Below are 72,089 nucleotides of genomic sequence, written 5' to 3' on the forward strand. Positions count from 1 at the left end.
GCAACCTCCTCTACGTAGGACGCACCATTCAATCTGCGCGTGAGAGGATGAATGAACATCGGTCGAATATTGTTAGGAAAATAACAACTCATAGCATATCCAGGCACTTTGCGATGTTTCATAAGGGAGATCCATTAGGCCTAACAGTTACATTGTTAGAAAATGACGTGAAATCCTATCAATCTCTATGTCGCAAGGAGATGTACTGGATCTTCCGCCTCAACACCCTAACACTGTTTGGTTTGATTGAATCACTTGAATACATAAATTACTAATTACCGGTCTCCTTACCTTTTAGTATTTTATAATATAATACAATATTTTTATTTCTATCTATTTTTTTTTATATATGGCCCTATATAGTTCTTAAGATTGTCTGATTATAGACTATATATTATTATTATTATTATTATTATTAATAATCCTTTATCCTACTGATCTTAAGTTGTATATTTTTTATTTTATTTCTATTTATTTTTCTATATGGCCCTATATAGTTTTCAAGATTGTTTGATTACAGACTATATATTATTATTATTATTATTATTATTATTAATTCTTTATACTACTATCTTAAGTCGTACATTTTTTATCCATTTCACATGTAGTCTTTTACAATACTCAGATAGATTTTCCATTCTCATTTTACTATCAATTTATTTATTATATATTTATTTATTAATTAATTATTTATTTTCTGAGTGACTATATGGCATCTACTATTCATATTAGACCAAATCCTATCCAACTTCTCATATTAAATTAAATCTTGTCTAAAAAAAAACATGTGGGTTCGATGCATTACAAACACAAATAGGAATATCACTTAGGGCTGTCCCAGATGTCCAGCGGTTGCGCTTTTGTTCAGCCGAGCGCATCTCCTATTAACACACTCCCACCGTTAATCATGTGAGTGAGTGCGCTCCAAGGTGGAACGCATTCACTTCCTTTACAATAGACAGACAATCTTATGTGAGGATGCGCTCCAGAGTGGAGCGCATTCAACTTCCGTTTATACATTCTCTGGCCGGCAGTCCAGGCTATACCCCAGAGAGGCGCACATTTACCGGAAGTAGATGGCGGTGCGTTCCACAGTGGAACGCATCGCGTACATCTATCATCCCCTAGCACTAGTTTTTTGTTATATATGCAGTAGGCAGTTATACTATAGTAGGAAGTTCAGCTATCTATATATATATGGGGCCCATATTGTATTTTGTATTGTATTATATATTATAGAAGTATAATGGACCAAATAAGTTTCACCCAAACCTGTCAAAACAGGAAGTAGGAGGGTCGCCAAGTTCCCCACATCCTCCCACTGGAAAACACGTGCAAACAAGGATACCAATAAATACCTTACAAAAATAGCACACAAAACAGACTCCAGACTGGTCTTAACATCCTTGTAAATACACACTCCTGAAGGTATAGATCTATTTTTCTACTTTACTTTTAAATGTTTACAAAAAGTTTTTTAGAAGTTTCTGTAAAGTACACATCAATATATAGATTGCTAATGGAGTGAATATTGCATGTTTTTTTTTTATTCTTATTTATATTTTATATATATTGTTCTATATTTAAACTTGTATTTAAATGGGTGTATATGTGTATGTATATGTATATTTATATATATATATATATATATATATATATATATACAGTGGGATGCGAAAGTTTGGGCAACCTTGTTAATCGTCATGATTTTCCTGTATAAATCGTTGGTTGTTACGATAAAAAATGTCAGTTAAATATATCATATAGGAGACACACACAGTGATATTTGAGAAGTGAAATGAAGTTTATTGGATTTACAGAAAGTCTGCTATAATTGTTTAAACAAAATTAGGCAGGTGCATAAATTTGGGCACTGTTGTCATTTTATTGATTCCAAAACCTTTAGAACTAATTATTGGAACTCAAATTGGCTTGGTAAGCTCAGTGACCCCTGACCTACACACACAGGTGAATCCAATTATGAGAAAGAGTATTTAAGGGGGTCAATTGTAAGTTTCCCTCCTCTTTTAATTTTCTCTGAAGAGTAGCAACATGGGGGTCTCAAAACAACTCTCAAATGACCTGAAGACAAAGATTGTTCACCATCATGGTTTAGGGGAAGGATACAGAAAGCTGTCTCAGAGATTTCAGCTGTCTGTTTCCACAGTTAGGAACATATTGAGGAAATGGAAGACCACAGGCTCAGTTCAAGTTAAGGCTCGAAGTGGCAGACCAAGAAAAATCTCGGATAGACAGAAGCGACGAATGGTGAGAACAGTCAGAGTCAACCCACAGACCAGCACCAAAGACCTACAACATCATCTTGCTGCAGATGGAGTCACTGTGCATCGTTCAACCATTCGGCGCACTTTACACAAGGAGATGCTGTATGCGAGAGTGATGCAGAGGAAGCCTTTTCTCCGCCCACAGCACAAAAAGTGCCGCTTGAGGTGGGCTAAAGCACATTTGGACAAGCCAGCTTCATTTTGGAATAAGGTGCTGTGGACTGATGAAACTAAAATTGAGTTATTTGGCCATAACAAGGGGCGTTATGCATGGAGGAAAAAGAACACAGCATTCCAAGAAAAACACCTGCTACCTACAGTAAAATATGGTGGTGGTTCCATCATGTTGTGGGGCTGTGTGGCCAGTGCAGGGACTGGGAATCTTGTCAAAGTTGAGGGACGCATGGATTCCACTCAGTATCAGTAGATTCTGGAGACCAATGTCCAGGAATCAGTGACAAAGCTGAAGCTGCGTCGGGGCTGGATCTTTCAACAAGACAACGACCCTAAACACTGCTCAAAATCCACTAAGGCATTTATGCAGAGGAACAAGTACAACGTTCTGGAATGGCCATCTCAGTCCCCAGACCTGAATATAATTGAAAATCTGTGGTGTGATTTAAAGAGAGCTGTCCATGCTCGGAAGCCATCAAACCTGAATGAACTAAAGATGTTTTGTAAAGAGGAATGGTCCAAAATACCTTCAACCAGAATCCAGACTCTCATTGGAACCTACAGGAAGCGTTTAGAGGCTGTAATTTCTGCAAAAGGAGGATCTACTAAATATTGATTTCATTTTTTTTTTGTGGTGCCCAAATTTATGCACCTGCCTAATTTTGTTTAAACAATTATACCACACTTTCTGTAAATCCAATAAACTTCATTTCACTTCTCAAATATCACTGTGTGTGTCTCCTATATGATATATTTAACTGACATTTTTAATCGTAACAACCAATGATTTATACAGGAAAATCATGACGATTAACAAGGTTGCCCAAACTTTCGCATCCCACTGTATATCCCACTAGTACTTTGTTATAATTATGTTCTATTGATCCTATGCGTGTACGTACTATTAGTAGGTTCTATATTGTACAGTCATGGCCAAAAGTTTTGAGAATGACACAAATATTAGTTTTCACAAAGTTTGCTGCTAAACTGCTTTTAGATCTTTGTTTCAGTTGTTTCTGTGATGTAGTGAAATTGTCATGCCCTGCTCAGACTATGTACGGAGGTCTGCCAGATTAGCAGCACGTGTCTAGTCATTTGTTTTGTTTTGGAGTCGTGCTAGATCCGCCTCCCTTCAGGTGCACTGGGTGGGGTCATTGGTTTAAATTACTCCCCTCCCAGTGTTCCGTGCGGGTTATAGCTTCTGTCAGGCTGTGGAAGCAAGGAGTGAAGGATTGGCTTTTCCTGCTCAGATAAGATAAGTTGGTTTCTGATTTCTTTGGTTTGCTGTCTAGGCTGTTTGAGTGTTGTCTGTCCCCTCCTGGTTCTGAGGGAGCAGGCTGCCCCTTTTCCCCTTTCACCATCTCAGGGATTCTAGGGTATTCTCAGTTTGGTACCTTTTCTGGGACTAGTTCCTCTGGGATGCCAGAGGAGGAGAGATTTTCTTCTGCCTTGTCTTCTATCTTGAGAAGGATCGAAGTGAATTTGGAGAAGATGGGTGATAGGTATAAGCGAATGGCTGACAAGAGACGTGTGACTGGTCCGGACCTGTGTGTCGGTGATCTGGTGTGGTTGTCCACTAAAAATATTAAACTGAGAGTGCCATCTTGGAAACTGGGTCTAAGGTTTATTGGTCCGTACAAAATATCTGCGGTGATCAATCCAGTAGCGTTTTGGCTGGATCTTCCGCAGACATGGAGGATCCATGATGTGTTCCACAGGTCTTTACTGAAAAAATATGTGAAACTTGTGGAACCATCGCCATTGCCCCCTCCTCCTGTTCTAGTCAATGGAAATTTAGAGTTCGAGATCTCCAGGGTTCTTGACTCTAGAGTTCTTCGGGGTTCCCTTCAGTACCTGGTACACTGGTGGAAATACGGCCCTGGGGAGAGGATGTGGGTTCCGGCGCTGGATGTCAGTGCCAGCCGACTGGTGAGGGCTTTTCACAGATCTCACACGGATAAGGTTGGTCCGGGGTGTCCGGAGGTCACCCGTAGAAGGGGGGGTACTGTCATGCCCTGCTCAGACTATGTACGGAGGTCTGCCAGATTAGCAGCACGTGTCTAGTCATTTGTTTTGTTTTGGAGTCGTGCTAGATCCGCCTCCCTTCAGGTGCACTGGGTGGGGTCGTTGGTTTAAATTACTCCCCTCCCAGTGTTCCGTGCGGGTTATAGCTTCTGTCAGGCTGTGGAAGCAAGGAGTGAAGGATTGGCTTTTTCTGCTCAAATAAGATAAGTTGGTTTCTGATTTCTTTGGTTTGCTGTCTAGGCTGTTTGAGTGTCGTCTGTCCCCTCCTGCTTCTGAGGAAGCAGGCTGCCCCATCTCAGGAATTCTAGGGTATTCTCAGCCCAGGCACAAGGACACATTATTCCCACCTTCAGGGTCTGAATGTGGGCAAAGCAGAATAGGGAGAGCTGTTAGGGATTTGCTAGGAGGTGACCTTATCCCCAGCTTCTCGGCTAGAAAACTTGTTTGTTTAGTTATCTGTGTATCTTATATCCTGTCCGCCGTGACAGAAATATAATTACACGCACTTCATACGTTTCAAAGGCTTTTATCGACAATTACATGACATTTATGCAAAGAGTCAGTATTTGCAGTGTTGGCCCTTCTTTTTCAGGACCTCTGCAATTCGACTAGGCATGCTCTCAATCAACTTCTGGGCTAATTCCTGACTGATAGCAACCCATTCTTTCATAATCACTTCTTGGAGTTTGTCAGAATTAGTGGGTTTTTGTTTGTCCACCCGCCTCTTGAGGATTGACCACGAGTTCTCAATGGGATTAAGATCTGGGGAGTTTCCAGGCCATGGACCCAAAATGTCAACGTTTTGGTCCCCGAGCCACTTAGTTATTACTTGTGCCTTATGGCACGGTGCTCCATCGTGCTGGAAAATGCATTGTTCTTCACAAAACTGTTGTTGGATTGTTGGAAGAAGTTGCTGTTGGAGGGTGTTTTGGTACCATTCTTTATTCATGGCTGTGTTTTTGGGCAAAATTGTGAGTGAGCCCACTCCCTTGCATGAGAAGCAACCCCACACATGAATAGTCTCAGGATGCTTTACTGTTGGCATGACACAGGACTGATGGTAGCGCTCACCTTTTCTTCTCCGGAGAAGCCTTTTTCCAGATGCCCCAAACAATCGGAAAGAGGCTTCATAGGAGAATATGACTTTGCCCCAGTGTCACTACCAGAGCTTGGAGGAGTTCTCACTGCTCTGTTTCTCCGCCCCTGGGATGAGGTCATTACTTTCTGTTTCCTTCCTCCCAGCTGTTCCTCCTATGTTTGATTTCTCTGCCTTTAAATCACCCCTCCTCCTTTGTAGAGTGTGGATTATATTTCTCATTTGAGTTGTAGCTCTTGCTTGAGTATCTTCACTTGTAAGCTATCATTTCACTGGACCTGTGTTCTGCTGCAGCAAGTACTCCGGATATTGCCACCTGTCTTTGGATCCGTCTTCTCTGCTGCTGCAGCTCCTTCAGCTAAGTGTGCAGACATTGTAGTGTATCTGTTTGTTTTCTGACCGGATCCAAGGCGACCACGGTTCCCTACATATACTGAGCACGGCACCGGTGGCCGTGCCCCTTCCACTATTGTAGGGGTTACAGTGGTCATCAGTCTTAGGTACGCGGGCATGGCTCGTTCCACCATTAGGATCCGGGTATGTGCTTAGCAGCATAGGGAGAGCTTTGAGGGTCTGACAGGGGTCACCCTTTATCCTCCCTAGTTTGGGTCCGGTCAGTGGCTCTATTTTCTGTGTATGCTCTAGTTGCTCACATACAGCCGTGACATTATAATCCACCAAAACCATCTTTTTTGACATGGATCCGCTTTCTGGCCTGGTTGACCGCATGCAGGGTTATTCTTTGGAGGTAGCGGATCTCCGTCAATCTATGACTCAGCTTCAAGCATTGGGCTCTGCTCCGGCCCATGGAGTCTGTTGCGAGCCAAAGGTCTCACTCCTGGAAACGTTCTCCGGGGGCAGTGAGAATTTTGTTCGCTTCAGAGAGGCATGCAAACTCCATTTTTGCTTGTGTCCCCTTTCCTCTGGTAATGAAGAGCAGAGGGTGAGGATTGCCATCTCCCTGCTCAGGGGTAATGCTCAGACTTGGGATTTTTCTCTGCCATAAGGGGATCCCTCCCTTCGATCCGTGGAAAGATTTTTTGTGGCCCTGGGGCAGATATATGATGACCTGGATCGTGTTGCCCTGGCCGAATCTAACTTACGTTTTTTATGCCAGAACAAACTGTCTGCGGAGCTTTATTGTTCTGAATTTCGGAGATGGGCAGCTGATTCAGGTTGGAATGATGCTGCACTCCGGAGTCAATTCTGTCATGGTCTCTCAGAGAGATTGAAAGATGTGTTTGCTTTCCATGAGAGACCTACGTCCTTAGAGTCTGCCATGTCATTGGCGGTACGCCTTGACAGGCATCTAAGAGAAAGAAATGAGACCTCTCTGTCCAGCCATTGTCAGTCTAGGGGCAGTGGTACGGACTCATTCAGTGTGCAAGGGCCTCGTCCTGTCTCGGTCCCCTCTGAGGAGGAGCCCATGCGGCTAGGTCGACTTGCCCCTGATAAAAGAGGATTTAGTCCTCAGAGTATGGTGTGTTTTTGTTGTGGGGGCATAGGTCATTTGGCAAATGTTTGTCCGTCTAGGAGATTCTTGAACTGTACTAAGAGCGATAATAAGAGAAAAACCTCAAAAGGTAGATCATCAAACTCTGCTTCATCTGCTACTTTGGGCAAAGTTGATGTAGGAATTTATGCTTTTCCTATGACCTGCAGTTCCCGTTTTCTCCTGTCTGCCAGGGTGGCGCTAGAGAGCAAAGTCATTTCTTGTGAGATTTTTGTCGATAGTGGAGCGGCCGTCAATCTTATTGACACTCAATTTGTAGCCTTGCATGGTTTTCAGGTTTGCACATTAGAAAAGGATATACCTGTTTTTTCTATTGACTCTGCTCCACTCTCACAGAGATCTCTGAAGGGCATTGTTCACAATATCCGGTTGGCTGTGGGTGACACTCATGTGGAGGATATATCTTGTTTTGTCCTTAACGGATTACCTTCTCCTCTAGTTTTGGGGTTACCCTGGCTCACTAGACATAACCCCACTTTTGATTGGCAAGGAAGGCAAATAAATGAGTGGAGTGACTTTTGTAGAGAGAATTGTCTCACAGCGACTTTTGCAGAGGTGTCTACTAAAACTGTGCCATCATTTCTCTCTGATTTCTCGGACGTCTTTTCCGAGAGCGGTGTTCAGGAGCTACCTCCTCACCGGGAGTTTGACTGTCCCATTAACCTCATTCCCGGCGCCAAGCTGCCAAAAGCACGCCTCTACAATCTCTCACAACCGGAAAGAATCGCAATGCGAACCTATATCTCCGAGAGTCTCGATAAGGGGCATATTCGTCCCTCAAAATCACCTGTTGCCGCTGTTTTTTTTTTTTTTGTTAAAAAGAAAGATGGCTCTCTGAGACCTTGCCTAGATTTTAGGGAGTTGAACCGTATCACGATTCGCGATCCCTATCCCCTTCCTCTGATCCCGGACCTCTTCAACCAAATTGTTGGGGCCAAGGTTTTTTCCAAATTGGATTTGAGAGGCGCGTACAACCTGGTCAGGGTCAGAGAGGGGGATGAATGGAAAACGGCCTTTAATACCCATAACGGGCATTTCGAGAATCTCGTTATGCCTTTCGGCCTGATGAATGCTCCGGCCGGCAGCATTTTGTTAATAGTATTTTCTACCATTTAATGGGGAAATTTGTATTGGTGTATCTTGATGATATTTTGATTTTTTCCCCTGATGTTCAGACCCATCAGGATCATCTTTTTCAGGTTCTGCAGATTCTGCGGGAAAATAAATTGTACGCCAAGCTGGAGAAATGTGTTTTTATGGTATCAGAGATTCAATTTCTGGGTTTTCTCCTCTCTGCTTCTGGTTTTCGCATGGATCCGGAGAAGGTCCATGCTGTACTTGAGTGGGAGCTTCCTGAGAATCAGAAGGCATTGATGCGCTTTCTGGGTTTTGCGAACTATTACAGAAAGTTCATTTTGAATTATTCCTCTGTTGTCAAACCCCTCACTGACATGACAAAAAAGGGGGCGGATTTTTCCTCTTGGTCGGAGGAGGCGCTTGCAGCTTTTTCTAAGATTAAAGAGAGTTTTGCGTCTGCTCCCGTCTTGGTGCATCCCGATGTTTCCTTACCTTTTATTGTTGAGGTGGATGCTTCCGAGGTGGGTGTGCGTGCGGTTTTGTCCCAGGGCCCTTCTCCTGCCAAATGGCGACCCTGTGCCTTTTTCTCTAAAAAAAACTCTCCCCGGCAGAGAAAAACTATGATGTGGGAGATAGGGAGTTGTTGGCCATCAAGTTGGCTTTCGAGGAATGGCGCTATTGGTTGGAGGGGGCCAGGCACCCTATCACCGTTTTTACCGATCATAAGAATCTGGCATACTTGGAGTCGGCCAGGTGTATGAATCCGAGACAGGCCAGATGGTCTCTGTTCTTCTCCAGATTCAATTTTGTGGTTACATTCCGCCCTGGGATCAAAAATGTGAAGGCTGATGCTCTCTCTCGCTGTTTTCCGGGAGGAGGAAACTCCGGTGACCCGGGTCCCATTTTGGCGGAGGGGGGTAGTTGTTTCTGCTCTATATTCTGATTTGGAGGCCGAGGTCCAGGCTGCCCAGACTGAGGCACCTGCCCGTTGTCCTTCTGGGAAGTTGTTTGTGCCTCCTGAGCTACGTCACAAACTCTTCAAGGAGCATCATGATACTGTTCTTGCTGGTCACCCCGGGAGTAGAGCCACGGTAGATCTCATTGCTCAGAGATTTTGGTGGCCGGCTCTTCGTAAGTCGGTGGAGGGTTTTGTGGCTGCTTGTGAGACGTGCGCTCGCGCTAAGGTCCCTCGTTCACGGCCTTCAGGTTCCCTTCTCCCGTTACCCATACCTTCCCGTCCTTGGACACACCTGTCCATGGACTTTATCACGGATCTTCCTCGTTCCTCAGGGAAGTCGGTGATCCTGGTGGTGGTGGACCGTTTTAGCAAGATGGCTCATTTCGTACCTTTCCCTGGTTTACCCAATGCTAAAACGTTGGCGCAAACTTTTGTCGACCATATTGTTAAATTGCATGGCATTCCCTCGGATATTGTTTCCGATAGAGGCACGCAGTTTGTGTCCAGATTCTGGAAGGCTTTCTGTTCTCGCCTGGGGGTTCGGCTGTCCTTCTCTTCTGCTTTTCACCCGCAGTCGAATGGTCAGACTGAGCGCCTCAATCAGAATCTTTGCGCTGTTTTGTGGCAGAGAACCAGGAGGATTGGTGTTCATTTCTCCCTCTTGCTGAGTTAGCTCTGAACAACCGTCGTCAGGAATCTTCTGATAAGTCACCATTCTTTGGTGCATATGGGTTCCATCCGCAGTTTGGGACATTCTCGGGAGGGGCTCCTTCTGGTTTACCTGAGGAGGAGAGATTTTCCTCGTCTTTGTCTACCATTTGGCAAAAGATTCAGAGTAATCTTAGAAAGATGAGTGAGAAGTATAAGCGTGTGGCTGATAAGAGACGTGTGCCTGGTCCAGACCTGAATGTGGGTGATCTGGTGTGGTTGTTTACAAGAAATATTAAACTGAAGGTTCCCTCCTGGAAATTGGGTCCCAAGTTTATTGGGCCTTATAAAATCTTGTCAGTCATCAATCCCGTTGCCTTCCGTCTTGATCTTCCATGGGTTTGGAAGATACATAATGTATTTCACAGATCTCTCTTAAAACCATATGTCCAGCCCACGGTACCCTCCTCTTTGCCTCCTCCTCCGATTTTGGTTGATGGCAATCTGGAGTTTGAGGTTTCCAGAATTGTGGACTCTCGCATTGTCCGCGGTTCTCTTCAGTACCTCGTTCATTGGAAGGGTTATGGTCCTGAGGAGAGGATGTGGGTTCCGGTGTCGGACTTTAAAGCCACTCGCCTCATCAGGGCATTTCATAGGGCTCATCCTGAGAAGGTGGGTCCTGGGTGTCCGGAGTGCACCTGTAGAGGGGGGGGGGGGTACTGTCACTACCAGAGCTTTGAGACGTTCTCACAGCTCTGTTTCTCCACCCTTGTGATGATGTCACTACCAGAGCTTGGAGGAGTTCTCACTGCTCTGTTTCTCCGCCCCTGGGATGAGGTCATTACTTTCTGTTTCCTTCCTCCCAGCTGTTCCTCCTATGTTTGATTTCTCTGCCTTTAAATCACCCCTCCTCCTTTGTAGAGTGTGGATTATATTTCTCATTTGAGTTGTAGCTCTTGCTTGAGTATCTTCACTTGTAAGCTATCATTTCACTGGACCTGTGTTCTGCTGCAGCAAGTACTCCGGATATTGCCACCTGTCTTTGGATCCGTCTTCTCTGCTGCTGCAGCACCTTCAGCTAAGTGTGCAGACATTGTAGTGTATCTGTTTGTTTTCTGACCGGATCCGAGGCGACCACGTTTCCCTCCATATACTGAGCAGGGCACCGGTGGCCGTGCCCCTTCCACTATTGTAGGGGTTACAGTGGTCATCAGTCTTATTTACGCGGGCATGGCTCGTTCCACCATTAGGATCCGCGTATGTGCTTAGCAGCATAGGGAGAGCTTTGAGGGTCTGACAGGGGTCACCCTTTATCCTCCCTAGTTTGGGTACGGTCAGTGGCTCTATTTTCTGTGTATGCTCTAGTTGCTCACATACAGCCGTGACACCCAGTCCTAAGCAGTCCATTCACCATACTTTCTGCAGAAGATCAATCTGTCCCTGATGGTTTTTTTGGAGAGAAGTGGCTTCTTTGTTGGTCTTCTTGACACCAGGCCATCTTCCAAAAGTCTTCGCCTCACTGTGCGTGCAGATGCGCTCACACCTGCCTGCTGCCATTCCTGAGCAAGCTCTGCACTGGTGGCACTCCGATCCCGCTGCTGAATCCTCTTTAGGAGACGATCCTGGCGCTTGCTGGACTTTCTTGGACGCCCTGAAGCCTTCTTAACAAGAATTGAACCTCTTTCCTTGAAGTACTTGATGATCCTATAAATTGCTGATTGAGGTGCAATCTTAGTAGCCACAATATCCTTTCCTGTGAAGCCATTTTTATGCAACGCAATGATTGCTGCACACGTTTCTTTGCAGGTCACCATGGTTAACAATAGAAGAACAATGATTTCAAGCATCACCCTCCTTTTAACATGTCAAGTCTGCCATTTTAACCCAATCAGCCTGACATAATGATCTCCAGGCTTGTGCTCGTCAACATTCTCCCTGAGTTAACAAGACGATTACTGAAATGATCTCAGCAGGTCCTTTAATGACAGCAATGAAATGCAGTGGAAAGTTTTTTTTGGGATTAAGTTAATTTTCATGGCAAAGAAGGACTATGCAATTCTTCTGATCACTCTTCATAACATTCTGGAGTATATGCAAATTGCTATTATAAAAACTTAAGCAGCAACTTCTCCAATTTTTTATATTTATGTAATTCTCAAAACTTTTGGCCACGACTGTACATGCAATTTTATTTTTTCTGTATCTAATCACATTAATGAAGGCCCCGGGGGGAATTATTCTTATTCATTTTCCCTATATTTTTATTTATATTTATATTTTTACTTTAATGTCCTTTTGTGTCATTTTGTTTTTTCTGTTACATGTTGTAATTGAGCTTCTTTTTTCTCCTGAAGAAGAGGGCTTCAGACCCTCGAAACGCTTTGAGCCACATATTATTATCAATAAAGCGATTGACCAGAAGCTACTTGGTGTAGGCTGCGTTCAGTCACTTAGATTTCTACATGCGATCCTGGCCTGGGGGGTTAAATAGTCCCAGGTGTCTTGAGTTTATCCTGGTGACTACCCCGCTGTGAAGTGAGTATATTTGATTTCATAATCTCCATTTCTAACACCTACCTTGGAGTATTTATGCACTAAGCTCTCATCTTTAAAAAAGACCTGGGTGAGGGCCATTAATACTTGAATATAATCTTCATCACGATTAGCGATTAAGGGATCTGGCGCCTATTACGTGTTTCTTTTTTCAACGGATGCAAAAAGATTTCTCCCCTTCTTTCCTCCCCCTTATTCCACCTTTCCCTGCACCGCCTCCTTTTGTCTTTCCAGTGGGCAAGGTTGATCTTTGACCCACTGAAACACTTGTGCTGCCTCTCCCTATCCATAGCTTTGGACGGGTATCATTCCATCACACTACTTAATTTTACCTCCACCCCTTGGCGCCTCTATAAGCCTCCGCTTTAGGTACTTTTTTCTTGTGACCTGGTCTGAATATTGGACCAGGAACTCCAAATTGTACCATAATCCTCTTTTTTTTGTATCTTTATATCTTGACACTAGTTGCAAGTTGTGGATAAACACAGGAAACTATACATGAAACGAGCTCGGGCTGCTGATAATCACTCTGGTATTTATGTAATTATTTATTTATTATTATGTGTAACACCCCAGAGTTGTGTTACGAAACTCGTTTACCCCGCTACAATCTGTCAAAAGCATTTACATTGTTATCTAATGTAATTTCACATAACATTCTCACAAATGTGCATTGAAAACCTTGTTAATTGTATGTTGCATGTTCACCAGCAGGTGGCAGCAATGTGTTAGCAAGGAGTTAAGTTTCAGTTTAGTGTTCCTAGGCTGGAATAGTACATTCTAGTTTAGCTCCCCCCTCTGTGAGCAGAAGTGGGCTGTGTCTACATCCTGCCTCATGGGAAGAGAAGGAAGTTAATTGAGTGTGCCAGACACCCCGGCTAGGGGAAGGCTGTGCGTGTAGGAGCTCCCAGATATAGGGATCCAAGCCAGGATCTTGTCTCGGCTGAGACATTGATCATCATCCCCAGCCTGAGCCTTGCAGCCTCAGCTGGAAGAAGCAAGCAGACAACTCCAGAACTCCAGGAAGAAGCATATCCTGTGAAGATAGCTGTGAGTAAAGTCCAGAGACCCCAGGAGAAGCCATATTCCTCCTCAGCTAGTCAGTCCCCAGACAGCAGAAGATAGACAGTGCAGAAGCCAAATTCCTGCCACAGTTTAGAGCAACAAGCAGACATCCTTTCCTGCAAAGCTCCAGGTACATGAGAGAGCAGAAGATAAATTCCTGCCAACCATTGTCAATACCTGCTGGGACCTAAGACTAAAGCTGTATCTTGCTTGGATGAAAGCTACAACCTGTAAAGACAAGTTTGGACTTTACCCAAGGTCTGGATCTCAATTTCTGCTGCGATTTCCTCTATTACTCCTACTAGCACCACACTAATTTTATTGCAAGTAAGCCAGGATCCAGGAGTCCAGCCGTACCCAGGTAGGAGACACCGTTTACACTATTACCACTACCATAAAGAGACATTACACCACTCTGGCATTTCTAACTTGGTACGTGAGTTACAACACCTTAAAGGGCCCTGTGTTAGTATCCTGCGCACGCTGCAAATGGCGTCACAAACAAACTATAGACTATTATAACCATATCATGACCCACTGCATAATTTGGCGTCCGTGTAACCGTACCACAGTCCTGCTCATTGCATATGTCTACCTACACTGCTATTTCTCTGTATTTTGCACGTTGCACTTTATATATTTATATGTATTTGGCTCAGTGTATTGTCCTATTGGTCTGAGGTCAGGATTGTTTCCCTTTATACCCGTGGGTATTTGTTACTTGACTTGGTCCCTGTTCCCTCTATAACCTATCTATTTATTACTTATTCTAGTATGTTATCAGGATTGTGGTTCTCAAAATATCCTGTGTGCTTTTTATCCGGTGCTGTATTGTATGTGTTTGTATTTTTATCTATTCTATTGTTGAAATAAAGTTATTCATTATTAGTTTTGCTATGCTTATTTCTTGGTGTTACTAGTTGCAAGTTGTGGAGAAACAGAATATATATATATATATATATATAGTGGGGTTTCGCTCTGGTAGACAGGATTAGCAAACGCAGTATAGAGGCAACCACAAGTTCTTTGGATCAAACAGTTCAGTGCTTTATTCACACTTTCGGCAAGGGACAAAACAAGCAGTCATAATCAAAACAAAAAGTCACCTTGCGGTGTTGGTGGTAATTCACATCATGTGGCAATGCTGCCTCAGAGTCCTTGCTGACATTACCAAGAACCGGATGTCCCTCCAAAATTGATGAAAAGACCAGAAGAAAACTGGTCTGGGAGGCTACCAAGAGGCCTACAGCAACATTAAAGGAGATGCAGAAATATCTGGCAAGTACTGACTGAGTGGTACATGTGACAACAATCTCCCGTTTTCTTCATATGTCTGGGCTATGGGGTAGAGTGGCAAGACAAAAGCCTTTTCTTACAAAGAAAAACATCCAAGCCAGGCTACATTTTGCGAAAAAAACACATCTGAAGTCTCCCAAAAGCATGTGGGAAAAGGTGCTATGGTCTGATGAAACCAAGGTTGAACTTTTTGGTCATAATTTCAAAAGATATGTTTGGCGCATTAACAACCCTGCACATCACCAAAAGAACACCATACCCCCAGTGAAGCATGGGGGTGGCAGGATCATGCTGTGGATCTGTTTTTCTTTAGCTGGAACTGGGGCCTTAGTTAAGCTAGAGGGAATTATGAACAGTTCCAAATACCAGTCAATTGTCACGGATGGTGTTGCAGAAAGCTGGAACTTATAAATAAACATCCGACTGGCTTGATCACAAACTAAGGAGCATATGGGTGAGCCCTATAAAACCCCTAGAGCTCTCCCTGACTGCTATGCCCATGCAAAGGTCTTTATGGTAGACGATTGCATGCCCACATATCTTATACTGTGTGACACCTGAAAACCCTATAATAGTGAGGGGACACGACCACCGGCTCCCTGCACTTAATACGGACGGAGTCAGGTTCACCTAGAATCAAGCCAGCAAAGAAACACAAATAAAGGAAAAGGACTTATCTGAGGAATCAGCAGAAGCAGCCTCCAGCAGAGAACAACTCATCCAAGAAGTATAAACCGCAAAGTGAGGCAGTATAGGAGGGAATATAAAGGGAGACAATTAGTGTAAATAGGTGACAGCTGGGAGAAGGAAAGGAGATGACAAAGTGAAACCAAAACAAAGAACCTCATGCAAGAGGTAGAGAAGAACGTCTAACAGACCTTCTCACAGAACTGGCGGTGACAGTACCCCTCGATCTACGGGTGCACTCCGGACACTCAGAGCCCACCTTCTCAGGATGAGACCTATGGAAAGCCCTGATGAGACAAGTGGCCTTAATGTCCGCCACTGGGACCCACATCCTCTCCTCAGGACCATAACCCTCCCAATGAACGAAGTACTGGAGAGAACCGTGGATAATGTGAGAATCCACAATCCTAGAGATCTGAAATTCAAGATTACCATCAACAACAATCGGAGGAGGAGGCAAAGAGGAGGGTACAGTGGGTTGGACATAAGGTTTTAATAGGGACCTGTGAAAAACATTATGGATCTTCCAAGTCTGAGGAAGATCAAGACGGAAGGCAACGGGATTGATGACGGACAACATCTTGTAAGGCCCAATAAACATAGGACCCAACTTCCAGGAGGGAACCTTCAGTTTGATATTCTTTGTAGACAACCACACCAGATCACCCACATTCAGGTCCGGACCAGGCACACGTCTCTTATCCGCCACACGCTTATATCTCTCACTCATCCTCTTCAGATTACCCTGAATATTTTGCCAAATAAATGACAAAGACGAGGAAAATCTCTCCTCATCAGGTAAACCAGAAGACCCCTCTCCAGAGAATGTCCCAAACTGCGGATGAAACCCATATTCACCAAAAAATGGTGACTTATCAGAGGACTCCTGGCGATGGTTATTTAAAGCAAACTCAGCAAGGGACAAAAAAAGAACACCAATCCTCCTGATTCTCCGCCACAAAACAGCGCAGATATGTCTCCATATTCTGATTGACGCGTTCGGTCTGACCATTCGACTGCAGGTGATAAGCAGAAGAGAACGACAACCGAACTCCTAAGCGAGAACAGAAGGCCTTCCAGAATCTGGAAACAAATTGAGTGCCCCTATCAGAAACGATGTCTGAAGGAATGCCATGCAATTTAACAATGTGATCAACAAACGCCTGCGCCAGGGTCTTGCAATTGGGTAACCCAGGAAATGGAATGAAATGCGCCATTTTGCTAAAACGGTCCACTACTACCAAAATCACAGTCTTCCCCGAGGAACGAGGCAGGTCCGTAATGAAGTCCATGGACAGATGCGTCCAAGGACGGGAAGAAATGGGTAACGGGAGGAGAGAACCCGATGGCCGTGAATGAGGGACCTTGGCACGAGCGTAGGTCTCGCACGCTGCCACAAAACCCTCAACCTCCCAGGGGGACAAAGATCAGGAGCCTCTGCCTGGGCTGCCTGAACCTCTGCCTCCAAATCAGGATAAAGATCAGAGACGACCACCCCTTCAGCCAAAATGGGACCCGGGTCTTCAAAGTCCCCCCCCCCCCCCAGGAAAACAACGTGACAGGGCATCCACCTTCACATTTTTAACCCCAGGGCGGAACGTAACAACAAAATTAAACCTAGAAAAGAACAAAGACAATCTGGCCTGTCTCGGGTTCAGACGCTTGGCCGATTCCAAGTAGGCCAGATTCTTATGGTCTGTAAACACGGTAATAGGGTTTCTGGCTCCTTCTAACCAATGGCACAATTCCTCAAAAGCTAATTTGATGGCCAACAACTCCCTATCTCCCACATCGTAATTTCTCTCTGCAGAGGAGAGTTTCCTTGAGAAAAAGGCACACGGTCGCCATTTGGCAGGAGAGGGACCCTGAGATAAGACCGCACCCACACCCACCTCAGAAGCGTCCACCTCAACAATAAACGGTAGAGAGACATCAGGTTGTACCAAAATGGGAGCGGAAGCAAAACTCTCTTTGATAGTAGAAAAGGCTTTAAAGGGCTTCTGTCACCCCCAAAACACATTTTTCATTTTTGGGCTTGTTAAAATCCTTATTGAACGACTATTCCCTATATAGGGCTCTTACCTTGGTCTTCGGCTTAGTTTCATTAAAAATCTATCTTTTAAAATATGCAAATGACTTCACTACCAGCAAGTAGGGCGTCTACTTGCTGGTAGCCGCCGCATCCTCCTTTTAAAAAGCCGCCGCCTCCTCCTGGCCCTGTCAGCATTTCAAATCCCGCGCCTGTCTTCAGTTGGCGCAGGCGCTCTGAGAGAAGGACGTTCACCTCCTCAGCACTCCCTCAGTGCGCCTGCGCCGATGACGTCACCGAAAGAGAGACGTCATCTGCGCAGGCGCACTGAGGGAGTGCTGAGGAGGCGAGCGTCCTTCTCTCAGAATCCAATTGAAAATTTATGGGGTGATCTGAAGAGGGCTATGCACAGGAGATGCCATTGCAATCTGACAGATTTGAAGTGTTTTTGCAAAGAAGAGTGGGCAAATCTTGCCAAGACAAAATGTGCCATGCTGATAGACTAATACCTAAACTGTGCTGTAATAAAATCTAAAGTATTAGTTTAAGGGTGTGCACACTTATGCAACCATATTATTTTATTTTTATATTTTTTCTTCCCTCTAACTAAAAGTAATCAGTTTGTTTTTCAATTGAGTTGTACAGTTTATAGGTCACATTAAAGGTGGAAAAAGTTCTGAAATGATTTATCTTTGTCTCATTTTTTTACATCACAGAAACCTGACATTGCGGTCTTTCTCAAGCATTGAGAAGGTTGAAACGTTGCACAGAGGGGAATAAAGGATCCACTTTTTTCTATTTACCTGGAGTGCTGCCTCATTCTTTGGATACTATACTCATCTATAGCCGTTTGAGCCTGCGGCTGGGAGGATTTGCACCCGTGGTCTCTGGACTTGTGCTGCTGTGACTTTTTTGGTTTTTATATATATATATATATATATATATACAGTACAGACCAAAAGTTTGGACACACCTTCTCGTTCAAAGAGTTTTCTTTATTTTCATGACTATGAAGGCATCAAAACTATGAATTAACACATGTGGAATTATATACATAACAAACAAGTGTGAAACAACTGAAAATATGTCATATTCTAGGTTTTTCAAAGTAGCCACGTTTTGCTTTGATTACTGCTTTGCACACTCTTGGCATTCTCTTGATGAGCTTCAAGAGGTAGTCCCCTGAAATGGTCTTCCAACAGTCTTGAAGGAGTTCCCAGAGATGCTTAGCACTTGTTGGCCCTTTTGCCTTCACTCTGCGGTCCAGATCACCCCAAACCATCTCGATTGGGTTCAGGTCCGGTGACTGTGGAGGCCAGGTCATCTGGCGCAGCACCCCATCACTCTCCTTCAGGGTCAAATAGCCCTTACTTTCAAAGTTTTCCCAATTTTTCGGCTGACTGACTGACCTTCATTTCTTAAAGTAATGATGGCCACTCGTTTTTCTTTACTTAGCTGCTTTTTTCTTGCCATAATACAAATTCTAACAATCTATTCAGTAGGACTATCAGCTGTGTATCCACCTGACTTCTCCTCAATGCAACTGATGGTCCCAACCCTATTTATAAGGCAAGAAATCCCATTTATTAAACCTGACAGTGCAAACCTGTGAATTGAAAACCATTTCAGGGGACTACCTCTTGAAGCTCATCAAGAGAATGCCAAGAGTGTGCAAAGCAGTAATCAAAGCAAAAGGTGGCTACTTTGAAGAACCTAGAATATGACATATTTTCAGTTGTTTCACACTTGTTTGTTATGTATATAATTCCACATGTGTTAATTCATAGTTTTAATGCCTTCAGTGTGAATCTACAATTTTCATAGTCATGAAAATAAAGAAAACTCTTTGAATGAGAAGGTGTGTCCAAACTTTTGGTCTGTACTATATATATATATATATATATATATATATATATATATATACACACTGCTCAAAAAAATTAAGGGAACACAAAAATAACACATCCTAGATCTGAGTTAATTAAATATTCTTCTGAAATACTTTGTTCTTTACATAATTGAATGTGCTAACAACAAAATCACACAAAAATAAAAAAATGGAAATCAAATTTTTCAACCCATGGAGGTCTGGATTTGGAGTCACACTCAAAATTAAAGTGGAAAAACACACTACAGGCTGATCCAACTTTGATGTAATGTCCTTAAAACAAGTCAAAATGAGGCTCAGTATTGTGTGTGGCCTCCATGTGCCTGTATGACCTCCCTACAATGCCTGTGCATACTCCTGATGAGGTGGCGGACGGTCTCCTGAGGGATCTCCTCCCAGACCTGGACTAAAGCATCTGCCAACTCCTGCACAGTCTGTGGTGCAACGTGACGTTGGTGGATAGAGCGAGACATAATGTCCCAGATGTGCTCAATTGGATTCAGGTCTGGGGAACGGGTGGGCCAGTCCATAGCATCAATGCCTTCGTCTTGCAGTAACTGCTGACACACTCCAGCCACATGAGGTCTAGCATTGTCTTGCATTAGGAGGAACCCAGGGCCAACCGCACCAGCATATGGTCTCACAAGGGGTCTGAGGATCTCATCTCGGTACCTAATGGCAGTCAGGCTACCTCTGGCGAGCCCATGGAGGGCTGTGCGGCCCTCCAAAGAAATGCCACCCCACACCATTACTGACCCAATGCCAAACCGGTCATGCTGGAGGATGTTGCAGGCAGCAGAACGTTCTCCACAGTGTCTCCAGACTCTGTCACGTCTGTCACATGTGCTCAGTGTGAACCTGCTTTCATCTGTGAAGAGCACAGGGCGCCAGTGGCGAATTTGCCAATCTTGGTGTTCTCTGGCAAATGCCAAACGTCCTGCACGGTGTTGGGCTGTAAGCACAACCCCCACCTGTGGACGTCGGGCCCTCATATCACCCTCATGGAGTCTGTTTCTGACCGTTTTTGAGCAGACACATGCACATTTGTGGCCTGCTGGAGGTCATTTTGCAGGGCTCTGGCAGTGCTCCTCCTGTTCCTCCTTGCACAAAGGCGGAGGTAGCGGTCCTGCTGCTGGGTTGTTGCCCTCCTACGGCCTCCTCCACGTCTCCTGATGTACTGGCCTGTCTCCTGGTAGCGCCTCCATGCTCTGGACACTACGCTGACAGACACAGCAAACCTTCTTGCCACAGCTCGCATTGATGTGCCATCCTGGATAAGCTGCACTACCTGAGCCTCTTGTGTGGGTTGAAGACTCCGTCTCATGCTACCACTAGAGTGAAAGCACTGCCAGCATTCAAAAGTGAATAAAACATCAGCCAGGAAGCATAGGAACTGAGAAGTGGTCTGTGGTCACCACCTGCAGAACCACTCCTTTATTGGGGGTGTCTTGCTAATTGCCTATAATTTCCACCTGTTGTCTATCCCATTTGCACAACAGCATGTGAAATTGATTGTCACTCAGTGTTGCTTCCTAAGTGGACAGTTTGATTTCACAGAAGTGTGATTGATTTAGAGTTACATTGTGTTGTTTAAGTGTTCCCTTAATTTTTTGAGCAGTGTATATATATATATATATATATATATATATATAAATATATATATATATATATATATATATAAATATTTATTTCTACTTCAAGAAGCTGCATCCCTGCTAAAAGTAATAGGGAGTTAAAAGGAACGTCTGATTAGAGGATCCTAATAAATAGCTAGACAGTAGTTAGTACAATCTTCTACTAGCCAATCCCTCTTTGCCAGCAGCCAAAGACATTCCATTCTGCACTACAGATTGATTTCTAAAGTGCAAAGGATCATTGAAGTGTATTCTTTTTCACTTCTTGAGAAGCAGAGACACATCTGCCATGAGGCAAGATAAACTGCTGCCAACCTGCCTCTGTGAGGGGTGTTAGTTTACTGTGTGCGCACAGGAGGTTATGGGTTCAGATCCTGCCATTCAGCCTCAAAGACTGCCCGCCAGTAGCCCAAAAGGCTACGAGACAGTAGAGCAGCTCAGGAGGTCATGATCATGTCAGGACGCAGGCGTTATCACTTTGTCTGAGACCCAGTGCAGTAGTTCCCAGTGATATTATTGCAACCACCTGTGCTGGTACATGGTTGAGGCCAGAAAAGGCCTTTTGCCTGCAGTGCAGATGGTGGTGGAGAACAGGAGTTAGGTGAGTACTTTTTATATTTTTTTTATATAGGGGCACTACAGGCTGGACCACTATTGGGGGTTGATGGCGTTACAGGCTGGATAACTACAGGAAGGGTGGCATTACAGGTTGGAACACTACAGGGGTGACATTACAGATTTAAGCACCACAACAAAGCACTATGGAGGGTGACATTACAGGCTTGAACATTACAGGGGTGTGGAATTACAGGTTTCAGAACTACACTGCTCAAAAAAATAAAGGGAACACTTAAACAACACAATGTAACTCCAAGTCAATCACACTTCTGTAAAATCAAACTGTCCACTTAGGAAGCAACACTGAGTGACAATCAATTTCACATGCTGTTGTGCAAATGGGATAGACAACAGGTGGAAATTATAGGCAATTAGCAAGACACCCCCAATAAAGGAGTGGTTCTGCAGGTGGTAACCACAGACCACTTCTCAGTTCCTATGCTTCCTGGCTGATGTTTTGGTCACTTTTGAATGCTGGCGGTGCTTTCACTCTAGTGGTAGCATGAGACGGAGTCTACAACCCACACAAGTGGCTCAGGTAGTGCAGCTTATCCAGGATGGCACATCAATGCGAGCTGTGGCAAGAAGGTTTGCTGTGTCTGTCAGCGTAGTGTCCAGAGCATGGAGGCGCTACCAGGAGACAGACCAGTACATCAGGAGACGTGTAGGAGGCCGTAGGAGGGCAACAACCCAGCAGCAGGACCACTACCTCCACCTCTGTGCAAGTAAGAACAGGAGGAGCACTGCCAGAGTCCTGCAAAATGACCTCCAGCAGGCCACAAATGTGCATGTGTCTGCTCAAATGGTCAGAAACAGACTCCATGAGGGTGATATGAGGGCCCGATGTCCACAGGTGGGGGTTGTGCTTACAGCCCAACACCGTGCAGGACGTTTGGCCTTTGCCAGAGAACACCAAGATTGGCAAATTCGCCACTGGCGCCCTGTGCTCTTCACAGATGAAAGCAGGTTCACACTGAGCACATGTGACAGATGTGAGTCTGGAGACACCGTGGAGAACGTTCTGCTGCCTGCAACATCCTCCAGCATGACCGGTTTGGCATTGGGTCAGTAATGGTGTGGGGTGGCATTTCTTTGCAGGGCCGCACAGCCCTCCATGTGCTCACCAGAGGTAGCCTGACTGCCATTAGGTACCGAGATGAGATCCTGAGACCCCTTGTGAGACCATATGCTGGTGCGGTTGGCCCTGGGTTCCCCCTAATGCAAGACAATGCTAGACCTCATGTGGCTGGAGTGTGTCAGCAGTTACTGCAAGATAAAGACATTGATGCTATGGACTGGCCCGCCCGTTCCCCAGACCTGAATCCAATTGAGCACATCTGGGACATCATGTCTCGCTCTATCCACCAACGTCACGTTGCACCACAGACTGTCCAGGAGTTGGCAGATGCTTTAGTCGAGGTCTGGGAGGAGATCCCTCAGGAGACCATCCGCCACCTCATCAGGAGCATGCACAGGCGTTGTAGGGAGGTCATACAGGCATGTGGAGGCCACACACACTACTGAGCCTCATTATGACTTGTTTTAAGGACATTACATCAAAGTTGGATCAGCCTGTAGTGTGTTTTTCCACTTTAATTTTGAGTGTGACTCCAAATCCAGACCTCCATGGGTTAAAAAATTTGATTTCCATTATTTTATTTTTGTGTGATTTTGTTGTCAGCACATTCAACTATGTAAAGAACAAAGTATTTCAGAAAAATATTTAATTAATTCAGATCTAGGATGTGTTATTTTTGTGTTCCCTTTATTTTTTTGAGCAGTGTATATTGGGGCAAAACGGAGGGGTGGCATTATAGGCTGGAGCACTACTGTGGGGAACATTACAGGCTGGAGCACTACAGGGTGAGGGGATATTTTGGGCCAGAGCACTACATACAAGAGGCATTATAATAAAAGGGGCACTATAGGATAGGTTAACTAGAGATTATAAATACAAGGGGTCCTACAAGGGGCTTTATAAATCATCCTTCTTTTCCTATGCCCTTTCTATTAAAATATAAATGTATTTATCCTATACAGTAAACACTGTAATGAAAAAGAAATCAAAATGGCCCATTCAACTTTTTTGTCGCTTCATCTCCACTCAAAAAAATGGAATAAAAAGTGATCAAAAAGTACAAATCACCCACAAACAATGAACCGCCACACAGCTCCAAAGACATAACTATAAAAAAAGTTATGGGGGTCAGAATATGACGATGCAAAGAAAAAACAAATTTTTTCCAAAGTTTTTTTGGAAACCGCAAAATGTCAGTTAACTGCATAGGGAACACAGTAAAACCAAAAAAAATTTTTCCAATTCCACCCCATTTGGATTTTTTTTTCCAGTGTCTTATATATGCAATAGTAAATGGTGCCATTAGAAACAACTTGTTCTTATGGATAGGGAAAATGGATCAGATATATAGATTTGAAGAGATTGTGGCCTGGGAGAGTCGTAGGATACATAATTTTAGATCTGGCTGGAAAGCATGGATCTCATATAGAAACAAGTGAATCCCTTTGTATGAGCACCTCTGACGTATGAAAATAAGAAAAATTACTATGTTTAGTGATCAATATGGCTCAAACGTCCTACCCTTCTAACTGGAATGTATATTTAGTACTTGTCAAGCTTTATGTTATTACAATGTATACATCACATGTATGTTTTGCATTTTCTTCAATAAAAAAATAAAAAAATAAAAAAAACTTGTTCTTCAAAAAACAAGCCCTCATACGGCTGTGTGAAAAGTGGGTAGTAAAAAACTAAATTGCAAAAACAGAAACTCTCCTGGTAATGAAAGGGTTAAGCTTTGCTGCACTGAGGACATTGAATCACAAGCTGTTCAAGTTTGGCATAAAATACACCACTCTGGTTTATTTTGAACTACTCTAAGTACCTAAAAGTTGAATTTGGTAATATAAATTACCTCTCTTACGCCATCAGTCTGTGCTTTGTGTAAATACATTAGTTAATTCAAGATGTTTTATAATACTTATAAAAGTAATAAGGAAGTCATAAAGTACACTTTTGCTTTTTGAAGTAACATCATATTACCACCTAATACGTAATTAAGTAGGCCAAAAGAATATAAAAATAAGACAAGACATAAGTGTTCACTACTCTTAGATTTTTCAAAGGTACTGTATGTTCCATGAGGGTCTTTCTATATGCGCTTTTTCTTTGTAAGAACCAAATCTGTTTTCTTGGGCTTGATGGACCTATGTCGTTTTCCAACCTTATCAGCTTTGTAACTATGTCGTTATATTAGAAAGTTAATAATAGGTCTAATCACTATTAGTATTCTGTATTTATAATACAAATAATACATTTTCAATTTTCTTTCCTCAGCTAGCCACAAAAATGTTTTTTCACAGAGTTTTTCTGCTCACAGTAGTGGTCGGTCTGGTTTCTTGCTTTCCTCAACCATTGAATATTCCAAAACTTCCATCAGTCCCAGATTTTCCAAATCCTTCACTTTCCAATATAGATGTTGAGATACCAAATGTATCAAGTGGAATCTTGGATAAAATTGGACTGACAGGTTTGTGATTATTAAGATGATTTTTAACTGAAACATACTTTAAATAAGGTGAAATTTCATCTTTGAATCTTTCTGGGTTGTTAGATTGAAAATGTATACCATTTTGTAATGTTCTATTAGGGTCCATTCACACGTCCGTAGTGTATTCCGGATCCGCAATACACCCGACTGGCACCCCCACAGAACTGCCTATTCTTGTCCGCAATTGCGGACAAGAATAGTACATGTTCTATTTTTTTCCGGGGCTGCAGACCAGAAGATCAGGGGCGCGCTCCGGAAATGCAGATGCGGAGAGCACATAGTGTGCTCTCGCATCCATTCCTGCCCCATTGAGAATTAATGGGTCCGCACCCATTCCAGATATTGCAGAAAGGATGCAGACCCATTCCACGGAAATGTGAATGGACCCTTAGTCTCCTGTTCCAAGTAGCCCTTCCCAAAGTCAATAAAATTCTTATTCTTAAGGGAATATGTTGAGGTTACACCAACAATTTTAAAAGGATTCTGTCACCAGAAAATTCGCTGTTAAACCAGGCACAATACCTTGTAGTGCTAGTTTAGCTGAATATAATGACTTTCACTCAGTGAACTGTTGTTTTATTTGGGAGAAAAAGTACTATTTAATGCAAATGAGCAGTTAAGTGCACTAAGGGAAGACTCAAGCCCCTTTGTGCACCTTTGCTCCTCCTGCTTCCTTTACCTGCCACTACCTCTCTTTCCTGATTGACTTAGTGAGATGAGATCACTACATAGCAACCAGTCCCTGTAAATGAAGAAAGAGAGGGAGAAGCTGGCAAAGGAAGTGATAGGAGCAAGGATACACAGTGGGGCTTGGACCCACCCACAATGCACTTAACTGCTAATTTGCCCAGAATGAAGCAATGGATCATTATGGTAGGTTATAATTTCATTCAGCTGATCTAGCCTTAAAAGTATCTGGAATTTCTTGAGGGCAAACTCCATTTAATGTTATTATTTACGTGTTGTTAGATACAGGGACATACTGATGTTGTGGCCATAGGCACCTGATGCTGGATGCCAGAATGGACCCCAACTCTGACTTGGCCAGTGTTATTTGGTTACAGTGACTTTTTTATACTTGGATAAAATGCATGCTTGCCCTGGGTGAAGGAAAGTCATGCCAAACAGTGGTCAGATAAAAATATAATAAACTTTTAAATACAGATTTTGACTGATATTTAGGCTATTGTTTAGACATATTTATGTTTTAAGTTAGTAAAACCTGCTTTTCTTTCTTCAAGGATTGCTTGGATTTCTTCGACTATTATTATCACCCTTCTTTAGAGCAAAAGACAGCCTACCTTTACCTGGAAACAATGACGTAATGGGATACATGCCGAGCTTAGGAAACTCAGATGTTCCAGGTGGATAAAATGCACATATCTTCTTGGATTTATCTTTTATGTTTCTTATGTAAATTAAAACCATTAATAACATTATTAATAAAGTGTGTTTAAGTACGGCGACCATTGTTGTGGGGGAAGGGCTAGTATATAATATTCTCATAGTTTATTTGACCTACTACCATAAGGAAGGTAGTACCGTGTGATTACAGTGTAAACTTATAGGTTTGGAGTGAGTTTTTATTCTATACACTATGTCTAGAATAAATAGTTAAATATCAATATTTGATCTAATTTATTCTCCGAACATGCGGTAACTACTTGTGCTTTTATACCTTCCAATTTGTGAATTACAGGTGGTCTCTGTAATTTCAAATTTGGTAATAAAGCTTCTATTTTAATTATGAAGCGTACATTTCTGTCTAATATTTGTTGCACATTGCAATAATGTATAGAGTGGCATGTAAATGATACAGCATTTAAAAAAATGTATTAAATATATTTGATAATATACTTAAAAATAAGATTTTTTTTCTTTTTAACCATTAGCTGTCTCTGCAGTGGGAGGCTCACCTATTCAAATGCAAGAACTACATCATCGGATAAGCAGACTGGAAGCAAGTAAGCAAATTTTAGCCATTTACTATTTAAGAACAGGTATTTATTTATTTATTTAATTGTTTTGTATATGTGGGCAGATGTACCAAAGGAAGGAAATAATATACAAAAGCTGTACTGTGTTTTTAAAAAAAAAAAAAAATATTTCACAAAGACAGCTCATTTTACAAGTTAAGCCAGCTTTGAGATTAGCTGTTCACCAGGGAAAACTGGAGTGGCCAAAAGGACAAGCCAAATCTGGATGACAGTAAACTGCTCTTTTTTGAATATCTTTACTTTGCTCATAAAGAGGGTTCTCAAGGGGCCTGAAAAGCATATGAAAAAACCTCTCCATGATATTGTAATATTTTCCTAGTGTTCTCTAAGTATAACTAAGTATATTGTATATTGTCTAGTTCTAAAATTCGAAGGAAGAATCCAAATGGTAGGAAACAAAATTATTGCCACCAATGGAAAAGAAGTATACTTTGCAACATCCAATTCCACATGTAATGATGTTGGTGGACAGATTGTTACTCCCATGAATGAAGAAGAGAATGCCGCTGTCTTGGAATTAGTGAAGAAATATAACAGATATGCATACTTGGGAATGACAGAGGGCCCAATACCTGGCATCTTCAACTACTTGAATGGAGCCTCGATGGTTTACACTAATTGGAGAGAAAATGAACCCACTGGAAAAGGAACTGAGGGTTGCGTTGAAATGTATACAGATGGGCAGTGGAATGATAAAGCTTGTAATCAAAAGCGTCTGACTATCTGTGAATTCTAAATCTATGATATGCTGTCAGGTATATGAAATATCCATCATAACAATGGTTTTTATTGTACAAAATACAGTATGATCAATTATGAGTTGTTATATGTAACAAAAAATAAATACATTGCATTTACTGAATATAAAAAAATCCTTTGCTGTGATTTATAAATAAAGCCCAAAGCATATAAATCTATGGTCTTTTGTTTTTTAGTTTAGTTTTTTTTCTGTCTCCAGCTACTGTATACTGCTACTGTTATTTTGTTATTAACAAATAATTTCATTTATTTTAAAATCAAAAGGTGAGCATTAAAACTGAACAGGGAACTTCTTGAAATTAGTTTCTGGTGCAAACACCCAAATTCTTCAAAAGATAAATTTCAGGCACAAATCAATTCTATCCAAATCAAAAGTTTTATTAAAGGCCCAGAGAGAGAGAGAGATTTTTTTCAAAGTAGTTTATTATACACACCATTAGATGTGCATTTCCATCATATAATGTTACAGTATATTGCTAGAAATCTCAGACCATCGTGATTTCTGCTAATTCAAAGAAGGAAGGAGAAGTCCTCATCAGCGTTTTTCCCATACATTTGTGCATAGAATGGTAATACAGCTCTTCTTCTCACAGTGGTTGTTCCCCCTTTCCTATCATTCCCCTCCCCCCCCCCAAGTCAAATTTGATCTCCATCCTATTGTTTTCATTTTCCCTTTTTTCCATTCTCATCAATTCATCATATTAATTTTCATAATTTAGAATTTTTTTTTTTTTTAACTCTATTTATTTTTTTACGATTTTACAATGTGTTTACTTCAGATTTTATAAGAATATCACACAGCTTTCATCAAGTATGCATTTTATTCCACACAGTACCATTTGATTAGCTATCCAAGCCATTATTCCTCCTTTATTGTTATTAATCTCATTGCACGTTACTATAATTATATGTATAATTATATTCATATACAAATGCCTAACATGATTCCCTCTGCAGCGGCCTGGGAGGAGCTGGAGCGGAGGATGGGAGTTATAGTGACTGTTACAGTCATTCACAGTGGCTTTCCCCACATTGTTGCTCCCTAGGCTCACGCAGTAAAAGTAGGGTGCACTGTTTCTTCCCCTGGGGCACACCCTGATACTGGGGCCCCAACCTAATGGTAGTTGAGGGCCTATGATGTTAAATGCCTGTTTGGGTGTAAGGCATGTGGAGTTTAATGTCCAGAATATGGTGTAGGGGTCAAAGGACCAGGCCAGAAGTAGACGAATAATACTTAAAGGGAACCTGTCACTGGGATTTTGTGTATAGAGCTGAGGACATGGGTTGCTAGATGGCCGCTAGCACATCCGCAATACCCAGTCCCCATAGCTCTGTGTGCTTTTTATGTGTAAAAAAAACGATTTGATACATATGCAAATTAACCTGAGATGAGTCCTGTACGTGAGATGAGTCAGGGACAGGACAGGGGCCCCAGAATGAGAATGTGTTCCCTTTAAAGATAATGTGTCATCAGAAAATGACTTATTGTTTAAATCACATTTTTATAATAAGATAATAAATACAGTCTTGGCTATAGAACTAAAGATCACACTTGAAATGGTGTTCTTCTCACTTCCAACTGACCTTTACAGACCATCCAGACGCAATTTAGTAACCAACCTTATAGCGGCTGCCAAATCTATCATACCTCTCCACTGGAGAGACGCAAACGCCCCCTCAATAAAGGAATGGATTACCAAGGTAAATCAAATTTGTAGTTTCGAAGAAATGACAAGTTGGATCAACAGAAACCACGAGAAATTTCTGAAAACCTGGCACCCTTGGAGGTCATGGAATGATGGGCAGTGATGTGAAATTAGCTGATAACCCCATATCATAACAAACCACTGATGAGCTAGAGTCATCTAACCGACACCCTGATCTAGATCTTGAGCTTAGTTCCTTAGTTCCTCAACTCATACACAGTTCTACTGAGCACTGAAATAGCTTAAACCTCGCTTACTATCTATCCCCCCCCTCCACCCCCCCTCCTCTTCTTCATCTTTCTTCTCCTTCTATCTCCTCTCTCCCCCTTTCTTTCTTTTTCAATATCTTTTTCTATCTTATCTTTTTTATGTATAAATGGCATATGGTCCAGACAACCATGGTCCCCCTTGATACTTTGATATACTTTGCTATGCAATTATTAGGTCTTTACTTAACACCTCTAGGAGTCATATAGGGGACTGAGATCATTGCTATACCGCATGATATTACTTATGGATCTATAAAGATACATCAAATAGTTAATATATGTAATGTATATGACCTGTGATATCAACTTTGTATACTACTATATATGGCCAAATGGTCATTCTTTGTTTTGAAAAACTCTGAAAATAAAGAATTTACAAAAAAAAACAAAAAACATATTTTTAAAGAATTTTTTGTGATGTAATGTTATTTTTAATACTCCATGTAAATCTTAAAATTTAAACAAAAAACATAAAATCTTGGAGTTTTCACACTGGTGTAATTTCTTGATCTGTACAGATTACTTTACTGGTTATCATTATAAGCAGGATTAAAATGACAGATACCACCTTTGTGTACAGACAATGCAGGATACACTATTTACAATAGGTGATATCACAGCTTATCAGCTTCCTTCTGACCTTTGCACAGGTTACAGAGCATGCCTAGAAAACTTTGTCATAGAAGTCAAAGAGAGGTCCCCTTCTGTCCATTGTGTCTATGTCCAATGTGGCTGCTTTAAAGTAATTTTCATTCTTTCTAAATGCTTTTAAATAGGTTTTCCCACAAAAATAATATTCTACAGTTTTCAAACCCGCACCTGGATCTGAATAGTTTTGTAATTACATATAATTAAAAATTTAGCATTGCCACTGAGTTATTCAAATCTACCTGTATAGCACCACCTGCTGTTTTTTTTATTATTTCTTTGACCTGCTCACTAAGAAGACTGCACACGCCCAGTTTCATCTTTCAACTGCGTCCCTCTCCAGCAGAAAAAAAACACACCTCCTGAGCTCCAGCAAAAAATACACTCCCCTTGAGCTGCCAGCTTGATATAAATCTAGCAGAGCAATCAATGGGCAAATCTCTGGATCTATGTGAAGTGCAGGGCTGACTATTGCTTTGTTAGAAAGAAGTTGGCATGTATTATATGATGTCTGATTATTATTTTTTACATAAGTCATGGAATAACCCCTTTACTAACAGGGCCTAAAAAAAGGGAGCACATGGACTTTATCTCCTCTCTTGTCAAACTCTCACTCTCAACTCCCTAACTAAGCTGGAGGGCAGATCCCCACTTAAACCGCCTTTAAGGATTGTTAACCCTGGCTATGCCATTCATGCACAGCTATGGTAGGCATAATACACAACATGGCAATACAAAATATATATATAAAAAAAAAAACATTTGCAGATGTCCTCTGCTCTTGGATACTGCTCCCCAGGTTCCAATAATTAGCAAAGACACAGGCAATTCATCCATTCCTCTCATTAACAGACATCCACCTCTCAGTACAGGCTACCACATTCAATAACCATCTACATCTATTATAACTGCAATGTTTCATTACTCAGCATGGCTGCTGAGCACTATAGTTTTTGGCACTTAGAATTTTTCTTTTATAAACAACACAAGACTGGCTACAGCGATTGTAGTCTTAATGATATTTGTTATATTGCTATGTGTAGTAAAGACATGCACATAAGAATAAAAAAAAATATATAAAGAAAGATAAAGATAAAAATAAAAACAGTCTTGGTTCCTCTGGATAGCTGGGGCCCACACTTTTTCAGCTCTATACTTATAGTGTGACTTCCACTTAAAAATAAAAAATAAAAACCATCTGTAATCAGTCTATGGCTATACCAATGTATTCCAGATTATAAAAAAAATGTCCACCCAACTTCGGGCTTATTTGTGCTCCTGCACTATTTGAAATTACTGTTTGCAACTTTCCCCGTTGTTATCTTTAATACACACAGCCATACAATAAATGTTATTAAGACTATGTTATTCATGAATAGGGTCGAGCGAACCCGAACTGTAAAGTTTGGGTTCGTACCAAACTTTACGATTTTTTTATATTTTTTATATTTAAAGTTTTTTATTAGTTTTGTGAAGAGACAATAACCGTGTAACAACAGGAACCGTGTAACACAGTACAGGATAAGCAACATTATTTAACCGCCTCCGGACCGCCTAACGCAGGATCGCGTTCCGGAGGCGGCAGCCCTGCGCAGAGTCACGCATATACGCGTCATCTCGCGAGACGCGAGATTTCCTGTGAACGCGCGCACACAGGCGCGCGCGTTCACAGGATCGGAAGGTAAGCGAGTGGATCTCCAGCCTGCCAGCGGCGATCGTTCGCTGGCAGGCTGGAGATGTGATTTTTTTTAACCCCTAACAGGTATATTAGACGCTGTTTTGATAACAGCATCTAATATACCTGCTACCTGGTCCTCTGGTGGTCCCTTTTGTTTGGATCGACCACCAGAGGACACAGGTAGCTCAGCAATATGTAGCACCAAACACCACTACACTACACCCCCCCGTCACTTATTAACCCCTTATTAACCCCTGATCACCCCTGATCACCCCATATAGACTCCCTGATCACCCCCCTGTCATTGATCACCCCCCTGTCATTGATCACCCCCTTGTAAGGCTCCTTTCAGACGTCCGTATGATTTTTACGGATCCACTGATACATGGATCGGATCCACAAAACACATACGGACGTCTGAATGGAGCCTTACAGGGGGGTGATCAATGACGGGGGTGTGATCACCCCATATAGACTCCCTGATCACCCCCGTGTCATTGATCACCCCCCTGTAAGGCTCCATTCAGATGTCTGTATGTTTTTTACGGATCCACGGATACATAGATCGAATCCGCAAAACACATACAGACGTCTGAATGGAGCCTTACAGGGGGGTGATCACCCCATATAGACTCCCTGATCAACCCCCTGTCATTGATCACCCCCCTGTCATTGATCACCCCCCTGTAAGGCTCCATTCAGATGTCCGTATGTTTTTTACGGATCCACGGATACATGGATCGAATCCGCAAAACACATACGGACATCTGAATGGAGCCTTATAGGGGGTGATCAATGACAGGGGGGTGATCACCCCATATAGACTCCCTGATCACCCCCCTGTCATTGATCACCCCCCTGTCATTGATCACCCCCCTGTAAGGCTCCATTTAGATGTCCGTATGTTTTTTATGGATCCACGGATACATGGATCGGATCCGCAAAACACATACGGACATCTGAATGGAGCCTTATAGGGGGGTGATCAATGACAGGGGGGTGATCACCCCATATAGAATCCCTGATCACCCCCTGTCATTGATCACCCCCCTGTATGGCTGCATTCAGATGTCCGTATGTTTTTTACGGATCCACGGATACATGGATCGGATCCGCAAAACACATACAGACGTCTGAATGGAGCCTTATAGGGGGGTGATCAATGACAGGGGGGTGATCACCCCATATAGACTCCCTGATCACCCCCCTGTCATTGATCACCCCCCTGTAAGGCTGCATTCAGATGTCCGTATGTTTTTTACGGATCCACGGACACATGGATCGGATCCGCAAAACACATACGGACATCTGAATGGAGCCTTATAGGGGGGTGATCAATGACAGGGGGGTGATCACCCCATATAGACTCCCTGATCACCCCCCTGTCATTGATCACCCCCCTGTAAGGCTCCATTCAGACATTTTTTTGGCCCAAGTTAGCGGATTTTTTTTTTTTTTCTTACAAAGTCTCATATTCCACTAACTTGTGTCAAAAAATAAAATCTCACATGAACTCACCATACCCCTCATGGAATCCAAATGCGTAAAATTTTTTAGACATTTATATTCCAGACTTCTTCTCACGCTTTAGGGCCCCTAGAATGCCAGGGCAGTATAAATACCCCACATGTGACCCCATTTCGGAAAGTAGACACCCCAAGGTATTACGTGAGGGGCATATTGAGTCCATGAAAGATTGAAATTTTTGTCCCAAGTTAGCGGAAAGGGAGACTTTGTGAGAAAAAAAAAATTAAAATCAATTTCCGATAACTTGTGCCAAAAAAAAAAAAATTCGATGAACTCGCCATGCCCCTCATTGAATACCTTGGGGTGTCTTCTTTCCAAAATGGGGTCACATGTGGGGTATTTATACTGCCCTGGCATTTTAGGGGCCCTAAAGCGTGAGAAGAAGTCTGGGATCCAAATGTCTAAAAATGCCCTCATAAAAGGAATGTGTCACACATCAGGTATCGCCGTACTCAGGAGAAGTTAGGCAATGTGTTTTGGGGTGTCATTTTACATATACCCATGCTGGGTGAGATAAATATCTTGGTCAAATGCCAACTTTGTATAAAAAATGGGAAAAGTTGTCTTTTGCCGAGATATTTCTCTCACCCAGCATGAGTATATGTAAAAAGACACCCCAAAACACATTGCCCAACTTCTCCTGAATACGGCGATACCGCATGTGTGACACTTTTTTGCAGCCTAGGTGGGCAAAGGGGCCCACATTCCTTTTATGGGGTCATTTGTGGGGTGTTTTTACTGTCTGGCCATTGTAGAACCTCAGGAAACATGACAGGTGCTCAGAAAGTCAGAGCTGCTTTAAAAAGCGGAAATTCACATTTTTGTACCATAGTTTGTAAACGCTATAACTTTTACCCAAACCATTTTTTTTTTACCCAAACATTTTTTTTTAATCAAAGACATGTAGAACAATAAATTTAGAGAAAAATTGATATATGGATGTCGTTTTTTTTGCAAAATTTTACAACTGAAAGTGAAAAATTTAATAGATAAAGGTAATGTCGCACTAAAATGAGATGGAGATCCAACAGAGGTGCACCCACTAACAGACAGCACCCAGTCTGATGAGGATAAATATAATAAAGAATAGAAGTGTAAAAACAGCAGATAAAATGTTAATGCTGACGATGGGATAAGTGGTAGGCTAAAAAGATAAAAAGTATTAAATCAGACAATATAAATCGATATAAATATAGATCCCAATATATAAATATGAATTTTCGAAAATAAGATGTTATATTCGGATGTTCAATAATAGTAGTTGTACGAATATTATTCACTGATCATACTTTGGTATATTGTTCCATACAGGGTTTTCAATAATATAGGTGATCCTCTCCTGCAACCAGTCCTTTTAACAGATATTGGTTATAATGGTCGGAGTCCCAAGCGTATGCAGCCTTAAAGATTTATTTAAACAGTAATTCAGCTGCTCATACGTACAGCGGCGTCCCGCTGTATTGATATAGGAAGCGATCGCTTAGATGAGATATGTAAAGTCTTACCCGAGGATCTTTTATGCTGGATGGTGAGCCCTCGACTCGGCGTGTTTCTCCTAACTCCGGTCTCAAGGGCTGATGTTCAGATTCGAATTTGGCGCCAGTGAAGTTGTTTGCTACACGTGGTCTTGTTACCTTTCGTATAGTAGCGTTTATTTACTTCGGCAATTCGCTGATTATATGACGGTCTCCAGGCTTCCTCAGTCTTGCAATACCTCTCTTCTTGATGGGGGGATTAGTACCAGACGCGTTTCGGGGATTTAAAAGAATGACCCCTTCCTCAGTGGTCCCCGAAACGCGTCTGGTACTAATCCCCCCATCAAGAAGAGAGACTGAGGAAGCCTGGAGACCGTCATATAATCAGCGAATTGCCGAAGTAAATAAACGCTACTATACGATATGTAAAGTAAGACTTTACATATCTCATCTAAGCGATCGCTTCCTATATCAATACAGCGGGACGCCGCTGTACGTATGAGCAGCTGAATTACTGTTCAAATAAATCTTTAAGGCTGCATACGCTTGGGACTCCGACCATTATAACCAATATCTGTTAAAAGGACTGGTTGCAGGAGAGGATCACCTATATTATTGAAAACCCTGTATGGAACAATATACCAAAGTGTGATCAGTGAATAATATTTGTACAACTACTATTATTGAACATCCGAATATAACATCTTATTTTTGAAAATTCATATTTATATATTGGGATCTATATTTATATCGATTTATATTGTCTGATTTAATACTTTTTATCTTTTTAGCCTACCACTTATCCCATCGTCAGCATTAACATTTTATCTGCTGTTTTTCCATTTTATTGCTGATATCTCATTGTGACTTTTATTGCCAATTTTATTGTTTAATAGTGTTATGTATAATAAAAGATCCCTGTACTTTTAGAGAGTGCCCCACTTCTATTCCTCATGAAAGTGAAAAATGTCATTTTTTTGCAAAAAAATCGTTAAATTTCGATTAATAACAAAAAAAAGTAAAAATGTCAGCAGCAATGAAATACCACCAAATGAAAGCTCTATTAGTGAGAAGAAAAGGAGGTAAAATTCATTTGGGTGGTAAGTTGCATGACCGAGCAATAAACGGTGAAAGTAGTATAGGTCAGAAGTGTAAAAAGTGGCCTGGTCATTAAGGGTGTTTAAGCTAGGGGGGCTGAAGTGGTTAACAAACAAAATTACAAATAGGCAAGCAACATACACAATAGTATTGACAGTTATCAAAGAGACATAGTATCATTTTCCCAATTAATAGTGTATTATATGAGTCCTTGCAAGGGAAGGGTAAGATCCTGAGGAAGAGGGTTCTTATGGAGCAGAAGCAGCTGTTCTGGAAGTATTATGGCAGTAAAGGTGAGCACTGTAGTGTTAGGCTGGGAAAGCAGCGTGGTTGCGGCAGAGTGAGGGTTGGTAAAGAGGGACATGCTTGGCATGAAAACTTGGGCTCAACCCAAGTAGGGAGGTTTAAACCCATGGACAAGCCACAGGTGCCATTTTTTCATAAATTGTGAGTCAGTACCAGACTCCAATGCAGAAATTTCCTCAAAACGGTATATCTGGTCAACTTTCTGCTTCCATTGCTATATAGAGGGGAGAGAAGTTTGCAACCAGAATTTTGGTATAAGGAGCCTTGCAGCAATCAATAGTGGTTTAAAAAGGAATGTGGGGAGGGGTTGGATATCTTCATCAAAACAAGCAAGTAAGGCTTTGCTAGGAGAGGCCTTTACATCTGTGAGGCAGATTTCATTACTGGTATTGAATACGTTTCTCCACCATTCATGTATTTTGGGGCAGTCCCATCAGATGTGGAAAAAGGAACCTCTGTCACCCTGGCACCTCCAGCAAACATCCGAGGAGCCCCCGGAGAAGAGGCAAGATTTCTCTGGGGTTATGTAAGATCTAGATAATAGTTTGTAGCTATTCTCCTGGATCCTAACACATCTAGACGGCGTAAGGGCAGAAAGAAAAAGTTTGGGGAGCATGGAAAGAGGGAGGTCTCTGTCCAAATCTTTTTCCCAATGTCGGATGAAGGCAGGTTTAACTATTAAGGGAGTTGATCTCAGTCTGTTGTATATTTGCGATATGAGCTTTTTAGGTGGTTTCGGATTAGTAATCAAAGATTCAAGCCAGACCAAAGGGCGAAGGAGTTTACCCTCACCTGTATTGCGGGATATGAACAGTCTAAGGTACAGTCTTAGGGTTAAGCCACTAGACTGGGGTTTTAGAATCTCTATCATGTCGCAAGCACTAGTAATATCTCCAGTGCTTCCCAGGAAAGAGATAATGGGGACAGATGAGCTCCTTAACTCTCTTGGGGTAGAAGTCAACCTATCAGGGGAGTTCGTTCCAATCACATCACTGGCCTGTAGGAAAGGAGAGGGAAAGGGGATTGAGCAGTGTGTAGAAAGTGACCATTTCCAAGCATTCAGTGTGGCTCGTAAAATTGGGTATGAGGTGGGAGGAGTGAAGGTCGGATTTTGGCTTCCCAAAAGTAGAGACTGTAGGGATCTGCCCATTAAGTGTTGTTCTAGTGGGACCCACAATTTTTCGGGACTATTTCGTAACCACTCAATTGCTCTAAAGGATTGCTAGAAAGGAGTATTGCGTTACCATAAACCTCAGGTTCTGGGAGACCAATTCCTCCTGCTGCCACTGGTTTTGAGAGTTGGGGGTATGAGAGCCTCAGTTTCCTTCCATTCCAAATAAAGGATCAGATTTTTTTCCTAATAGACTCATATTATGGCTTAGGTATAGGGATAGGTAGGACTTGTTGGAGGTAGGTGAGACGAGGTATGTTCAGTGACGAAAGGAGATTCTTACGTCCAAACCAGGATAAGTATGGGGTACGGAGATTAAGGTCGTCTATGGCTTTAAACATAGATTGGAGCAAGGGGGTATAATTTAATGCAAAGAGATCAGGGACGGATGGGCTTATCTTTACACCTAGGTAGGTTAAAAAGGGGGATGATCAGTCAAAGGGTGAATTAATCTTTATGGTCTGCTTGACATGTGAGGGGAGGCCAGTACTCATAATTTGAGATTTCTTTTCATTAATTTTGAAGTTAGAGACTACACTATAGTTTTGTAGGTGGTTTTGTATGAGGGGGAGAGAGACCATGGGGTTAATGGTCATAACCATGACGTCGTCAGCAAAGGCCGCCAATTTATGTTCCTGTCCTCCCAGCTTAACGCCACTGATGTTGGTGTCATTTCTCAACAATACCAGAAGGGGCTCTAGAGCTAAAACAAATAGTAAGGGTGACAGGGGGCACCCCTGTCTAGTGCCATTGCAGATGTGAAGGGGGAGGACAGGACATCATTGACCATTACCTTAGCTGTAGCAAGAGAGTACATAGCAAAAATAGCTTGCACATAGAGACCAGGGGTCCGAAACGCAACAGAGCTTCTCTCAAATAAGTCCAATTGATCCTATCAAATGCTTTTTCTGCGTCAGTACTTAAAAAGAGTAGAGGTTTTGAGGATGCTGAGGCATGGCATAATACATTTATGACTCTGGAGGTATTGTCTCTGCCTTCCCTATTGCGAACAAAACCCACCTGGTCTCTATGTATCAAAAGGGGGAGGAAATTGGCCAAGCGGTTGGCCAACATTTTAGCCAGTAGCTTTAGGTCTAAATTGAGTAAAGAAATTGGCCTGTAATTGGCACATTGTTTTGGATCCTTCCCCTCTTTAGCTATTAAAGTAATGTGTGCTACCGTCATGTCCCTGGAGAGAAGGCTACCCTTTAGGGTGTGATTGCAAACATCCAGAAGATGAGGTAAGAGTTGGCTCTGAAAAGTTTTATAATATGAGGTGGGAAGACCGTCTGGGCCTGGGCATTTGCCCACTGGTTACCGGTGGAGAGCAGCGGACAGTTCATCTAAGGTAAAGGGGGAGACCAGAACCCGTTTTTGTGAATCTATCAGAGATGGGAGGGTCACTGAGTCTAGAAAGGAAGAAATGAGAGACTTATGGGTGTCTGGATTATTGGTGGGGGGCAAGTTATAGAGGGCTTCATAAAAATCTCAAAACTGAGCAGCAATTTGAGTGGAGGAAAACAATGAGTCACCTAGAGGGGAGGTTAACTGATGTATAAAATTGTTGGCTCTCCTGTTTTTTATTTTGTACATCATGAATTTAGAGGCCTTGTCCCCATGGGCAAAATATTTGTGTTGAGAGTTGAAGTAATATTTGGCTACTTTGATTTGTAAGAGGGCTTTCAATTATGCTCTTAGCTTCGACAATTCCTCAAGTTGTAGGTCGGAAAAGGAGCGTTTGTGAAGCGTCTCAAGGGCCTGGATTTTTAGTTGGATAGACTCTATTTTTTCTCCTCTGAATTTCTTCAGGAATGTTCCTATACTAATAAAGTGTCCCCTAATGTATGGCTTGTGGGCATCCCAAAGAGATTGGGGTGACCTAGAGGGTTGTTTGTTTAATAGAAAGTATTCTTTCAGGAGGGCCTCAATTATGTTTTTAGTTTCTGTGTCGCCCAGCATAGATTCGTTGAGGCGCTAGCTAAAGGCCCTCGGATGCTGTGAAGGTGCCAGGATGGAGAGAAAGATGGGGGCATGGTCGGATAGGTGGATGGATCCAATACTAGTTTCCAAACAAAGCTGGAGATGTTCCTTGGAAACAAATAAGTAGTCTAGGCGATGATAGGTGTTGTGGGGATGTGAGTAAAAGGTGTAGTCCACTAAATTGGGATGGAAAGCACGCCAGGAATCCACTAAATGCAAGTTCCACAGCCCATCTCTCATGACTCAATGGGAGCCTAGAGAGAGTGAGGATTTGTGTGAGGATGAGTCAAGTTATGGGTTCAGGGTTACATTCAAATCCCCACCCAGGACCACCAAACCCTCCTTGAAGGAGTCGATGATTGGGATGATTGTGGTAAGCCATTGTGCTTGTTTAGTGTTTGGTACATATAAGTTGATAAACATGTATACTTGAGAGCCTATGTGACCCTTGACTAGAATGTACCTTCCCTCTGGGTCTTGGAGGTGACTAAGGTATTTAAAGGGGATTCTTTTCTGCAATCCTGTGCTCACTCCCCCCACAATGGTACCACTGAGAAGAGCTCCCCCCACAATGGTACCACTGAGGGTAATATGAGAAAGTCAGATTAGGGTAGTGATCAAATCTGAAGTGCGTCTCCTGGACAAATAGAGCGGTCGCACCTGACTTGTGCATCAAGGAGAATATCTGACTACGTTTGGAAGGAGAATTGAATCCTTTAACATTGTAGGAAGCTATATGTAAGTCAGCCATGATGGTTTGAATGTGGGGGGTTACCTTTATAAAGCTCTCGGATTCTCCAGGAAGACGCACAAATCACAAGGAACATACTCTGCCACCTTGGGAGGGGGGCCAGGAGACCAGGAAAGTCCCGCCACATCTGAGTAAGCAAATGGATAAAAAACCTGTACCATAAGTATAACAAAATATAAAAAGAAAGGGAAAAAAAGAAAATTAGAACATGAGGTAAACAAAGCCTATGTAGTTCTGCATTAGGGTAGAAACAGAGGAAAGGCATTTGGGGGAGAAAAGGTCTGTAGACCTGAGATTAGATCTCCAGCACTGAGATATGCGAGCTTGAACATATGTAGGGGTGACCTGGGTAGACATGAAGGTAAAAGGGGAACAGTAGTAACCCTATCAATGTGAGGGAGAAGTTGGAAAGGACAGGGAGAGATAGGGTCTGTTACAAGTTAAAGAGCATCACGACCTGGGTTGAACTTTAAGCTAACTGTAGCATGGCAGACTCAATATACATGAAAGTAAGAGGGACACAACTAAAGAGGTGTCTCATGGAGCTTGAGCGAGTCTCTTCGGAGTTAGCTGTCAGCTTCCTTTCCCGGTTCTTTGTGCTTTAGGGGTCCGCTGGTAAATAAACGGGATGGCTGTTGGGACAGCTGGGAGGGCAGCAAGGTCCTGGTATAGTTCCCAGTTCTCCACTTTCAAGAGGGGGATTTGCAGCTATTCATATAAATCTTCCAATTCGGAGTAAGCCGAGATGTTGAAGCGGCGTCCAGCCTGGGAGAAGGAAAGTCCAAAAGGAAAGTTCTTGTTGGAAAGAATCTTGTTGGATCTCAGCCATTCCGTCAGAAGTTTCATGGCTCTGCGTTTTCTGAGCGTGGACGGGGCTAGATCTTGGAAGATTGTAACTTGCGCCCCCACATAAGAAAAATCTGGGCGATTTCTTGCAGCCTCTTGAACCGCAGCTTTAACCTGAAAGTTGAGGAACTTGCAGATCACGTCCCTGGGGGGTTCTTCTGGTTTGGGCTTTGGACGTAGAGCCCTGTGCGCTCGCTTTATGACTATATCAGGCTCAAAATCTGGGCCTAGGAGCAGGGAGCAAATGTTTTTTACTGTAGAGGGGACCTCTCTGGGTTGTACGGATTCTGGGATCCCTCTGAGGTGCAGGTTGTTACGGTGCCCCCTGTTTTCCTGGTCTTCCAGGGCATTGTGCAGGTCATTAAGGAAAGCGCTGCATTTTTGGAGTGAGTTAGTGGTGGCCGACTGGTGATCCAGTATTAATGCCTGGTGAGTTTCAAGTGTCTCTACCCGATCCCCCACTTGCCTCATCTCCTGACGGAGTGCAGATATTTTGTCGATGACCGGCTCCATGGCTTTGCAGAGGGCTTGCTTCAGGTAGTGCCTAGTGATGGGAAGCGCACCTTTACCCTGTGGCTCCTCTGCGTCGCTTTCCTCCTCCGATCTATCCATAGCGCGTTCAGAAGCCCTCTGTGAGTGAGCTGGCGCCATCTTGGATTCTTGCGCCACAAACGAGGAGGCAGCTTTCTTTATGAATTTATCAATTTCTCCGGTTGCGATTTGTGTTTTGTTGGTGGTCGGATGTTCTCCAGCCCTATAATTCCCGATTTTCACCATTATCAGGCAGTTTCAGGCAGTTTGCTGACAGTAGCAGGTGCTAATGGAGATCTGTGTAGCGGAGCTCAAGAACGTGCAGCCATCTCTGACCGGCGCAAGCTACGCCCCCGAACTTTACGATTTTTTTACCCCGGACCCGAACATTTCAGTAAAAGTTTGGGTTCGAGTTCGGTGTTCGGTGTTCGTCGATTTAATGGCGCTTTTTGAAAGGCTGCAGGGCAGCCAATCAACAAGCATTTGACTCGTGTGCCCTTAGAAGCCATCACAGCCATGCCTACTAATGGCATGGCTGTGATTGCCCAGTGCAGCATGTGAGCCAGCCTCTATATAAGCTGGAGTCACACAGCGCTGCACGTCACTCAGCTCTTACTAGTATAGGGATAAGATGCTGCTGCTTTGAGGGAGAGAATAGGAAAGAATCTGATATCAGAACTTGTTGTTAACTCCGCGATCTACAGTGATTTTTTAATGTGGATGCAGTGCAAAATTTTTGTACCCTGCCCTGGGCCCAGTGACACAGAAAAATATGTTTTATCCGTCTGTTAGTTAGGTGGGCGTCGGCGGCCATTTTGTGCAAGTCCAGTGCACCAGCACTGCATATGTGCCAGGGACAATAATTTAATCCTGTTCTTTTAGATCAGTGGGCAACATATACCCATTTTTTAAGTGCACCTGCACTGCATATGTGCCAGGGGAAGGGAAAATAATATAGGTAATCTGTCTGTGAGTTCAGGAACCCAGGGGGTGACATATTCACATGTTTTTCTGTAAAGCACCCCTGTGCTGCATATGTGAGTGTAATAAATTCAGTAAATCCATCTGTTAGATTCTGGTGGGGAAAATTATAATTTTATTGCGACAGGAGGCGAGCATTGTGCATAACTTTCTTTACTACTCCCATTAGCAGCAAGAATAAGTATTACAACAGGTGAAAGAGTTTTTTCAAAACAGGTAGTAAATATGTAAATGAGGAAGTCCAGGTAGCCAATCAGTGATCCTCTTAGTGTATAAATCATGGTGCTGGTATAGATTCCGCCTCTTTCTTGCTGCTCCCAACCAAGGAAAGATATGTATTAGTAGTTTCACCTTGTTATATATTACCATTTATGTTTTTAAATGCATAAAATGTAATTTCATGTGTTTATCTTCCATATTTACATGCGGTGCTTCACTGGCGCATTTCCCCAGTCAGGCACTGTATCCTCAGCCACCGTTTGTCATTGCGGTAGTGCGTCTCCTCACTGACTTAATAAATCTCCCCCTGCGCGCTTTATGTACCCAATTCGGCCTTCCACCCATTACTGTACCCTCAATCTTACCTCCGTTTCCTCCTTCAGTCCCCAGGCACCGTTTCCTCCCATTCTAAGCCGAAGTCTCGTGTATCGCGAGACTTCGAGCGCTCCACTCTCTGGTCTGTGAGGTGATTGCGCGCGCTTTTCAAATCACCTCAGCGCAGCTAAATCACCTCACAGTGACAAAGCACGTCGGTACAGTTTCTCCTCCTCACATTAAAACAACTGTTACTTATATACATATATATACACATTCTTATATATATCTACCTCTTCTATATAATTGTAAGTATATTTAATATATTTACTGTGCATGCATTCAGGGACTTATACTGATCTGTATACATTTATGCTGACTAAGTATATGTACCTGAATGCGCATACTTGTGTTCGTACAAGTATAAAACACTGATTTTTCTCCCATTTTTCTCTTCCATTTCATATTCACTTATTTAGCAATATGAATCCTTCTGAGGAACAAACTAATACCCAATCCATTCAACCCATTCCCATTGGATATGAGGTATTAATTTCGGATTGTATCCAACAAATGGTGGATCAATCCGTCTCAAAATCGGTATCTGTGGCAATACAGTCAGCCATGGTATCCATTCAGGACTCCATTGCTAAATCCCTTTCCCTAGTAGTAAACCAAAGGTCCCCTCAAAATTATCCATCTACCCCGACTGACAACTTCCTCTCTGCGGAAGATTCAATTACGGAGCTGGCCAAAGGTTTTAAACAACCGGGCAAATCAGCCAAAAAGAGAAGGTTTACAGAAGACCCAAAATCCCACACACTGGGAAAGGGTCAAAATTTTAAAGAATGTCCGCATAAACCATGCGGCAAAGGTAATGGTGGCGAAAATCCCCACAAAGGACCCTCCACCCGGGAGGAGACTACCAATAACCGGGTTATGACAGCCAGTAAGAGGGCTAAGTTCATCTCTTACAAAGAAATATCTTCCTCTGCATCATCAGATGATTCTGATTCAATTCTGAAAGACGAACTCCCATTTTATTATGAGGATGACTATCCCGAGGATCCTGAAGAATCCCCTTCAACCAGCCAAATCCCAGAATCTTTAATTCTAGATAGTCAGTGTTTCCCTTTCTTTAACCCCGACCAAATAAAACACCCTAGATCTGGAGAATGGGTTCCCCAACCTCAAATTTAAAAATTTCTCATGCACTGGGTCAATAAATCCCTGGATAGATCCTTCAAAAACAAATTAAAAGCAGAATGTCCAAGACCAACTTTACCACATAAAAAATCCTTAACTCCTGAGCTAGACCCTATCATTTTTAAATATTTAAATAAAACGGGTAAGAACCCCAAAAGAGGTCTAGACAGATCATTTAAACTTTGCCAAGACAAACTTCTAGATTTATTGGGACCCCTCACAAAAATATTAGATCTATCAGAGCAATCCGCTATTACAGGCCAACCAGTAGACACGTCGGTCCTTCGGGGCTGGGCCCAAAGAGCCATCTGTTTCTTTGGAAACGTTAACTCTGCCCTGAGTGCGGAAAGAAAATGCAATATATTAATGAAATTAGACCCACAATCATCTGGCCAATTCAGACCCTGATGAGTCGGCTGAAGGCTTCCTGTTCGGAGATTCCCTTATCAAAGAGATAGGGAAATTTGTTGGAGTATTTTCCTCCCTCGATAAGGCCAAAACATCCCTAAAGAAAGTGGGTCAACCCAAAATTTTTGGCAGGGCTGGGAAAGGCAGGGGCCGCTTTCCCAGCCGAAGTTCACAATTCAGACAAATTCAGCAGGCTCCCTTCCAACCAGACAGACCTTTTACCTTCACACCATCCACTACACCATTTTTCCCTACCAGAGGACGCCCATGGAGAACCCGAGGCCAGCGAGGTTTCCCTAGATCCAGACCATCATCAGGTATGCTCTTCTACCCCAAACTATTCCCACATTCCTCTAGGGGGAAGACTGAAACATTTTTTCCAAACATGGTCTTCTCTAACCTCAGACTCATGGATCCTGAACACCATCTCAGGATATCAGATAGATTTCCAATCCTCTCCCTCACAGAACCACATTCCTCAACCAATACATTTCTCCACTCTAGATCAAGACCTCATAGAGTCAGAGATACTAGATCTTTTCCACAAGAGAGCTATCATTCAAGTACCTCCTCTATCCCCAGGTTTTATCAGCAACATCTTTCTAGTAAAAAAGAAAGACGGAGGTCACAGACCGGTCATAAATTTGAGAACCCTCAACGATTTCGTGATTTATCATCACTTCAAAATGGAGGGAATTCACCTTCTCAGGGACCTATTACTCCCTCAAGACTGGCTAATAAAAATAGATCTGAAGGACGCGTATCTCACCGTACCCATACATCCTCTCCATCAACCTTTTCTACAATTTTTCTGGAACAACCAAAAATGGCAATTCACTTGCCTTCCATTTGGCCTATCATCAGCCCCTTGGTGTTTCACCAAATTAATGAAACCAGTGATATCATCCCTAAGATCCCGAGGGGTACTCCTAATCATATATTTGGACGATATCTTAATTATGGCACACTCACTCTCTTTAATCCTTACCCATTCACAATGGACCATTTCTCTTCTAACCAGTCTGAGTTTTCTAATCAATTACAAAAAATCCATACTATCCCCATCCAAAGAAATAGAATTTTTGGGATTCAATATCAACACCGACTCTGCTCTACTGAGTCTTCCTACCAAAAAACTCACTTTGATTCGAAGAGAAATCCGTTCAATACTAAACAAACATCTAGTCTCACTACGAACCATTGCACGAATTGTGGGCCTCTTGTCGGCCTCCATACAAGCAATTTTCCCCGCCCCATTACATTACAGAGCCCTACAGCGTCTAAAAACTCAACATTTAAGGGAGGGCCTACAATATTCGGACAAAATTCCACTATCCTCAGAAGCCAAAGAAGAACTTCTTTGGTGGCTTCAACATATTCAGACATGGAATGGGAAGATGATATTCAATTCCCTACCAGATCTGATTCTAGAATCAGACGCCAGCCTTTCGGGATGGGACGCTCGTTGTGGTCCTTATTCCACAGGAGGGAAATGGTCAGGTTCAGAATCTCAGCTACACATCAACTGTCTGGAATTACTAGCCGCCTTTTTCGCCATGAAAAGTTTTGCGAAAGACAAATCACACTGCTGCATCCTTCTACGTATGGACAATATTTCGGCAGTTCAACCGTTTCAGGGGCACTACCTCCAAGATCCTAACCGACATTGCCAAAGAATTTTGGCACTTCTGTCTAGACAGGGATATCATTTTAAAAGCAGAATACCTTCCAGGTCTAATAAACTCAGTTGCCGACTGGAATTCCCGATACCTTACGGATTCCAGCGACTGGCAATTGAACCCTTTCATCTTCAAACAAATCAACAATCTATGGGGTCCCCTCCTCATAGATCTATTTGCATCACGACTGAACACCCAACTTCCCACCTTCTTCAGTTGGCGCCCGGATCCAGAAGCCTTAGCCCTAGATGCTCTCCGCCAAATTTGGCCACAAGGACGCCTTTACGCCTTTCCCCCCTTTGCACTAATATCCAGAGTTCTACTTCAGACAATCACTCAGAAATCCACACTAGTGATCATCACCCCATGGTGGTCGTCTCAAACATGGTTTCCCACACTACTCAGTCTGACGATAGATATCCCGAGAATTCTTCCCTCTCCCCAAGATCTGCTCCGAGACCCTTCGGGTCACCTACACCCTCTAATCCTATCGGGACACCTAACACTAATAGCTTGGCTGATTTCAGGCAACAAACAATCGACCTCGACCTTTCACAATCTTCTATTGACATCCTCTCTGATGCATGGGCCCCGGGTACCAAAAAGGCTTATAGATCAGCCTGGAAAATTTGGCTTCATTGGTGCACTCAACGGAACCTGGATCCCATTCATGCACCTATTACCCACATATTAAATTTTCTTTCTGAATCTCTTAATATGGGGAAAGCTTATAGGACCATAAACCTCTATCGTTCTGCAATATAATCGGAACATGCCCCTATTAACTCAATCCCCGTGGGCAAACATCCCATGGTTTGTAGACTTATGAAAGGTATTCGCTTTAGAAACCCCCCGAGACCTAGATATCACTCCACTTGGGACGTTACCTCCCTTCTAAATCTTTTTTCTACGTGGGAAGATAATGAACATCTCTCACTAAAATTACTCTCTTTTAAAATCACAACCCTCTTATGTCTCATATCCATTAAAAGGGTTTCAGACGTTAGAGCCTTAGACATTTCCCACAGATTCTTCACCCCTAACGGTGTAACCTTCCAAATCACCAGAAGAACCAAAACCAATCTCCATACGGTCTCTTACCCGGCCTTTCCTTCTAACAATAAACTATGCATTGTCCGTTGTTTAAAAACATACGAATCCATGACCCAATCTTTACGCTCTCCTCAATCTTCCCAACTCCTTATCTCCTTTTGCAAACCACATCTTCCAGTATCTTCCCCTACATTAGCAAGATGGATTAAACTGACCATGCAAATGGCAGGAATTGATACAGCAATCTTTGGCCCACATTCTCTTCGAGGAGCGGTTTCCACTAAAGCATTCCAAAAAGGAGCCCTCTCTGAGATTTTGAAGGCCGCGGATTGGTCTTCAGAATCCACTTTTAAAACTTTTTATTTTAAACCGGATTCTCATGTATCCATGTCTATCATATAAACTACATTTGTGACTTTTGATATACATTTAGCTTTAAACTTGCACAATGGGAGCCTCCTGTCGCAATAAAATTGGAGATTTTCCTAGCTATTGTAACGGAAAATATGGATTTTATTGAAGACAGGAGGCGAGCATTGTCCCCCCCTATTAACCCAACCCTAATCGTATATATATTTTCTGTTTCCATAGCATACTAGAATATCTTCAATTTCCTCAATCCTTCAGCGACCATCGAATGTTCCTGTTATTCCGGTTTTGTTCCTTCCAGATTTATTCTACATTCCGTTTATACTCAAGATCCATTTAATTCTACTTACTACATCTCAAGCCATCAAGAAAGAGGCGGAATCTATACCAGCACCATGATTTATACACTAAGAGGATCACTGATTGGCTACCTGGACTTCCTCATTTAAATATTTACTACCTGTTTTGAAAAAACTCTTTCACCTGTTGTAATACTTATTCTTGCTGCTAATGGGAGTAGTAAAGAAAGTTATGCACAATGCTCACCTCCTGTCTTCAATAAAATCCATATTTTCCGTTACAATAGCTAGGAAAATCTCCAATTTTTTTGCTAAAAAGTACAAACCGGATTCCAAAAAAGTTGGGACACTAAACAAATTGTGAATAAAAACTGAATGCAATGATGTGGAGATGGCAAATGTCAATATTTTATTTGTAATAGAACGTAGATGACAGATCAAACGTTTAATCCGAGTAAATGTATCATTTTAAAGGAAAAATACGTTGATTCAAAATTTCACGGTGTCAACAAATCCCCAAAAAGTTGGGACAAGTAGCAATAAGAGGCTGGAAAAAGTAAATTTGAGCATAACGAAGAGCTGGAAGACCAATTAACACTAATTAGGTCAATTGGCAACATGATTGGGTATAAAAAGAGCTTCTCAGAGTGGCAGTGTCTCTCAGAAGCCAAGATGGGTAGAGGATCACCAATTCCCACAATGTTGCGCAGAAAGATAGTGGAGCAATATCAGAAAGGTGTTACCCAGTGAAAAATTGCAAAGACTTTGCATCTATCATCATCAACTGTGCATAACATCATCCGAAGATTCAGAGAATCTGGAACAATTTCTGTGCGTAAGGGTCAAGGCCGTAAAACCATACTGGATGCCCGTGATCTCCGGGCCCTTAAACGACACTGCACCACAAACAGGAATGCTACTGTAAAGGAAATCACAGAATGGGCTCAGGAATACTTCCAGAAACCATTGTCAATGAACACAATCCACCGTGCCATCCGCCGTTGCCAGCTGAAACTCTACAGTGCAAAGAAGAAGCCATTTCTAAGCAAAATCCACAACCTCAGGCGTTTTCACTGGGCCAGGGATCATTTAAAATGGAGTGTGGCAAAATGGAAGACTGTTCTGTGGTCAGACGAGTCACGATTCGAAGTTCTTTTTGGAAATCTGGGACGCCATGTCACCCGGACCAAAGAGGACAAGGACAACCCAAGTTGTTATCAACGCTCAGTTCAGAAGCCTGCATCTCTTATGGTATGGGGTTGCATGAGTGCGTGTGGCATGGGCAGCTTGCATGTCTGGAAAGGCCCCATCAATGCAGAAAAAAATATTCAGGTTCTAGAACAACATATGCTCCCATCCAGACGTCATCTCTTTCAGGGAAGACCCTGCATTTTTCAACAAGATAATGCCAGACCACATTCTGCATCAATCACAACATCATGGCTGCGTAGGAGAAGGATCCGGGTACTGAAATGGCCAGTCTGCAGTCCAGATCTTTCACCTATAGAGAACATTTGGCGCATCATAAAGAGGAAGGTGCAACAAAGAAGGCCCAAGATGATTGAACAGTTAGAGGCCTGTATTAGACAAGAATGGGAGAGCATTCCTATTTCTAAACTTGAGAAACTGGTCTCCTCGGTCCCCAGACGTTTGTTGAGTGTTGTAAGAAGAAGGGGAGATGCCACACAGTGGTAAAAATGGCCTTGTCCCAACTTTTTGGGGATTTGTTGACACCATGAAATTCTGATTCAACATATTTTTCCCTTAAAATGGTACATTTTCTAAGTTTAAACTTTTGTTCCGTGATTTATGTTCTATTCTGAATAAAATATTAGAAGTTGGCACCTCCACATCATTGCATTCAGTTTTTATTCACGATTTGTATAGTGTCCCAACTTTTTTGGAATCCGGTTTGTACATTTGCGCCCTGCACTGCATTTGTGATAGTGAAAGAAAATCAGTTAAATCCATCTGTTTCATTGTGGGTGAAAAAATCATATATTTTTTTTCCATAAAGTACCTTTGCGGCCTGCACTGCAAATCTGATAGTGAAATATAATCAGTAAATCCATCTGTTTCACTGTTGGTGAAAAAATCATAACATTTTTTCCATAAAGTACTTTTGCGGCCTGTGCTGCAAATCTGATAGCGAAATATAATCAGTGAATACAACTGGGACATTGTGGGTGAAAAAAACACATTTTTTGGGCCATAAAGTACCTTTTCGGCCTGCACTGCATTTGTGATAGTGAAAGAAAGTCAGTTAAATCCATTTGTTTCACTGTGGGTAAAAAAATCTTATTTATTTTGCCAGGAAGTACCTTTGCGGCCTGCACTGTGAATCTGATAGTGAAAAATAATCAGTAAATCCATATGTTTTACTGCGGGTAAAAAAATCATATAATTTTTTCCATAAAGTACCTTTGCGGTCTTGTGCTGCAAATCTGATAGTGAAATATAATCAGTAAATACAACTGGGACATTGTGGGCCAAAAAAACATGTTTTTTGGCCATAAAGTACCTTTGCGGCCTGCACTGCAAATCTGACTGTCCAATAAAACCGTTAAATACTGCTGATACATTGTTGGTTGAAAAAAACACACTTTTTGCGCTAGATAGTACATTTGCGGCCTGCGCTGCATTTCTGACAGTCCAATAAAACTGTTCATTACTGCTGTTACATAGTTGGTTCAAAACAACTCACTTTTTGTGCTAGATAGTACATTTGCGGCCTGCGCTGCATTTCTGACAGTCCAATAAAACCGTTAAATACTGCTGTTACATTGTCGGTTGAAAAAAACTCACTTTTTGTGCTAGATAGTACATTTTCGGCCTGCGCTGCATTTCTGACAGTCCAATAAAACCGTTAAATACTGCTGTTATATTGTCGTTTGAAAAAAACACCCTTTTTGTAGTAGATAGTACATTTGCGGCCTGCGCTGCATTTCTGACAGTCCAATAAAACTGTTAAATACTGCTGTTACATTGTCGGTTGAAAAAAACTCACTTTTTGTGCTAGATAGTACATTTGTGGCTTGCGCTGCATTTCTGACAGTCCACTAAAACCGTTAAATACTGCTGTTATATTGTTTTTTGAAAATAACACCCTTTTTGTGCTAGATAGTACATTTGTGGCCTGCGCTGCATTTCTGCCAGTCCGATACAACCAATAAATACTGCTGTCACATTGTTGGTTGACAAATTCAAATTTTTTGTGACCGTGAAGTAATTGTATTAAATTCGCCTGTACGGCATACATATTAGGACATCATCAGACATCATCCACAACTCCATCCTCCGTCAGGCAAAACTCCATCAGACCTCAGACAAAACTCCGTCCTCCCTCAGACATCAGCCAAAACTCCATCAGACATCAGCCAAAACTCCATCAGACATCAGCCAAAACTCCGTCAGACATCAGCCAAAACTCCATCAGACATCAGCCAAAACTCCGTCGTCCCTCATCCAAAACTCCGTCGTCCCTCAGACATCAGCCAAAACTCCATCAGACCTCAGACATCAGCCAAAACTCCATCGTCCCTCATCCAAAACTCCGTCGTCCCTCATCCAAAACTCAGTCGTCCCTCAGCCAAAACTCCGTCGTCCCTCAGCCAAAACTCCGTCGTCCCTCAGCCAAAACTCCGTCAGACATCAGCCAAAACTCCGTCGTCCCTCAGCCAAAACTCCATCAGACATCAGCCAAAACTCAGTCAGACATCAGCCAAAACTCCGTCAGACATCAGCCAAAACTCCGTCAGACATCAGCCAAAACTCCGTCAGACATCAGCCAAAACTCCGTCAGACATCAGCCAAAACTCCGTCAGACATCAGCCAAAACTCCATTAGACATCAGCCAAAACTCCATCAGACATCAGACAAAACTCCGTCAGACATCAGACAAAACTCCGTCAGACATCAGACAAAACTCCGTCAGACATCAGCCAAAACTCCGTCAGACATCAGCCAAAACTCCGTCCTCCCTAACTCAAAATATGCCCTACTACACACACTCTTCACCTGACAGAGCTGCTAGCTGCTGGAAAGGCAAAGGACCTGTGATGATGTCATGACCATGTGACAAGTCACGTGTGTGGGAGGGGTCAGATGTGCACAGCAGCTGGTAGAGTGTACAGAACTGTAGCCATCAAATAGAGCTCTGTACTAGAGATGTGTGTGTAACCTGCATGTAGCAGTGTTGTGTATTGTGTAGCAGGGCTGTATGTGTAACCTGCATGTCGCAGAGCGGTGTACTGTGTAGCAGAGCTGTATGTGTAAACTGCATGTAGCAGAGCTGTGTACTGTGTAGCAGAGCTGTATGTGTAACCTGCATGTAGCAGTGCTGTGTACTGTGTAGCAGAGCTGTATGTGTAACTTGTATGTAGCAGAGCTGTGTACTGTGTAGCAGAGCTGTATGTGTACCCTGCATGTAGCAGAGCTGTGTACTGTGTAGCAGAGCTGTATTTGTAACCTGCATGTAGCACAGCTGTGTACTGTGTAGCAGAGCTGTATTTGTAACCTGCATGTAGCAGAGCTGTATGTGTAACCTGCATGTAGCAAAACTGTGTACTGTGTAGCAGAGCTGTATGTGTAACCTGCATGTAGCAGAGCTGTATGTGTAACCTGCATGTAGCAGAGCTGTGTACTGTGTAGCAGAGCTGTATGTGTAACCTGCATGTAGCAGAGCTGTGTACTGTGTAGCAGAGCTGTATGTGTAACCTGCATGTAGGAGAGTTGTATGTGTAACCTGCATGTAGCAGAGCTGTGTACTGTGTAGCTGAGCTGTATGTGTAACCTGAATGTAGCAGAGCTGTGTACTGTGTAGCAGAGCTGTATGTGTAACCTGCATGTAGCAGAGCTGTGTACTGTGTAGCAGAGCTGTATGTGTAACCTGCATGTAGCAGAGCTGGTTACTGTGTAGTAGAGCTGTATGTGTAACCTGGATGTAGCAGTGCTGTGTACTGTGTAGCAGATCTGTATGTGTACCCTGCATGTAGCAGAGCTGTGTACTGTGTAGCAGTGCTGTATGTGTAACCTGCATGTAGCAGAGCTGTATGTGTAACCTGCATGTAGGAGAGTTGTATGTGTAACCTGCATGTAGCAGAGCTGTGTACTGTGTAGCAGAGCTGTATGTGTAACCTGCATGTAGCAGTGCTGTGTACTGTGTAGCAGATCTGTATGTGTACCCTGCATGTAGCAGAGCTGTGTACTGTGTAGCAGAGCTGTATGTGTAACCTGCATGTAGCAGAGCTGTATGTGTAACCTGCATGTAGGAGAGCTGAATGTGTAACCTGCATGTAGCAGGGCTGTGTACTGTGTAGCAGAGCTGTATATGTAACCTGAATGTAGCAGAGCTGTGTACTGTGTAGCAGGGCTGTATGTGTAACCTGCATGTAGCAGAGATGTGTACTGTGTAGCAGAGCTGTATGTGTAAACTGCATGTAGCAGAGCTTTATGTGTAACCTGCATGTAGCAGAGCTGTGTACTGTGTAGCAGAGCTGTATGTGTAACCTGCATGTAGCATTGCTGTTTACTGTGTAGCAGAGCTGTATGTGTAACTTGCATGTAGCAGAGCTGTGTACTGTGTAGTAGAGCTATATGTGTAACCTGCAGGTAGCAGTGCTGTGTACTGTGTAGCAGAGATGTGTACTGTGTTACAGAGATGTGTGTGTAACCTGCATGTAGCAGAGCTGTGTACTGTGTTACAGAGATGTGTGTGTAACCTGGGAACTATAAAAAAGTGTAAAAAAAATAATAATAATTAGATCACCCCCCTTTTCCCAAAATGAAAATAAAAGAACTGAAAAAATACACATCATGGGTGTCGCAATGTATAAAATCACCCATTGTATAAAAATATATTCCCCATACGGCAAACAGCAAAACAGAAAAAAAAAGAGTCCAAATGTCCGATTCGTCGTTTTTGGTCGCTTCATTTGCTACAATTTTTTTTTATAAAAAGTGATCAAAAAGTCTTAAACACCCCAGAATGGTATGAGTGAAAAGTTCAGATTGCCCTGCAAAAAATGAGCCCCACCCAGCTCCGTAAACATAATTACAAAAAAGTTATAGGGGTTAAAATAAAAAATAAATAAATCAGATTTTGGAAATCTCCTGTCACTCCGAGTTACGCAGAATTGGTAGCCCTAATTAATAAATACATGCAACATGAATGTATATATGCCGCTTCACACAAAACTAGATCACAAGTGTTAGGCCTCTTACACATAAACGTTGTTGGTCGATTCCGTCCATTAGGGACAGCAATTTGCAGTCCCCAATGCACGGGCAACGTGCGTGCAGCGGCTGGGACAGATCCAGACTTATTCAACTTGAATGGGTCAGTGAGCATGTTCTACTTTGTTGCTGTGCGGTGGGACGGCCAGAAACACCACGGAAGCACTCTGTAGTGCTTCTATGGGGATCCGATCCGTGTTTCCGTTCCGTTCAAGTGAATGGGTCGACATCACGGATGCGGGATGCACACGGCTGGTGCCCTGTGTATTGCGGAACCGCCGTATGTGGTCCACAATACAACCACAGGCACACAGCGGCCATGTGCAAGAGGCCTTACAAAGATGGGATTTATGGTGCACATCCTCTTATGCTTCCCATATTCCACAGATTTATATCACACAGCTACTTACAGTTGTGCTGATAAGTTTACATACCCTTGCAGAACTTATGATTTCTTAAAGGGGTATTCTCATCTTCACTTTTTTATACTTGCCTTTCTTGAGCGCGACGTTCACTTCCTGGATTCTTCTCCCGGCCGGGCCGTGCTTGCGCAGAAGACTGAAGATTTTCTCCCGGCCGGGCGCTCAATGTCCTGAACGCGCACACCGCCGCGCATGTGCCATGGTGACTTATTCCTGGCCTGTATAGTATAGAGTCGGTGTGCGCGTTCGCGGCTCTGTACTATACTGGCCAGGAAGAAGTCATCATGGCGCATGCGCGGCGTCATGCGTGTTCAGGACATTGCGCGGCCCGGTGGGATTCAACAGGAGAGGTGGCCGTAACCAGGGGAGACCAAAGACAACATCAGGAAAGAGGTGACTTATTTTCTAAAAAAGGGTGGGAATTGGGTAATAAAATGTATTTAGAAAAATGATCACTGTCAAATCATTAACAGATTTAACAGTGATCAATATGATGGGAATACCCCTTTAACCATTGTTCAGAGAATATGAATGATAACACGGACACTTGTCTCTCGCTCATGGTTAGTGGTCGGCTGAAGCCATTTATGTCAAACAACTGTGTTTACTCTTTATAAATCATAATCACAACACAAACTCCCCAAATGACCCTGATCAGAAGTTTACACACCCCAGTTCTTAATACCATGTATTGCCCCCTTTAACATCAATGACAGCTTGAAGTCTTTTGTGGTAGTTGTGGATGAGGCTCTTTATTTTCTCAGATGGTAAAACTGCCGATTCTTCCTGTTGAAAAAAAAAAGCAATTCCACCACAGTTTTACAGGATTTTTATTTACGACATTCGATGTGCGATAAAACTGACTTACTTTTATTCTACAGGTCAGATCGAATCCGGCGATACCTTATATGTATAGTTTTTCTTGCGTTTTAATAGTGATAAAAAAATAAAATAAAAATCTGATTAATTTTTTTGTCGCCATATTTTGAGCCCTATAACTTTTTAGCAATTATGTGTACGGAGCTGGGTGGGGGCTCATTATTTGAGGGGCAATCTGAACTTTTCACTGATACCATTCTGGGGTGTTTAAGACTTTTTGATCACTTTTTATTTAAATTTTTGTAGCAAATGAAGCGACCAAAAACGGCGAATCGGACATTTGGACTCTTTTTTTTTCTGTTTTGCTGTTTGCCGTATGGGGAATATATTTTTATACAATGGGTGTTTATACACATTGTGAAACCCATGATGTGTATTTTTTTAGTTCTTTTATTTTCATTTTGGGAAAAGGGGGGTGATCTGAATTTTTATGTTTTTTTTTTACACTTTTTTATAGTTCCCAGGTTACACACACATCTCTGTAACACAGTACACAGCCCTGCTACATGCGGTTAGACACACTGCTCTATATACACAGTACACAGCTCTGCTACATGCAGGTTACACATACAGCTCTACTACACAGTACACAGCTCTGCTACATGCAGGGTACACATACAGATCTGCTACACAGTACACAGCACTGCTACATGCAGGTTACACATACAGCTCTACTACACAGTACACGGCACTGCTACAGCCAGGGTACACATACAGCTCTGCTACATGCAGGCTACACATACAGCTCTGCTACACAGTACACAGAAACATAGAAACATAGAAACATAGAATGTGTCGGCAGATAAGAACCATTTGGCCCATCTAGTCTGCCCAATATACTGAATACTATGGATAGCCCCCGGCCCTATCTTATATGAAGGATGGCCTTATGCCTATCCCATGCATGCTTAAACCCCTTCACTGTATTTGCAGCTACCACTTCTGCAGGAAGGCTATTCCATGCATCCACTACTCTCTCAGTAAAGTAATACTTCCTTATATTACTTTTAAACCTTTGCCCCTCTAATTTAAAACTGTGTCCTCTTGTGGTAGTTTTTCTTCTTTTAAATATGCTCTCTTCCTTTACCGAGTTGATTCCCTTTATGTATTTAAAAGTTTCTATCATATCCCCTCTGTCTCTTCTTTCTTCCAAGCTATACATATTAAGGTCCTTTAACCTTTCCTGGTAAGTTTTATCCTGCAATCCATGTACTAGTTTAGTAGCTCTTCTCTGAACTCTCTCTAGAGTATCTATATCCTTCTGGAGATATGGCCTCCAGTACTGCGCACAATACTCCAAGTGAGGTCTCACCAGTGTTCTGTACAGCGGCATAAGCACTTCACTCTTTCTACTGCTTATACCTCTCCCTATACATCCAAGCATTCTGCTGGCATTTCGTGCTGCTCTATTACATTGTCTTCCCACCTTTAAGTCTTCTGAAATAATTACTCCTAAATCCCTTTCCTCAGATACTGAGGTCAGGACTGTGTCAAATATTCTATATTCTGCCCTTGGGTTTTTACGCCCCAGGTGCATTATCTTGCACTTATCCACATTAAATTTTAGTTTCCAGACTTCTGACCATTCTTCTAGTTTTCCTAAATCCTTTTCCATTTGGCATTTCCCACAGCACTGCTACATGCAGGTTAAACATACAGCTCTACTACATGCAGGTTACACATACAGCTCTGCTACACAGTACCCAGCCTGCTACATGCAGGTTACACATACAGCTCTGTTACATGCAGGTTACACATACAGCTCTGCTACACAGTACACAGCTCTGCTACATGCAGGTTACACATACAGCTCTGCTACACAGTACACAGCACTGCTACATGCAGGTTATACATACAGCTCTGCTACACAGTACACAGCTCTGCTACAGCCAGGGTACACATACAGCACTGCTACATGCAGGTTATACATACAGCTCTGCTACACAGTTCGCAGCACTGCTACATGCAGGTTAAACATACAGCTCTGCTACATGCAGTTTACACATACAGCCCTGCTACACAGTACACAGCTCTGCTACATGCAGGTTAGACATACAGCTCTGCTATATACAGGTTACACATACAGCTCTGCTACACAGTACACAGCTCTGCTACATGCAGGTTACACATACAGCTCTGCTACACAGTACACAGCAATGCTACATGCAGGTTACACATACAGCTCTGCTACATGCAGTTTACACATACAGCTCTTCTACACAGTACACAGCTCTGCTACATGCAGGGTACACATACAGCTCAGCTACACAGTACACAGCTCTGCTACATGCAGGTTACACATACAGCTCTGCTACACAGTACACAGCTCTGCTACATCCAGGGTACACATACAGCTCTGCTACATGCAGGTTACACATACAGCTCTGCTACACAATACACAGCACTGCTACATGCAGGTTACACATACAGCTCTGCTACATAGTACACAGCACTGCTACATGCAGGTTACACATACAGCTCTGCTTCATGCAGATTACACATACATCTCTGCTACACAGTACACAGCTCTGCTACATGCAGGTTACAAATACAGCTCTGCTACATGCAGGTTACACATACAGCTCTGCTACACAGTACACAGCACTGCTACATGCAGGTTACACATACAGCTCTGCTACATGCAGGTTACACATACAGCTCTGCTACACAGTACACAGCACTGCTACATGCAGGTTACACATACAGCTCTGCTACACAGTACACAGCTCTGCTACATGCAGGTTACACATACAGCTCTGCTACATGCAGGTTACACATACAGCTCTGCTACACAGTACACAGCTCTGCTACATGCAGGTTACACATACAGCTCTGCTACATGCAGGTTACAAATACAGCTCTGCTACACAGTACACAGCTCTGCTACATGCAGGGTACACATACAGCTCTGCTACACAGTACACAGCTCTGCTACATGCAAGTTACACATACAGCTCTGCTACACAGTACACAGCACTGCTACATGCAGGTTACACATACAGCTCTGCTACACAGTACACAGCTCTGCTACATGCAGGTTACACATACAGCTCTGCTACACAGTACACCGCTCTGCTACATGCAGGTTACACATACAGCTCTGCTACACAATACACAACACTGCTACATGCAGGTTACACACACATCTCTAGTACAGAGCTCTATTTGATGGCTACAGTTCTGTACACTCTACCAGCTGCTGTGCACATCTGACCCCTCCCACACACGTGACTCGTCACATGGTCATGACATCATCATAGGTCCTTTGCCTCTCCAGCAGCTAGCAGCTCTGTCAGGTGAAGAGTGTGTGTAGTAGGGCATATTTTGAGTTAGGGAGGACGAAGTTTTGGCTGATGTCTGACGGAGTTTTGGCTGATGTCTGACGGAGTTTTGGCTGAGGGACGACAGAGTTTTGGCTGATGTCTGACGGAGTTTTGGCTGATGTCTGACAGAGTTTTGGCTGAGGGACGACGGAGTTTTGGCTGAGGGACGACAGAGTTTTGGCTGATGTCTGACGAAGTTTTGGCTGAGGGACGACTGAGTTTTGGCTGATGTCTGACGGAGTTTTGGCTGATGTCTGACGGAGTTTTGGCTGATGTCTGACGGAGTTTTGGCTGAGGGACGACGGAGTTTTGGCTGATGTCTGACGGAGTTTTGGCTGATGTCTGACAGAGTTTTGGCTGAGGGACGACGGAGTTTTGGCTGAGGGACGACGGAGTTTTGGCTGATGTCTGACGGAGTTTTGGCTGAGGGACGACTGAGTTTTGGCTGATGTCTGACGGAGTTTTGGCTGATGTCTGACGGAGTTTTGGCTGAGGGACGACGGAGTTTTGGCTGAGGGACGACGGAGTTTTGGCTGAGGGACGACGGAGTTTTGGCTGAGGGACGACGGAGTTTTGGCTGAGGGACGACGGAGTTTTCCCTGAGGGAGGACAGAGTTTTGTATGAGGGAGGACGGAGTTTTGTCTGAGGTCTGATGGAGTTTTGCCTGACGGAGGATGGAGTTGTGGATGATGTCTGATGATGTCCTAATATGTATGCCGTACGCCTGTGTGAATTCAAGAAATTTTTTCTCTTTATGACACCGGCACAGCCTTACTGTCAGTGAACTTAATTGTTCACTATTGGCGGTTACATTGTTGCCTGACATAAACCATCTGTTAGTTTGGTGGGTGACCGCGAAGAAAGAGGAGAGCGTCAAATAAGGGACGTGGCCCTGGTCGTCGACAGAACCTTCAGCTTTATTTGGTAGGCTCGAATGCCGCTCTACGAATGGTGAGGCCAGAACAAGTATAGGCGATAGTAGATTGGGTGGTTGACAGTGCCTCCAGTTAATTCACATTGTCTCCCACCCAATCCCCTGGTGAAAGATTAGAGTTGGCACCTGCAGCCCATGGCCATCAGAGTTTTACCTCACCCCCTTGCAAATCAGCCAAGCAGTCTGAGCCCTAAGTCATGCAGCAGTCTCTTCTGCTTTTTGATGACTCTGCTAGCAGGGTTCCCCAGGGCCATCCACATAGCCCTGCCCCAGAAGTGGAAGAAATTGAGTGCACCGATGACCAACCACTTATGTTTCAGGATGAGGACCTAAGAAGACCACCGCAGAACGTCTCTGATGATGACGAAACACAGGTGCCAACTGCCGCGGCTTTCTGCAGTCTGCAGACCGACAAGGAGGGCAGGGGTAAAGAATGGGTGGAAGATGATGTGGAGGATGATGAGGTACTAGACCCCACATGGAATCAAGGTCATGCGAGTGACGTGTGCAGTTTGGAGGAAGAGGCGGTGGTCGCACAGAGGCACCAGCACAGCAAAAGAGGGAGCAGGGTGTAAAAGCGTCTGTTACATTCTTGGGTGATATTTTACCATTTTTGCTGTGTATAAACCCCTGCTCTGCATAGGTGACAGGGACCTAAATTTCTAAAAATCATCTGTTACATTCTCAGGTGACATTATACCATTTTTGCCGTATGCAAACCCCTGCTCTGCATAGGTGACAGGGACCAAATTTTAGCAAAATCGTCTGTTCCATTGGTAGATGACATGAACCCAGTTTTGCCGTGAATAAACCCCTGCTCTGCATAGGTGACATGGACCTAAATTTCAAAAAATCATCTGTTGCATTCTCGGGTGACATTTTTGCCGTATACAAACCCCTGCTCTGCATAGGTGACAGGGACCTAAATCTCTAAAATTCGTCTGTTACATTGATGTTACATTGATGGTTGACATTGACCGATTTTTGCCGGTGAAAAAACCCTGCTCTGCATTGCTGACAGGGAACTAAATTTAGTAAAAACGTCTGCTACTGATCGGAAGATGCGTGACTACTGGTCGACGCGCTGCTGATGCCATTTCCACCTGCCAGTGGGGGCACAGTGGAAGCACAAGGCAAAGGCTGAGGAGGAGGAAGAGGTCGCCAACGCAGCTGGGGCACCGCCAGCACCTCAGAAGGCAGGGTTAGCATGGCCAAAATGTGGAAAAGTTTTGTAAGCACGCCACAACAACCAGCACCACCAGCTGATATGGAACGTCTTAGCAGGAGGCAGCATTTCAGCAACATGGTGGAGAAATATGTGTGCACACGCCTACACGTACTGACTGATGGGTCTGCCCCCTTCAACTTCTGGTGTCTCCAAATTGGGCACATGGCCTGAGCTTGCCTTTTACGCCTTGGAGGTGCTGGCCTGCCCTGCAGCCAGTGTATTGTCTGAACGTTTGTTTAGCACAGCAGGAGGGGGTTATCACAAACAAGCGCAGACGCCTGTCAACAGCCAATGTGGACAAGCTCACATTCATTAAAATTAACCAGCCAGGGATCACATAGGACTTGTCTGTACCTTGTGCAGAATAGACATGTATACCGGCTTCACCCAGCCATTGTTGAACTCCAGCACACTTTCACTTTGTTTTATTTTTTATATTTCCCAATGTTTTGTGGTCTACCCAAATTTAGACAAAAATTAAATAAAATAAATTAAAAACCAAAACCAAAAACCAGTGTTGGCTACCTCCTCCTCCTCCACCGCTGCTTCCATCTACACCACCACATCCACTGCCTCCTCAACCTCCTACTCCATATGGACCTCATCCTTCTAGATCAAGAATATTATTTTAAGTATTTTATGTTATTTTAAGTGATTTCCCTATCCACATTTGTTTGCAGAGCACTTGCCATGCTCTTAGCCACATTTTGCTGCCTTTTGCAACCCTCTAGCCCTTACCATGACTTTTGTAGAGCCATTTTAGTGCTCCAAAGTTCGGGTCCCCATTGACTTCAATGGGGTTCGTGTCAAGTTTGGGTCCCGAACTCGAACTTTTTTGCGAAGTTCTGATGAACCCGGGTGTCCGCTCAACTCTACACTAATACACAGCAAACTGGGCTTTAGAATTCATAACTGCACCGCACAAAGGCAATTAGGACCTAATTTTTTTCTATTTTCACACAACACAACAGGCTTTTCAACAGATAAGTGCAACGCTGGACGGCGATTATATTTCTATTTCGCCACTTATAAACGGCAAACTGGGCTTTAGAGCATATCACTGCACCGCACAAGGGCATTAAGGCTCTAATTGTTTTCTACTGTCACACAACAAACAGGCTTTTCAACAGATAAGTGCAATGCTGGAAGACGATTATATTTTTATTTCACCACTAATACACGGCAAACTGGGTTTTAGAGTATATCAGTGCACCACAAAAGGGCAAATAGGCCGTAATTTTTTTTTATACTTTCACACAGCAGGTTTTTCAACAGATAAGTGCAATGCTGGATGGCGATTATATTTTTATTTTGTTACTTATAAACGGCAAACTGGGCTTTAGAGTATAGCACTGCACCACGCAAAGGCAATAAGACCCTAATTTTTTGTTACTTTCACACAGCAGGTTTTTCAACAGATAAGTGCAACGCTGAACGGCGATTATATTTTTATTTCGCCACAAATACAGGGCAAACTGGGCTTTAGAGTATATCGGTGCATCCACACAAGGGCATTTAGGCCCAAAAAAATTTCTACTTTCACACAACACAACAGGTTTTTCAACAGATAAGTGCCATGCTGGACAGCGAATATATTTTTATTTAGCCACTTATAAACGCCAAACTGGGCTTTAGAATATATCACTGCACCGCACAAGTGCAATTAGGCCCTAATTGTTTTCTACTTTCACACAACACAACAGGCTTTTCAACAGATAAATTTAATGCTGGACAGCGATTATATTTTTATTTCACCACTAATACACGGCAAACTGGGCTTTAGAGTATATCACTGCACCACACAATGGCAATTATGCCCTAATTTTTTTCTACTTTCACACAACAGGCTTTTCAACAGATAAGTGCAATGCTGGGCAGCGATTATATTTTTATTTCACCCAAATACATAGCAAACTGGGCTTTAGAGTATATCGCTGGACCAAACAAATGCAATTAGGCCCTAATTTTTTTTCTACTTTCACACAACACAACAGACTTTTCAACAGATAAGTGCAACTCTGGACGGCGAAGATATTTTTATTTCGCCACTAATACACGGCAAACTGGGCTTTAGAGTATATCACTGCACCGCACAAGGGCAATAAGGTCCACATTTTTTCTACTTTAAACCAACACAACAGGCATTTCAACAGATAAGTACAAAACTAGACGGCGATTATATTTTATTTTTGACCACTAATACACGGCAAACTGGGATTTAGAGTATATCACTGCACCGCACAAGGGCAATTAGGCCCTAATTTTTTTCTACCTTCACACAACACAACAGACTTTTCAATAGATAAGTGCCATGCTGGACGCCAATTACATTTTTATTTTGCCACTAATTTACGACAAACTTGGTTTTAGAGTAAATCACTGAACTGCACAAAAGCAATTAGGCCCTAATCTTTTTTTTTTACTTTCACACAACACAGCAGGCTTTTCAACAGATAAGTGCAACGCTGGACGGCGATTATATTTTTATTTCACCACTGATACATAGCAAACTGGGCTTTAGAGTATATTACTGCACTGCACAAATGCAATTAGGCCCTAATTTCTTTCTACTTTCACACAACACAACAGACTTTTCAACAGATAAGTGCAACTCTGGACGGCGAAGATATTTTTATTTCGCCACTAATACACGGCAAACTGGGCTTTAGAGTATTTCACTGCACCGCACAAGGGCAATTAGGCCATAATTTTCTTCTACTCTCACACAACACAACATACTTTTCAACAGATAAGTGCAACTCTGGACGGCGAAGATATTTTTATTTCGCCACTAATACACGGCAAACTGGGCTTTAGAGTATATCACTGCACCGCACAAGGGCAATAAGGTCCACATTTTTTCTACTTTAAACCAACACAACAGGCATTTCAACAGATAAGTACAAAACTAGACGGCGATTATATTTTATTTTTGACCACTAATACACGGCAAACTGGGATTTAGAGTATATCACTGCACCGCACAAGGGCAATTAGGCCCTAATTTTTTTCTACCTTCACACAACACAACAGACTTTTCAATAGATAAGTGCCATGCTGGACGCCAATTACATTTTTATTTTGCCACTAATTTACGACAAACTTGGTTTTAGAGTAAATCACTGAACTGCACAAAAGCAATTAGGCCCTAATCTTTTTTTTTTACTTTCACACAACACAGCAGGCTTTTCAACAGATAAGTGCAACGCTGGACGGCGATTATATTTTTATTTCACCACTGATACATAGCAAACTGGGCTTTAGAGTATATTACTGCACTGCACAAATGCAATTAGGCCCTAATTTCTTTCTACTTTCACACAACACAACAGACTTTTCAACAGATAAGTGCAACTCTGGACGGCGAAGATATTTTTATTTCGCCACTAATACACGGCAAACTGGGCTTTAGAGTATTTCACTGCACCGCACAAGGGCAATTAGGCCATAATTTTCTTCTACTCTCACACAACACAACATACTTTTCAACAGATAAGTGCAACACTGAAAAGCGATTATATTTTTATTTTGCCAATAATACACGGCAAACTGAGCTTTAGAGTATATCACTGCACCCCAAAAGGGCAATTAGGCCCTAAATTTTCTATTTTCGCACAACACAAAAGGCTTTTTAACAGATAAGTGCAACGGTGGAAGGTGATTATATATTTTTTTGCAAATAATAATCGGCAAACTGGACTTTAGGCCTCTTTCACACAGGCGACATGGATTTGGGACTGATAAGATGCGCGTGCGTCGTGGGAAAATGCGCTATTTTTCCACGCGAATGCAAAACATTTTAATTTGTTTTGCACGCAAGTGAGAAAAATCTACATGTTTGGTACCCAGACCCGATCCCGGACTTCTTCACAGAAGTTCGGGACTGGGTTAGGTGTTGTGTAGATTTTATTATTTTCCCTTATAACATGGATATAAGGGAAAATAATAGCATTCTTAATACAGAATGCTTAGTAAAAGAGGGCTGAAGGGGTTAAAAAAAATATATAAATAATTTAACTCACCTTAATCCATTTGTTCGGGCAGCCCGGCTTCTCTTCTTTCTTCTTCTTTGAGGAAAAGGACCTGTGGTGGTGTCACCACAGGTCCTTTTCCTCCTGGACAGCAAAGAAGAAGACAGAAGAGAAGCCAGGCTGCGCAAGTAGTGGATGAGGTGAGTTAAAAAAAAAATATATAATTTTTTAACCCCTTCAGACCTATTTTACTAAGCATTCTGTATTAAGAATGCTATTATTTTCCCATATAACCATGTTATAAGTGAAAATAATAATGATCGGGTTCCCATCCCGATCATCTCCTAGCAACCATGCGTGAAAATCGCACCGCATCCGCACTTGCTTGCGGATGCTTGCGATTTTCACGCAGCCCCATTCCCTTCTATGGGACCTGCGTTGCGTGAAAAGCGCACAAAATAGAGCATGCTGCGATTTTCACGCAAGTGATGCGTGAAAATCGCCGCTCATGTGCACAGCCCCATAGAAATTAATTGGTCAGGATTCAGTGCGGGTTAACCTCACGCATTGCACCAGCTCGGAAATCTCGCCCGTGTGAATGGGGCCTTAGAGTATATCACTGCACCGCACAAGGGCAATTATGTCCTATTTTTTTTTACTTTTACACAACAGGCTTTTCAACAGATAAGTGCAACTCTGGACGGCGATTATAATTAGAGATGTCCCGAACTATTCGCCGGCAAACAATTCCCAGCGAACATTGCTATTTCGCGTTCGCCGCGGCGGGCGAACATATGCGATGTTCGGTCCGCCCCTATACGTCATCATTGAGCAAACTTTGACCGTGTACCTCACAGTCAGCAGACACATTCCAGCCAATCAGCATACCCTCCCTCCCAGACCCTCCCACCTCCTATAAAAAAGCAAGGACAGCATCCATCTTAGATTCATTCTGAAGCTGCAGTGTGAGTGAGAGCAGGGAGGGTGCTGCTGCTGAATTAATAGGGAAATCGTTAGCTAGGCCAGTGTTCTGTGTCCACTCCAGTCCTCAAAGACTCATCTGATCTGCTGTAAGGATAGCATCCTGACAGCACCCCAAAAAGCCCTTTTAAGGGCTAGTACATCAGTCTGCTTTTTTATTCTTTTTTCTATATATACTGTATATATTGCAGTTGCCTGCCAGTGTGTGACAGGCCCACAGAGTGTACTGTGCCCACTGCCAGTGCCCACCACTCATATCTGGTGGCACAGTAGCTTGCAGATAAAAAAGTAATACAATTTTTTCTCTGTAATATAATTGCAGTTTCCTGCCAGTGTGTGTCAGGCCCACAGAGTGTACTGTGCCCACTGCCAGTGCCCACTACTCATATCTGGTGGCACAGTAGCTTGCAGATAAAAAAGTAATACAATTTTTTCTCTGTAATATAATTGCAGTTGCCTGCCAGTGTGTGTGAGGCCCACAGAATGTACTGTGCCCACTGCCAGTGCCCACCACTCATATCTGGTGGCACAGTAGCTTGCAGATAAAAAAGTAATAAAATTTTTTCTCTGTAATATAATTGCAGTTGCCTGCCAGTTTGTGTCAGGCCCACAGAGTGTACTGTGCCCACTGCCAGTGCCCACCACTCATATCTGGTGGCACAGTAGCTTGCAGATAAAAAAGTAATACAATTTTTTCTCTGTAATATAATTGCAGTTGACAGACTGTACTGTGCCCACTGCCCACCACTCATATAGGGTGGCACAGTACCTTGCACGCATAGTACCTCTAATCTAAAAAAAAATGACAGGCAGAGGCAGGCCACCCCGCAGGGGCCATCTTGGTCGTGGTGCTGTGATTTCCTTTGGCCCTAGAATAATGCCCAGTGTTCAGAGGCCACGTACTCTGAACTCGAAAAGTTCTGAGGACATAGTTGACTGGCTAACACACAGGACACCCAATCTTCTACAGCTTTCGCTCGGAACCTTGACGCACCATCCTCCTCCAGCTCTGCTTCGGGCACCTCTCAAGTTACCACTCGCCCACCTGCCGCCGCCACCAACACTAGCACCACAGCCGCTTCACTTGATCTGTCAGAGGAGTTATTTACACATCAGTTGGAAGAAATGAGTGATGCACAACCATTATTGCCAGAGGATGTAGATAACAGGGATATGTCTCAGTCAGGCAGCATTACACACATGGACATACGGTGTGATGATGATGATGTTGTACCCGCTCCTGCTTCCTTTGCTGAGTTGTCAGATACAAGTGAAGCGGTTAATGATGACGATGTGTCCGTGGATGTCACGTGGGTGCCCGCTCGAAGAGAAGAAGAACAGGGGGAAAGTTCAGATGGGGAGATAGAGAGGAGGAGGAGACGAGTTGGAAGCAGGGGGAGGTCGTCGCAAGGAGCTAGTGGCACAGTCAGACAGCATGTATCGGCACCCGGGGTCAGCCAGACAGCACGCCAATCAACGCATGCTGTTGCCACCACCAGAATGCCGTCATTGCAAAGCTCAGCAGTGTGGCATTTTTTTTGTGTGTCTGCCTCTGATAACAGCGATGCCATTTGCAACCTGTGCCAAAAGAAACTGAGTCGTGGTAAGTCCAACACCCACCTAGGTACAACTGCTTTGCGAAGGCACATGATCTCACATCACAAACGCCTATGGGATCAACACATGATGAGTACAAGCAGCACACAAACTCAAAGCCACCATCCTCCTCCTGGTCCAGCATCTTCAGCCATGTCAACCACTGCTGTCCTCCTTGCCCCCTCTCAACTACCCGCCACTCAGCTTCTTACCTTCAGCAGTTCCTGCTCATCTGCCCACAGTCAGGTGTCTGTCAAGGAAATGTTTGAGCGTAAGAAGCGAATGTCACAGAGTCACCCCCTTGCCCGGCGTCTGACAGCTGGCTTGTCGGAACTCTTAGCCCGCCAGCTTTTACCATACAAGCTGGTGGAGTCTGAGGCCTTCAAAAAATTTGCAGCTATTGGGACACCGCAGTGGAAGGTACCCGGCCGAATTTTTTTTTCACAAGAGGCAATACCCAACCTGTACTCTATTGTGGAAAAGGAAGTCATGCCATGTCTGGCACACAGTGTTAGGGCAAGGGTCCATCTGACCACTGATACCTGGTCTGCAAAGCACGGTCAGGGCAAGTTTATCACGTACACTGCGCATTGGGTAAACCTGCTGACGGCTGCCAAGCATGGAATGCGTGGCTCTGCAGCGGAGTTGGTGACACCGCCACGACTTGCAGGCAGGCCTGCTGCCACCTCCTCTACTCCTCCTACTCCATCCTCTTTGCTAACCTCCTCGGCTGAGTCCTCTTCTGCTGCTGAGTCTTGCTCCACATCAACTGCACCCCTCCAGCTCCCCAGGGGCTATTCCACATCCCGGATACAACAGTGTCACGCCATCTTGGGGTTGACTTGCCTGAAAGCAGAGAGTCACACCGGACCAGCACTCCTGTCTGCCCTGAACGCACATTTGGATCAGTGGCTGACCCCGCACCAACTGGAGATCGGCAAAGTGGTGTGTGACAACGGAAGCAATTTGTTAGCGGCATTCAATTTGGGCAAGTTGACACATGTGCCGTGCATGGCACATGAGTTGAATCTGATCATACAACGCTTTGTGCATAAGTACCCAGGCTTACAGGACGTCCTCAAGCAGGCCAGGAAGGTGTGTGGCCATTTCTTGCGTTCCTACACGGCCATGGCACACTTTTCTTATATTCAGCAGCGAAACAACATGCCAGTGAGGCGCTTGATTTGCTAAAGCCCGACACGTTGGAATTCAACACTCCTAATGTTCGACCGCCTGCTCCAACAAGAAAAAGACGTCAACGAGTATTTGTATGACCGGGGTGCTAGGACAGCCTCTGCGGAGCTGGGAATTTTTTTGCCACGTTACTGGACGCTCATGCGCAATGCCTGTAGGCTCATGCGTCCTTTTGAGGAGGTGACAAACCTAGTCAGTCGCACCGAAGGCACCATCAGCGACATCATCCCATTTGTTTTCTTCCTGGAGCGTGCCCTGCGAAGAGTGCTGGATCAGGTCATAGATGAGCTTGAAGAGGAAGAGTAGTGGTCACCATCACCACCAGAAACAGCCTTATCAGCATCGCTTGCTGGACCTGCGGCAACACTGGAAGAGGAGTCTAAGGAAGAGGAGTCAGAGGAGGAATGTGGCTTTGAGGAGGAGGAAGACCAACCACAGCAGGCATCCCAGGGTGCTCGTTGTCACCTATCTGGTACCCGTGGTGTTGTACGTGGCTGGGGGGAAGAACAGACCTTTAATAAGATCAGTGAGGACGAGGAACGGGACATGAGTAGCTCGGCATCCAACCTTGTGCAAATGGGGTCTTTCATGCTGTCATGCCTGTTGAGGGACCCTCGTATAAAAAGGCTGAAGGAGAACGACCTGTACTGGGTGGCCACGCTACTAGACCCCCGGTATAAGCAGAAAGTGGCTGAAATGTTACCGAATTACCGGAAGTCGGAAAGGATGCAGCAGTTCCAAAACAAGTTAAAAAGTATGCTTTTCACAGCGTATAAGGGTGATGTCACAGCACAATGGGAATCTAACAGGGGAAGAGGTGAAAGTAATCCTCCTCCTACCACGACCACGCCGGCAAGGACAGGACGCTTTACAGACGTGTTGTTGATGGAGGACATGCAGAGCTTTTTAAGTCCTACGCATCGCCACAGCCCTTCGGGGTCCACCCTCAGAGAACGACTCGACCGACAGGTAGCAGACTACCTCGCCTTAACTGCAGATATCGACACTCTGAGGCAGGGCCGCTGATAGAAATCATGGGGCCCCGTACAGCATACATGACGGGGCCCCCTTCAGCTCCACCCCCTGATCCCTCCTTCAGCCACACCCCTGGCCCCGCCCTTGGCCCCTCCCCAGACGCCGCCTTGAAACAACATGCAGATTTGTCTACAAGTGATATTTATGGCGCTGGGGGGTCGTCTGTGAATGGCGCTGTTATGGAGGGGATCTGTGAATGGCACTGTTATGGAGGGGATCTGTGAATGGCACTTTTATGGAGGGGATCTGTGGATGGCACTGTTATGGAGGGGATCTGTGGATGGCACTGTTATGGAGGGGATCTGTGGATGGCACTGTTATGGAGGGGATCTGTGGATGGCACTGTTATGGAGGGGATCTGTGGATGGCACTGTTATGGAGGGGATCTGTGGATGGCACTGTTATGGAGAGGATCTGTGGATGGCACTGTTATGGAGGGGATCTGTGGATGGCACTGTTATGGGGGGATCTGTGGATGGCACTGTTATGGGGGGATCTGTGGATGGCACTGTTATGGGGGGATCTGTGGATGGCACTGTTATAGAGGGGGATCTGTGAATGACACATACCGTATATAGCATCTTATGCTATGTGTCATCCACAGATACCCCTCCATAACAGTGCCATTCACAGATACCCTCCATAACAGTGCCATCCACAGATCCCCCCCATAACAGTCATCCACAGATCCCCCCATAACAGTGTCATCCACAGATCCCCCCCATAACAGTGTCATCCACAGATCCCCCTCCATAATGGTGCCATCCACAGATCCCCCCCATAAGTGTCATCCACAGACCCCCCGGCCCCCCCCCATAAGTGTCATCCACATGACAGACCCCCCCCCCCATAACAGTGCCATCCACGGATCCCCCGCCCTCCCTATAACAGTGCCGTCATGACGTCATCCATATAGATCCCCCCCCGCCACTCACAGTAGTATACATTAATAAATCGGTGCAGCCGTGCAGGCTGCAGACAGTAACTTTAATTTTAGCACAGGCACAGCGCTCATCTCTTTACTAAAATACTACCTTACATTCAGCTCCTGCCTCCTCCCTCCACCCTCCAGCCTCCAGTAACAAGTGCGGGCGGCAGCGCTCACTCACTGACGTCACGCGCCTGCGCCGCCTAGTGGGAGGAGCAGGCGTGTGACGTCAGTGAGTGAGCGCCGCCCCCACACTGCCTGCTGTTACTGGAGCCAGCCCACTAACAGCAAAAAAATTAAAATGGCTCGGGAGTCGGCAGCCCGGGCCCCCCTGCCAGCCGGGCCCGGTACAACTGGGCCAGCTGTACTGGCCTATCAGCGGCCCTGCTCTGAGGAGCGATGAACACCTTGACTACTGGGTGTGCAGGCTTGACCTGTGGCCTGAGCTATTCCAATTTGCGATAGAACTTCTGGCCTGCCCCGCTTCAAGTGTCCTGTCAGAAAGGACCTTCAGCGCAGCAGGAGGTATTGTCACTGAGAAGAGAAGTCGCCTAGGTCAAAAAACTCTTGATTACCTCACCTTTATTAAGATGAATGAGGCATGGATCCCGAAGGGACTGACAGTGGGGGATGCATTTGACTAAAAAAGGCCTCATGAGATGCCTTGGGCTAAAAATGGTCCCCACGCTGCTGTATTTAATCTCTGCATGCCGGATGACTTGCGTGACTTCTCCGCCACCAACTAGGTTTCAAGCCACAATGTTTTAGTGCACTTTCTGCCTGGAAAACATCAATTTTTCCGGCCACTGCTACAGCAGCAGCTGCAACAATACCAAATTTTTCAGGCATGTGTACATGCCTAATTTTTCTGGCCTCTGGTGCTGCACTGTGGCTGCAAAAACAAAACAAACAAAAAGCCACATACATGTGTCAATTCCCCTTCGTGATCGTTACCTTGTTGTGGTAAAGGGGCTTGC

General features: G+C 43.5%; 1 protein-coding gene across 3 annotated transcripts; it reads left to right on the plus strand.

Moving 5' to 3' along the window:
- The first annotated feature begins 21,344 nt into the window (after positions 1 to 21,344).
- LOC121005264 (pulmonary surfactant-associated protein A-like) lies at positions 21,345 to 28,026 on the plus strand. Of its 3 annotated transcripts, none has more exons than XM_040437892.1 (5): positions 21,345 to 21,529; positions 24,902 to 25,094; positions 26,357 to 26,479; positions 27,020 to 27,079; positions 27,472 to 28,026. In XM_040437892.1, exons 2-5 carry the CDS (start codon positions 24,914 to 24,916, stop codon positions 27,846 to 27,848), a joined length of 741 nt encoding a protein of 246 aa, XP_040293826.1. In that variant the 5' UTR covers positions 21,345 to 21,529; positions 24,902 to 24,913; the 3' UTR covers positions 27,849 to 28,026. The 3 variants fall into 3 exon arrangements, with proteins under 3 accessions (XP_040293826.1, XP_040293824.1, XP_040293825.1); XM_040437890.1 differs by having other exon boundaries at positions 21,350 to 21,529; positions 27,008 to 27,079; XM_040437891.1 differs by lacking the exon at positions 21,345 to 21,529 and adding an exon at positions 24,619 to 24,690 and having other exon boundaries at positions 27,008 to 27,079.
- Positions 28,027 to 72,089: the final 44,063 nt, after the last annotated feature.

The sequence above is a fragment of the Bufo bufo genome, chromosome 6, assembly GCF_905171765.1.
Source record: "Bufo bufo chromosome 6, aBufBuf1.1, whole genome shotgun sequence".
Lineage (NCBI taxonomy): Eukaryota > Metazoa > Chordata > Amphibia > Anura > Bufonidae > Bufo > Bufo bufo.

What these genes read in the sequence shown, in the direction of transcription:
- LOC121005264 (XM_040437890.1), top strand. Translation starts at nt 24,914, where the DNA reads ATGTTTTTTCACAGAGTTTTTCTGCTCACAGTAGTGGTCGGTCTGGTT. An exon ending in GGATAAAATTGGACTGACAG is followed by an intron (nt 25,095 to 26,356) that starts GTTTGTGATTAT and finishes TCTTTCTTCAAG; the next exon opens with GATTGCTTGGATTTCTTCGA. An exon ending in GATAAGCAGACTGGAAGCAA is followed by an intron (nt 27,080 to 27,471) that starts GTAAGCAAATTT and finishes TATATTGTCTAG; the next exon opens with TTCTAAAATTCGAAGGAAGA.